Here is a 72,089-nt window from a genome sequence, read left to right as displayed (position 1 = left end):
TAATGGGTGAAGAAGGGCTGAGACAAATCCTATGGCCTTTATAAACCAACCCATCCCGGATGTAGAATGGAGTATGTAAAGAGGTGGTCGGGGTGGAAAGAAGGTTATGGTAATAAGGGTCAGAGATTACTTCTGCTTTAAGTTGTTCGATAAACTGGGAAGTAGGTATGGAGAAAGCAAAAAGTTGATCATTGCTAGAAGGTAAAGAAGGGTCAGGCTCAAACTTTCGAGATAAGGCGTCCGCCACAATACTAGATTTTCCAGAATGATAGGTGATATCAAAATCATACCCCAAGAGTTTAATGAGATATTTTTGTTGCTCGGGAGTGTGAATAACTTGGTTTAATATTTCTTTGAGGCTATAGTGATCCGTTAAAATAGAAAAATGATGACTCAATAGATATTGGCGCCATTTAAGTACAGCCTGGGTAACGGTCCCAGACATAAGTGGATGCATTAAACAAGTGGGAAGGGAGTTTTTTTACTGAAATAAGCAATGGCGTGGTATTGCTGCAACAAAACAGCTCCTACGCCCATGCCAGATGCGTTTGTTTGAATTTGAAAGGGTAAGGAAAAATTCGGCAAGGCTAAGACAGGGGCGTGAACGAGAGCTTGTTTGAGCTACTTAAAAGAATCTTGGGCTGCTAGGGACCAAGTGAAGTTATCTTTTTTTAGAAGCTCGGTGAGTGGATAAGCAACAGTGGCATAGCCCTGAACAAATTTTCTATAGAACCTCGAAAGCCCTAAGAACTCCCTCAAAGCCTTCAAATCCTTAGGTACTGACAAAGAAAGCACAACCAGCAGTTTTACAGGATCCAGTTGAACACCGTGAGCAGAAACTATATGCCCAAGGTAACAATAGAGGTTTGGGAAAATGAACATTTGAATTGTTTCAAAAAAAAGAATCAACAAGTAGGTATTGTAAGACAGTTGTAAGATGAATAAGATGATCAGGAAAAGATTGACTATAAACTAAAATATCGTCAAAGGATACAATCACAAACTTACGAAGAAATGGTTTGAAAATAAAATTCATGGAAGCTTGAAAAGTGGCGGGGGCGTTAGTGAGGTCAAACGGCATAACAATAAATTCAAAACGGCCATCATGGGTGCGGAAGGCTATTTTGGGAATACCAAGGGGGTTAACACGGATCTGGTAATAGCCCGCCCGTAAATCAAGCTTAGAAAATATAGTTGCACCATTCAATTCATCCAAGAGTTCATATATCGTAGGGATAAGAAACTTATCTTTAATGGTGACATGGTTAAGGGCTCTATAATCAACAAAGAAACGCCAAGTGCCATCTTTTTTTTACCAAAAGGACCGGAGACAAAAAAGAACATTGGCTATGGCGAATGATGTCCGATTCGAGCATTTCAATAACAAGCTTTTTTATCTCAGCCTTTTGAGAGTGAGCATATCTATAAGGGTTAACATTAACTGGTTTGGTGTGAGGAAGAACGAATAGAGCAATCAATAGTACGATGGGGTGGCAAGTTATTAGGTTCCATAAAGACATCCTAATACGACTCAAGGAGAGATGCTAATGACCCTGGTGTCAATTGAATGTGAGTAATGGCAGTAGCTGAAACACATATAGAAAATAGTTGAAAAAATTGGGCAATACTCTCAGTCTGTGTCAACCGCCGGAGTTCGTGACTTCGTGTGATTGAACTTCCTCCACCTGTAACAACGGCTGGCCTTGCAAGCGAACTAATTTGCCATCATACAAAAACTCCATATAGAGCTGCTCATAGTCCATGATAATTTGACCCAAGATCTGAAACCATTGAACCCATAAAACCACCTCTACCCCATGCAACTGCAACACATAAAAATTCACCTCAAATGGCTCATCATCCAGTTGAAAGGTTGTCTTCGGGCAGTACCCTCGACACTCCATTGACTCCCCATTGCCAATCAAAACCGAAAAATGAGATGAAGCAACAATAGGAATCTTCAAAAACTTGACAAGATGTTCTTGAATGAAATTGTGTATACTCTCCAATCCACTAGTGTTTGCACCGGCAGCCCCGAGATCTTGCCTTTAAGTCGTAAGGTCCTAGGGCAAACTTGACCAGCCATGGTATGAAAACTAATTTCAGGTAGTTCACGCTCATGGACCATAGAAGGTTGATTAAAAGATATTTCCTCAACACCACCTTCTTCTATGGTTTCCTCTTCCTCCGTCACAAACAAAAACAACTGCCCTTTGCACTTATGACCAACAAAAAATTTCTCATCATAGTTATAACAAAGCCCCTTTTCTCGTCGAGAAAGCATCTCTGCTGTCGTAAGTTTTTTTTAGCGTAAAGTTTTTATGGTCCGGGTGGATTGGGAAGTAACAGCGGAAGGGCAGCCGGTGTTGACAAGAAACGAGGAACAACAGTTGGTGCATTATCACCCCAGATAGGAGAATACAAAGTGGAATCAGAAAACTTGTCATCATGCAACTTGGCCAACCCCATAATCTATACCATTATATGTTCCTGGGTCTGCTTCTATTGAGGCTGCAGATGCGCTGTTACAGGATAGAGATGAATTACTCTCCATTTTACAGACAATCTGTGAAGGTCCTAAGAAAGAACGAAATTTAATGCTGACAAACATCGCTCGGATAAGGTTATAGAGGTGGGACAATGGTGTTATGTAAGGCTACAGCCCCCATAAGCAATCTTCTCTCGGCAACCAGAAATTTACTAAGTTGAGCAAGCGTTTTTATGGGCCCTTCAAAATCATCAATCAAGTGGGTATGGTTACCTACAAATTGGAATTACTGAAGGAGGTCAAAATACATCATGTTTTTCACATTTCCTTTCTTATGTTTTGTCTGAATCCAAAGATGGTCCCCTCTTTGCCACTGCCTGTTACTATCGCGGATAATCAACCCCTGCTGACTCCATTGGCTGTTCAGATCATCGCAAAGTTCGTCTCAAGAATTCTTGGTCCTCGCAGGTATTAGTGCAGTGGTTGGGTCTGCCTCTGGAAGAAACATCGTGGGAGGATTTAGCTTCTTTTCGCCAACTATATCCAGATTTCCACCTTGAGGGCAAGGTGAGTTTTAGAGGGGAAGGCAATGATATGATACGGGGAAGTGCAGGAAGAAACCAACAAAGGTCAACACGTATGAAAGGAGCACGGAGACAATTGGTGGATTTTGTTACCCATAAATAATACTAGAATGTCAAGACTCAATTTGTATGCAAGCAAATAAATTTGTAAAGGGTAGAAGAAACAAAATACCATTTTACTTGTAAATCAATTACAGTAGAAAACTTTGCACTAGTGAACTGTGAAACAAAAAAGAAGGAATAAGAATCCCAACTACCCTCTGTTCTTCTTCTAATCTTCTCTGTGAATTCTTTCCTTAATGTGTTAACTGCCGGTGATCGAATCTATTGAAGCGGTGCTCTAACAAAGATATACAATATACCATGAGAAGCCACTGCAACTCGTTTTGACGCAAAAACTGGACGGCCGGACTTAATACATTGGCCATTGCACTTTATCCACTTTTCTAGTTTTCTTGCAAACTATTCCTTCACTTTCCTAAACAAAACCTAAAGTCCCAACCCACAATAAAAACTGTGTTGCCTCTATTCCTTTCAAATTGTACTCCTCCCCGGACCAAAAAGACAAAATTGTAAAAACTTAATTTAAAAACACTTCACAAAAAGTAAAAAAGGACCCAAAATCAATAAGGTGAATCCTACTTGAAGATACGCACCTCGACAATGTTTCCAACAAGGTAAGGAAGCTGCTTGTTGAGCTTAATTTTTTCTTGATTCTCTTTTATCTTCTCCCTGAACGAATCCAACTCTAGATTCGTTCTCTGCAACTCTTCCTGTAAAAAAAAAGGAAAAAAATCACATAACATCCCAATACATATGGATCCACTTCAATTATTGAATAAATAATCCGAAAATAGCCAAAAAAATGGAGGACAAGAAAGAAACCTTGAGGACTCGCGTCTCATTGTCGAGAAGGCGCGATGCGCGGATGATATCTTCAGTAATCATGGAGGAAAGATGGTCGTCCTCGAAATTGTCTTCCACCATCGGCGTCGCCATTTCCAATCAACTGTTCAGCTTCTTTGTGGGGGAATTTTGGGTAAAGTCGACTCCGGTGCCTTGTGGAAGGGGGAAAGGGAACACTGGAGCCGTAGTCTCAGGCCCTGACCTGATACGAATCCCGACTTTTTGTTTTTGCTTTGGAAGTCTGTATCTCTCTAAAGAGTGGCAAAGAAGTTTGATCAAATGTAATAATTCTTTTCTCCTTTATAATATTTGATTGACTGATAATATATTATTGATAATAAAAAAAATTGGATGAAATAAAAATATAGTTGTGTCTCCGCTTTGGTCGTAGCATGTATATTTAGGGTGTACACGAGTCGAACTCGAGTATCATTCTATTCGAACTCAACTCGATTTAAATTTTATAGTTTCTAGCTCAACTTGAACTTGATCATGTATTCAGTTTCGAGCTCGAACTTGACTATTTAAAATATCAGGTAACTCAAGTTAGTGCTCGAAAAACTCAAAATTATTTGTAAATTTCGTATTTATGTTGCGTATTTATGTCGAAAAAAATACCCTAAATTATTATCCTCCAATATATATATATATATATATATATATATATAGTGGAAGTAGCTCACTTTTCGCTTGATCCGAGTTCGAGTTTGAATTGTAACTACTCAAGTTGCTATATATATGTATGTATGTATATGTATGTATATATATATATATATATATATATATATATATATATATCAGGGCGGTTTATTTGACCTGCAGTTATGGTTTTTCACCGCTCCTACAAATATGGCAACAGTTTCCCAAGCGCAATTGTTGCGACCGTTGTTAGAGGCAATTAAAGCGGAAGAACAAAGCGGTGGTAAATGTTATCATCACCACTCTAAAAATTTAGTTTTGCCCCGGTTAGAAACAGCGGTCATATATGCTCAGATGGAGTGTTTAAGTAAGCCGATCCAAATTCTCCATATCAGATACAGGCATGAACCGATCTTGCAAGTAAGGATTGTTAGAAAATTTTGTTTGACAATTATGGGTAAATATATGAACACCAATAAAAATAGTGAATTTGTGTTTTATCATAATTAAATGTTGTGCCAGATGTTACAATATCTCGGACAACATGCAGCGGAATATCATATTTTGGAACACAAATTGACTTTAAATAAATAGATGGATGAGATTAAATTTGCACAAATATAAATACTTGTGCGATGCCTTATGGCAAAAATTAATCACTAGAAAATCAATCGTTTACAAAAACCTATCACTAGTGATTGTGACAAAAATTAATTTCCTCGATACGTTGAGAAAACAAATACTTTCTAAAACACATAACCAGAATAAAACTAAAACAAGAAAGCCAAAAACGTGTTGCTAAAAAGTAGATCTACGAGAAGCAATCTTCAGTCAACTTCTTCACAGATGTTGTCTGGAGATGTTCCCAACATTCACGGCAACACTTGATCACCACTCTTCAACCAGCGACGGCTTCGAGAATTTTATTGCTCTGAAAATCTCCACCACAAGTATGTGTGTATGTTCAATATCGAAGCCACCTTTACCCATGTGCTTGACCTCTTATTTATAGATGAAGAATCCTATCTCCACAAGAAAACTTAATATCATAAGGAAAGTAAGAGTTTTATTAGAAGTAAACTCTATTTAAACATTGATATTATATCTCTTTAAATCATTCCAATAAATATCATATCTAGACTACTTTTGAATGATTATCTCATTATCTAAGAAAGGCAAAATATCACATAAAATATTATACTCAAATGAATCAATAAGGAAAAGATATTGTTAGGGAAATAATTTAAAATCCAAGTACTTATATCAATTAAATTCCGAAATAATATTTCCCTTCAATCTCCCCCTTTTTGCCTTTCTTGGACAAAATGAGATCAAACACATTTATTCTTGTTTAGCTCGAATCAACTCCCCCTGAGTTAATCAACTCCCCCTGAGTTAAAGCATTTCTCTCCCCCTGAACAGACTACACACATTAAAGATGTTGTTAGAAATGTTGGCAACACTGGAGTCAACATTTGCATCATTTCATTAGGTTGCAAGATAAACAAAGAGGCAGAATCAACACATAGACAGAGCCATTAGTAAAACAAAAAAACAAAACTCTTAACCAAAACACTTAATTCCCCTCATCTCCTTCATCCTTGGTCCCGGAAGGTCCAGCTTCGGTTTGATCATCTCCATCTCCCCCTTTTTGTCCAGGAAAGACTGCTACATCCAAAAGCATCCGAAAGTGTCTAGCCAATGCTTCATAGTATGCAATATCCGCCGTGGCTTGTTCAACAGTTTTCATAGCATGAACAACAGCAGCCTTGGCTTGCTCAATCTTTGCCTCAGCGTGAGCAATGTGAGCATGTGCGTCTGGGACAGAGATCATGATATAGTCAGTGGACTGGGATGGAGCAGGAGGACTTGGTGGTGGCTCCGCAACAGGTGGTGCTTTGGGAGAGTCACACCATGGAAGATCAATTCGGCGATTGCCCTTGAAGAGTGCATGAGCAATCTTGAATGGTTCACCAAGGTCAGATAAGCGTTCTCTGACATCTCTAACAAAACCTTGGGAGACAAGAATCCCATAGATCAGACTGGGATATGGGAGTTTCGACGATCGCAGACCACCCGCAGCATATTGAAGCACTGTGTTGAATACCAGTTGTCCAAAATCAAACACTCCATCTTGCCCGATGGAATACAGAACTAGAGTTTGATGCCTGGTGACGGTGGTGGTGTTTGTAAAAGGAGTCCAATTTCGGATGGCCAGCTTGTGAAGAACGGAAAAAAATGGTGTCAGATTTGCAGCTGAAAGCTTCTGTGGATGGACCGGAAAGTGAGTAATAACACCTCCAGTGAGGATTGAGGTAGCCAGATCAATGTCAGGGGCAAGACCATCAATGTCCAATGGTGGGGTCTGGTAGAACTGATTGATGATAGTAGGGGTGAACTCATAGATCCTGTTTCTTAAAAATACTTTCCCATACTTGGCAGAGCGTTCATCACCAACGCTCAGAGACAGGTTGGCATAGAATTCTAACACAGGCAGTCGGGAAAACGGTGATACCGCTGATACAGTGGGAAGAAGATGGCAGTGCTTCAGAAAGGCGAGCAAATTTTGTCTTTCGAAGACAGCCTCATCAATATTCTTTTCCTCCAAAAATAAGCGGTGCGCATACAGATTCCACTGATCAGAGGCTTGCACAGTGTAGAATTTGTTTGAGAAGGCTGTAGTGAGATCATACTCATAACCATCTGTGTTGTCCACACTGTTGGCAACATCTTCCGCAACATCTTCATCAGCAGGGGACTTTGCAGAGACATCAGGGGCAGATGAGGCAGCCTCATCAGGTGAATCATCAGTATGGTGAGAGGGGCCACCACATTCAGTACTAGTAGAGAGGCTTGCCGAGGCGTCTTTGATCCCGTCATTACTAGAAGCATGTGGAGGAGTGCGAGGCGTGGGCCGAGCATATTTCTTGTTTTTCTTCAGTGTGGCCATAAATTGAGCCAGGGAGACCTCATCTTCATCTGCTTTAGGTGCAGTATGTGTTTCCTGTGGAGTGATGGGTGCATTAGCAGAAGAAAAAACTGTGGTCTTACCAATAGTAGCAGTAACTACAGGGACGGGCCTTTTGCGAGGAACCAGCTCAAAATCAGCATCGTCGGAGTCATCCCCCGAGGTGCTATTAGGATCAATCAGTGACGGCCGAGTGGATGGCTGGCCCTTGTAACGGAAACGCTTCCTAGGTGTCAGATCAGGATTATATCCTGCCTGTCTTTTGGATCGTCTTGTAGGAAGAGAGGGTGGATCGAAAACCCTGATGATTGGTGGGTTATCAATATCCAGTGCATTTCCAGGCTCACCGGGGGCAATGACTTCCAGAGGCTCGGGCATTAGCACAGCAGGAATAATCTGCAAGTTTTGAACAGGGAGTGTTGTTGCAGATATTGCGGGAGGCGAGGGAACATCCTCTGTATGGCCCAATTCGCTTCGGATATCACGGGGATCAAAACCCTTTCCTTGCCATTTCAGAGAGTGAATTACGTGAATTGTAGAGAGAATAGCTTGATTTAAGAAAAAATCGGATAAAAATATCAGAGAACAGATTATGCGGTGAACAGTGCTAGGGTTTTCAAGGAGTTTATATGAAATACCGATGATCGGAATTGTGAGATAAATGAGTATAAAGTAAACAGTAAATACTGCACAATCCCCACAACGGTAAAAAAATTTGTAGCCATCCTAATCTAATGGTTAGAAAATTAAACGCTGAAATTGAACCGTTAACCCATCCAGGTAATTATCGGGATGATTTGTGTACAATATATTTGCAAAATTTCCAGAAATAACTCCACATCAAATTTTAGCTCCACTAGACATCGACGATCACATAAATTTGAAATACTGCAAAAATTGGATTTTTATAGAATTTTTCTTTGTTTTCATACGAATATCCTTGTGACACGACAAAATTCACAATGGTGTGTTTATGCATGACTTATGGATGCCTAATAACAGAGTGTAACATAAATAGAAGCATGTGAGCAAATATGAGATATGTGTACGAATGAAGTGTTATCACAAATGTTGGCAACATCTTCTGATAACACTCACAATTCCAAAAAAAAATTCCAATTTTTTTTTCACACACAATGATTTAACAATTTTCTGAATATAGGAGTGGTAGCTCCCACACTAGAAGAACAGTCTTCATTGGACTCCTCTAGGTGGCTTTTTTCATTTTCTCCTATTTCTGTGTTAATATTTAGAAGGGATAGCTCCCACACTCAAAGTCCAGCCTTCATTGGGCTACTTTAGGTAGCTTTTTCCATCTTTTCCTTCTAAACACAGACCCATTGTTAATGATTGTATTTCAATGTCTCGGGTTATTTGTCACCTTGTTTAGAGACAAGTGACCATACTTCAAATCTTTTGTGACTAAGTTTTCATGAAAATGTGTGAAGTTTCTTATAATATAGCAAGGAATTGTAAGTGCATCAGAAAATTATGCTACACAGTTTCAACACACCATATCACAGTATGAATGCAATGCAGTATGTCTAAGTCCTAAAGATGCATATGCAAATGAGATGTTGTAGCATCTGAGACAACATCCAAGAATGATTAGGCAAAACACATGCTGAGAGATTTCCTAAGGTTGAAAAACCTCTCAAAATCCAATGCTTTGGTGAATATGTCGGCCAGTTGGTTATTGGTATCAACAAACTCCATTCGAACCAATCCTTTTTCTACAAGATCTCGAATAAAATGATGTCTTATGTCAATGTGCTTTGTTCGAGAGTGTTGTACTGGATTTTTTGAAATGTTAATAGCACTTGAATTATCACAGTACATAACTAAGGGTTCACTTTTAAGCCCATAATCTTCTATCATTTGATTCATCCACAAAAGTTGAGTGCAACCACTTCCAGCTGTCACATATTCAGACTCAGCAGTTGAAAGTGATACACAGTTCTGTTTTCTACTATGCCATGATATCAACTTATTTCCAAGATAGAAACAACCACCAGAAGTACTTTTTCTATCATCCAAATCCCCAGCCCAATCAGCATCTGAGAACCCTACTAGATTTGAGTTGGTTTCATGTGTATACCATAATCCTAAGTCAATGGTTCCGGCTATGTATCGTAAGATACGTTTTACGGCTTTTAAGTGAGAAATCTTAGGATTAGATTGATATCTAGCACACAAACAAACGCTAAACATAAAGTCAGGTCGGCTAGTAGTCAAGTACAAGAGACTCCCTATGATGCTGCGATATAGGGTGTTGTCAACATTTTTGGCAGAATTGTCTTTGGATAGTTTTTCATTTGAGCCCATAGGTGTCTTCATGTTCTTAGAGTTCTCATTACCAAAATTCTTTATCAAATTTTTGGCATACTTACTTTGGCACAAAAAGATGCCATCATGCATTTGTTTGATCTGTAGGCCAAGAAAGAAATGTAATTCACCAACCATGCTCATTTCAAAAGTAGTAGACATGCATTCAACAAAATTATTAGCAAGCTTTTGGGATGACGAGCCGAAAATGATTTCATCAACATAGATTTGGCAAATAAGGATCTCACCTTTGGATTTTTGAATAAAGAGAGTTTTATCTACCTCACATCGTTTGAATCCAATTTCGAGTAGGTATTCAGTCTGTAGTGCCCAAATTCAGTACACGTATAACCATGCATTTATTTAATTATTAAAGCATTTATTTAAGTTTAAATTGAGTTTTAGCCATGCATGATTTATTTAAATACATTGTTTCTAAATATTTATGTTTATGTGATGCACGTTAAAATGTTTTTTCGAGTTCATGTTTCAGGCGATTATTCGAGGCGGGATCGAGGAAAGAGACCGATGAAGATTTTTGGCAATATTTTAAATGATAGTATTTTATTTTAAGTTGGGATTGGGGCATTTTATTTTAAAATTTTTAGATTTTATAAAATTTAATGAGTTAGCATTTTATTAGCATTATAAATAACATGTTAAGTGGGATTTTAATTAGCCTTTTTAATTACCTTGTTAATTGTCAATTTAGCACTAATTTTCTCCTAATTAACACACACACACACACAAACCGTATAACACACATACACGTTTCAAATTCAGAATTTTATTATTTTGAGAGGAGAGAAACTAGGGTTCATATTCCATAGAGCAGCCGCCCTTCCCCCTTAGATTTTCCAGCAAATTTCGTTGGTTTTCTTCGAAGAAAATCGAGCCACCATCATCCCGGATCAAGCCTCGCTCCGTCTCGGCTTCGGTATCGCCGTATCGTGAGTTTTAAATATCAAAAGGCACGTATATTCTGTTATTGCTGCATCGATCTCGTCATATTATGCGTTGTGTTGTTATTTATGCGTAAAATACATGTGTGATGCGTAGAAGTTTGAGCAATTATGTTTAGAACACTTTTGAAACCATTTTAGATCTAAATTTTTTGATTTTTGCTGTTTTTAAATGATGCAATTTTTAGGTCGCGTTTTTGAGAAAACTTTCAACACGAAAATTGTAGAACTTTTTGATACCTTCGATTTCACAGTAAATTCGAAATTTTTGGATGAAAATTGAGTGAGTTATGACATTTTTCGTGGGACTGCTCAAACTTCGTTTTTCAGAAAATTATGTATTGATGTGTTCTTGAGATTTTATTGTTGCAGGCTTCGTTGGAGATCAACGGGTGATCGTTGCTGCATCTAGGTATGCTTAGTATGATGTTGGGTTGTCATTTGATATGTCGTCTAGTGTCGATAGGCACTCGAATACACTAGAAGTCGTAGGAATTGATTTGGTGTCAATTGCCACGTTTTTGAATTGTATGTGTCGTAGGGTGGAAGCCGTTGCTTTGGGTGTTTTTACAAGTTTGGTTCGATGTTATGGAATGCTAGGATGAGTCTCGGTGTGTCGGTTCATGGTCCGTACAATCGAGTCTAGAATGATAAGTTTGGCGCGTACAGATTTTTCGTGAGTTCGCGTCCACCGAGAGTACACGGACCCAGAAACGGACCCTGGCACGGGGTCCGTGTCTTCGTTCCTTCTTGAGTGTCTTTTTTGCGAGCTGACACGGACCCCCACTCGGACCAGAGCACGGGTCCGTGCCTTTGTTTTCTTCTCGGTGTCAAGTTTGTGTACACACACGGACCCCCTCACGGACCAGAGCACGGGGTCCGTGTCTTCCCTTTTGTTCACGACACATTTCACCGCACGGACACGGACCCGGAGCCGCACCTAGGCACGGGGTCTGTGTGTTTGTTATTTTGGGAAAAGTTTTATAGTATGTGTGGGGACCCGGACACTTATCATAATCTTAATCATCATTTGGGACAATTTAATCATTAATAATAAACAGGGTCTAAATTTTTTTTTTTAAAAATACAATATGAAATGCGGAACGTAATGGAATTCAATCTAATATACATATCAGTATAAAGGTACAAGTCTTGTACTACATAGAATCATTCAACTAAGATTTAACATATAAATCTCAAGTGTCTAAACCCTATCTTTAATCAAGTCCGTAGTCTCCACTCTAATCACGATCTCCTTTCATCTCCTCGACCCTGAACCTGTCCCACCTGTTGCCATGCACACATACAAACACGACAACAGCCGGATAACTCCGGTGAGATAAATATCCCAGTATAAACAATGTAAACATGCAGTCATATAAAAGCATATACAAAAGCATGAAACACATATCAATCACATGTATCAAATCTGAACAACATGTATCAATACAAACTCTGAATCACACTCTGTGACTCCTAGACTCTGACTCGACTCCATCTAATCTAGGGATCCCGATCTGAATAAGAACGCAACGTTCACCCATCTACTTTACCCCTAGCTAGATGGTGGTACGTTCTTAGTCCCAGACTTTGGCTGTCTATATCGAAGATCTGCAATAGGAGTCGGTCTTCATCTCAGTCTATCGATAATATCCAAAAGTCCAGTGACTTGGCGGTTCTGCCATGGCGGTTCTACCAAAGACTAGGCAGGGTCTGCCCAATTCTGACTCATGCTTTGCTATAATCAATAGAATAAGCATATCAATATCAAGCATTGCAAATATCAAATGCAATAATCATTCAGTATGTGATTTTGGGAGACTCCAGTTAAAGCTAACTCGAGTTGTGCAATCCCGAATCAACATTTATTTATACCTTTCTTTCTGTCTATCTGACTCTCGGATTCACAGCCTGTCAATATCAATCTGGCAATGACAATATCGAAGGAATACAATATCAATACCTTCCTCAATCAATACTGGATATAATCAGAACTCAATCAAATTCTGTTTCAACAGCATAACTGCACAATCTTAATATACCCAGCCATACAAATCGATACATATCAATTCCTGCAACTCATGGTCAATAACGATACACATCTGATATCATATCTCAACCCAATCAACTCTGAAAATCATAACAATTCTATACGATATCCGTTCTTCAATCCGGTTTCGATTATACGATGTCTAACATGTCAGAAACACCATATATGAATCATATCCGATTCCTTCAACATCATAATTTCAAGACATGACAAAACGTAGTAAAACTTACGTCCAATTGTAGCCTGCGTCGATAGGAACACAGTACCAAAGTCGGATTTAAAATCAGACGGGCGGATCTCGCGCAATCTCAATTTGAATTTACGAAGGTGAAAGATTCTTCCTTGGAGCCCTTTTTGATTTCTTCTGTTGCTGTTCGAAGAAATGAAGGCAAATGTATTTATATATTGCATGGTGAGGGCAAGTGGCTCGTTCTTTGCCTTGCACATCTCGCGCATATGCGCGACCTTCATCGGCGCATATGCGCGAGACAATATGTCTCGGCGCGTCCTCTGCACAGCACCTCGTGCATATGCGCGCCCTTACTCGGCGCATATGCGTGAGGTCTTTGTTCATTTGTCCAACTCTCGGGTACCCTCGCGCATGTGCGCGAGACCCTCTGCCCGTTTCGCGCATGTGCGCGTCTCATGTCGCGTATGTGCGCGAAAGGCACTGTCCTCGCACTTACATCTTTTCATGCTGAATCAAATCGTGTCCCGATTAATCCTCTCATAATCATATCAAATTATAAATCAATAATTACAGATTACTAGGATTAAATTCTCGGGCATTACATTTCTCCCTCCTAAGATATGATTTCGTCCCCGTAATCACAGGCAATCAATCATATCAATAAGAAGGAATGTAATAGAAACAGAATAGAAACTTACATCAGTGAAACAATGCTGGAAATTCCTGTCTCATGTCTGATTCAGTTTCCCAGGTAGCTTCTTCAACGCCATGACGATTCCACTGAACTTTCACAAGTAGAATAGTCTTCGTTCTTAGCTGTTTTTCCTTCCGATCAAGAATCTGAATCGGCTTTTCAAAATAGCTCAATGTCTCGTCCAATTCGGCCTCGTCTGGCTGAATAATATGTGAAGCATCTGGCATGTACTTCCGCAATAATGATACATGAAAGACATCATGTATCCCAGATAATGAAGGCGGTAGGGCTAATCGATAGGCACAATCTCCTATCTTTTCGAGAATCTCATATGGCCCAATATATCGTGGAGACAATTTTCCTTTCTTGCCAAATCTGACAACTCCTCGGAAAGGTGAAATCTTCAAGAATACTCGGTCTCCTGCCTCAAATACCAATGGTCTACGTCGAACATTGGCATATTTGGCTTGTCTGTACTGTGCTGCCTTCATTCTTTTCTGAATTAGCTTCACTTTTTCAGTCATATCTCTGATCATATCAGGTCCAATCTCAGGAACCTCAGAGATATCATCCCAAAACAGAGGGGATCTGCATTTCTTACCGTACAACGCTTCAAAAAGAGCCATCTCAATACTCGTCTGATAGCTGTTGTTGTACGAGAACTCACAAAGTGGCAAGGCATCTTGCCAACTAGTGCTAAAATCAAGCACTATCGCTCTCAGCATATCCTCCAATGTCTGGATCGTCCGTTCTGATTGTCCGTCAGTTTGTGGATGATATGCGGTACTCATATGTAACTTCGTACCTAGAGCCTGCTGCAAACTCTGCCAGAAGTGCGAAGTAAACCGAGGATCACGGTCTGAAACAATCGACTTCGGCACTCCGTGCAATCTAACCACCTCTCGGACATAAATTTCTGCCATCTGGTCATGTCGGTACGTCATCTTGTATGGAATAAAACATACGGATTTGGTCAATCTGTCAATTACGACCCAAATCGCATCACAACCTCGGGAGGATCTTGGTAGCTTCGTTACAAAATCCATGGAAATGTGATCCCACTTCCATTCAGGAATAGTTAGACTATGTAACAGTCCTCCTGGTTACTTTCTTTCTGCTTTCACCTGCTGGCAATTCAGACATTTGGATACAAACTCAGCAATATCAGTTTTCATCTGTTTCCACAAAAACTGTCTTTTTAAATCATTATACATCTTTCTGCCACTAGGATGAATACTGAATCGACTGTTGTGTGCTTCTGACAAAATCTGTCGTTTTAACTCTGAAACATTCGGCACCACCAGACGATCATTCACATACAGTACACTATCCCGTACCTGATACTCAGATCGATGCCCTGCTCTAACCATCGATATCGAATTCTGAATATTCTGATCAACTTTCTGAGCCGCTTTAATTCTCAAAATCAGTTCTGGTTCAACTTGAACAGCATATAATCTCAGCAGTCTATAATCTGTCTCAAATAATAATCCGGACAAACAACGATCTTCTATCAAATTCGAAACACCAATCGTCGATAAGGATAAAGAACATACCTTTCGACTCAGTGCATCTGCTGCTGCATTAGACTTTCCCGGATAGTACTTGATTTCACAATCAAAATCTTTTAGCAGATCAAGCCATCTTCGCTGTCTCATATTCAATTCTGACTGTGAAAATAGATATTTCAGGCTCTTGTGATCAGAATAGATCTCGAACTTCTCACCATATAGATAATGTCGCCATATCTTCAAATCGAAGACAATGGTCGCCAATTCAAGATCATGAATTGGGTAACGAATCTCATGTGGTTTCAGCTGTCTTGAGGCATAAGCAATCACATGTCCTCGCTGCAACAGAATACAACCCAATCCTCGATGAGATGCATCACAATAAACCACAAAATCACCAGTACCTGATGGGATAGTCAGTATCGGTGCACTGGTTAGTCTTTTCTTTAATTCAAGAAAAATGGTCTCACATTCTTCAGACCAAACAAATGGAGCATTTTTCTGAGTCAACTGTGTAATCGGCTTGGAAATACTGGAAAAATCTTTAATAAATCGTCGATAATATTCTGCCAAACTCATAAAACTACAAATCTCGGGTACTGAAGTTGGTCTCGGCCAAGAAATCACTGCCTCAACCTTACTGGGATCAACTGATATACCATCTTCGGATATAATATGCCCCAGAAATACAACTCGTCTCAACCAAAACTCGCATTTTGACAGTTTAGCATATAATTTCTCAGCCCTCAGAATTTCCAACACAGTTCTTAAATGCTCAGCATGCTCAATCATATTCTTCGAATAAATCAAAATATCATCAATGAATATGATAACAAAATCGTCAAGATACCTCTGAAAGACACGGTTCATCAACCCCATAAATACAGCCGGTGCATTCGTCAAACCAAATGTCATGACCATAGATTCATAATGTCCATACCTGGTTCTAAATGCGGTCTTTGAGATATCAGAATCTCTGACTCTCAGCTGATGGTATCCAGATCTCAGATCGATCTTGGAATATACAGATGAACCCTGCAACTGATCAAATAAATCATCAATGCGAGGTAAGGGATATTTGTTCTTTACCGTAGCCTTGTTCAGTTGCCGGTAGTCGATACAGAGTCTCATCGAACCGTATTTCTTCCTCACAAACACTACTGGAGCACCCCAAGGAGACACACTTGGTCTGATGTACCCCTTGGCTAGTAAATCTTCCAACTGTTCTTTCAATTCTTTCAACTCAATCGGTGCCATTCTGTACGGAGCCCTCGAAATCGGAACTGTACCTGGCATTAACTCAATGCTGAAGTCGATCTCTCGAATCGGAGGTAATCCAGGAATCTCATCTTGGAAGACGTCAGCAAATTCACACACCACTTGCAGGTCTGTCAATGATGGACTCGATTTCAGTAAATCAACTGAATACACAAGGAATCCCTCTGCTCCTTTCTGTAACAATCAAGTCATAGACAATACAGATATCAAAGGAATTCTCGATCTAGAACCCTTACCGTAGAATTTTCACTCATCAGTCATATCTGGTCTGAATCTCATAATCTTGTGGAAACAATCAACAGTCGCTCTGTACTTGGTCAGCATATCAATCCCGATAATACAGTCAAAATCAGACAATCGAAGTACGATACAATCTAAATCAATCTCATGCCCATCATACTGTAGTATACAATGTTTTATAGAATTCACTGATATTAAACATGTCCCCAACGGAGAAGAGACAGACACTACAGACGATAATGACTCAATGGGCAAAGCATGACTCAATGCAAATTTCTCAGAAAAAAATGTATGAGAAGCACCAGTATCAATCAATATATAAGCAGAGTAACCATAAATAAAACAGTTACCTGCAACAACATCATCTAGTGCCTCCTGAGCCTGCTCCTCTGTCAAAGCGAATACTCTGGCTTGCTGTCTAGGAGGCTGTCTCACTGTCTGGCTACCTCCAGGCCTCTGCTGTGACTGAGTTGGGGCTGGCTGAAACGAATGAACAGCAGCGGGTCGTCTATCAGTCTGTGCCGCTGATCCAGATGATTCGGCTCCCTGGGATCTTTGGGAACCTCTCTGTGGACACACCCTAGCAAAGTGTCCCTGCTGTTTGTAGACGTTGCAACTACCAGTCACTCCCTGGCATTGCTCAGTCGGATGTCTCCCTCCGTAAGTTCTGCAGTACACTCCAGTATAGCTCTGGCTCTGTCGAGAACCACCCGAGCTAGATGAACTGCTCCCTAATTTCTTAAATTGCTTTCCTCTAACTTTCAAGAAATCTTTCTTTCCACTACTGCTGCTACCACCCTCAAATCTGGGAGGTGGTTGCTGGGGTCTCGGTGCTGGAGGAACATAGGAAGCTCCTTTCTGTCGAATCAGACCAGCTTATGCTCCTTTGGCTCGGTTCAGGGCATCAGTGAAATTATTCGGTCGCCCTGTGTTCACCAATGTAAAGATCTCGAGGTTCAAACCATTGATGAACTGATCAGCAATAGCTTTTTCATTCTCGGCCACATGTGGAGCAAATCGCAACAAGGTAGAAAACTTGGTCACATATTCCTCAATATTCAGTTGACCCTACCTCAAGTTTGCAAATTCCGCTCCCTTATCCTTCTTATACGACACTGGAAAGAATCTCTGATAAAAATCAGTTCTAAATACATTCCAGGTAATAACTGTACCTCGATGCTCCAAGGCCCTGCTTGGTTGTAATCCACCAGTTCTTTGCAACATCATGCAACTGGTGCCCTATCAGTTTCACTCTCCTTTCATCGGTGTAGTCCAAAGATTCAAACAGCATTTCTATGTCATCTAACCAGCTCTCACAATCGACAGAAGTCTCTGTTCCTTTCAGGGTTGGCGGTTTAAATGACTGAAACCTCTTTAACAGTGTTTCCATCGGTGTTGGTGTAACATCCATTGGAGGATTCGAAGTACTACCCTTGTTCTGGTATTCTTCTGGGAGGCATATCTGATTACCAAAAGGATTAGTAACCAAATACAACATATCTGTTTCGGTCCTCTTCTGATCATCTTACTGCTGATCAAGAATCGGTTCTGGTTCATTCTCAATAAAACACGTTACCAAATCAAATCAGATAACCAGGTAAACATGCGTTATAAAGCAGTAGAACATGCTAGCAATCAAAAGCAGGAAAGAAACTCAATCTACCCCGCTCACTAGCTCCTATCTCAGTCTAAAGGATCTATCGCTCTGATACCACCTGTTGTGGGGACCCGGACGCTAATCATAATCTTAATCATCATTTGGGACAATTTAATCACTAATAATAAACAGGGTCTAAATTTTTTTTTAAAATACAATATGAAATGCGGAACGTAATGGAATTCAATCTAATATACATATCAGTATAAAGGTACAAGTCTTGTACTACATACAATCATTCAACTAAGGTTTAACATATAAATCTCAAGTGTCTAAACCCTATCTTTAATCAAGTCCTTAGTTTCCACTCTAATCACGATCTCCTTTCATCTCCTCGACCCTGAACCTGTCTCACCTGTTGCCATGCACACATACAAACACGACAACAGCCAGATAACTCCGGTGAGATAAATATCCCAGTATAAACAATGTAAACATGCAGTCATATAAAAGCATATACAAAAGCATGAAACACATATCAATCACATGTATCAAATCTGAACAACATGTATCAATACAAACTCTGAATCACACTCTGTGACTCCTAGACTCTGACTCGACTCCATCTAATCTAGGGATCCCGATCTGAATAAGAATGCAACCTTCTCCCATCTACTTTACCCCAGCTAGATGGTGGTACGTTCTTAGTCCCAGACTTTGGCTGTCGATATCGAAGACCTGCAATAGGAGTCGGTCTTCCCCTCAGTCTATCGATATATATCCAAAAGTCCAGTGACTTGGCGGTTCTGCCAAAGACTAGGCGGGTCTGCCCAATTCTGACTCATGCTTTGCTATAATCAATAGAATAAGCATATCAATATCAAGCATTGCAAATATCAAATGCAATAATCATTCAGTATGTGATTTTGGGAGACTCCAGTTAAAGCTAACTCGAGTTGTGCAATCCCGAATCAACATTTATTTATACCTTTCTTTCTGTCTATCTGACTCTCGGATTCACAGCCTGTCAATATCAATCTGGCAATGACAATATCGAAGGAATACAATATCAATACCTTCCTCAATCAATACTGGATATAATCAGAACTTAATCAAATTCTGTTTCAACAGCATAACTGCACAATCTTAATATACCCAGCCATACAAATCGATACATATCAATTCCTGCAACTCATGGTCAATAACGATACACATCTGATATCATATCTCAACCCAATCAACTCTGAAAATCATAACAATTCTATACGATATCCGTTCTTCAATCCGGTTTCGATTATACGATGTCTAACATGTCAGAAACACCATATATGAATCATATCTGATTCCTTCAACATCATAATTTCAAGACATGACAAAACGTAGTAAAACTTACGTCCAATTGTAGCCTGCGTCGATAGGAACACAGTACCAAAGTCGGATTTAAAATCAGACGGGCGGATCTCGCGCAATCTCAATTTGAATTTACGAAGATGAAAGATTCTTCCTTGGAGCCCTTTTTGATTTCTTCTGTTGCTGTTCGAAGAAATGAAGGCAAATGTATTTATATATTGCATGGTGAGGGCAAGTGGCTCGTTCTTTGCCTTGCACATCTCGTGCATATGTGCGACCTTCATCGGCGCATATGCGCGAGACAATATGTCTCGGCGCGTCCTCTGCACAGCACCTCGCGCATATGCGCGCCCTTACTCGGCGCATATGCGCGAGGCCTTTGTTCATTTGTCCAACTCTCGGGTACCCTCGCGCATGTGTGCGGATACACGTCGCGCATGTGCGCGAGGTTCTCTGGACATCTCGCGCATGTGCGCGCTCCCCGTCGCGCATGTGCGCCCACTTCTCTGGAGTTGACTTTAAACCCTCGCACACCTCGCGCATATGCGCGTACACCCATCGCGCATATGCACGAGACCCTCTGCCCGTTTCGCGCATGTGCGCGTCTCATGTCGAGCATGTGCGCGAAAGGCACTGTCCTCGCACTTACATCTTTTCATGCTGAATCAAATCGTGTCCCGATTAATCCTCTCATAATCATATCAAGTTATAAATCAATAATTACAGATTACTAGGATTAAATTCTCGGGCATTACAGTATGCTTTGAGGTCTGATGTCATGGTTTAGTACAATGATTTACAAGGCCGAGTCATGGGAATTTTAGAACGCCCTAAGGAATTGGATGAGCTCGGAAGTAAGCATGGTATTTACGTCTAAGTTATGCAAGTTAAGCATTTGAAGTTAAGTTAGTAGGTGCAGCAACAGCCCCAATCGAAGTCTAACGAATCCCTCAACGCCAAGTAAGTATGTGACGTGCAAGAAAATTATTTTCAAGTTTTTGAGGTATGCTAAATGTCTTGTGACCAAATTATGAATGGGTTTGGAAGTCGGTGAACGTGGCCGAGGACATCTCCACCCCGTTAAAGCATGAACGGGTTAAGATCAGGATTGGAAAGTGATAAAACATGAACGGGGACCAATCCACCCGTTAAAGCATGAACGAGGATCTCATGTATGTGGCAGTGGGTTCGCCCCTGTCATCCCAGTACGTGGTTTAGTCTGATCAGGAGAATTAGGTTATGGGTCACTTGCTTTGAAACATCCTCTACGCAAAATGTTGAAGCCATGTATGTTTAAGTATGTTCAAGTATGCAAGCATGTTTAAGAAAAGTTTATGGCACGTCTAAGCATGTATGTACGTATGTTCAAGTTTTATCTTGCAAGTTCAAGTTGTATGCCCTATTTTAAAGTTGCATGTGATCTTATTATGTAGTACTTGTTACTTCCAGTTTATACGTGTTGAGTCTTTAGACTCACTAGACTTGATCGATGCAGGTGAGGATGTTTATGAGGAGACAGGAGGTGGGGACCTAGGAGCAGGCTTAGACTGAGCGGGAGGCTAAACCCGAGGACCGCCATGTTTTTAAGTCTTTATGAAAATGTTCAAATACTTTTGTCAAACTCTATTTTAGATCTTTGTTGAGACGTACAGTTTATTTTATCGAATTTTGAATGCTCACGTTTTATTTAAGAAAAATTTTAAATTCTTCCGCAAATTTTAGTAGTAAAAAGTACGGTACGTTACAGTTGGTATCAGAGCGGTGTTATTGTAAAGGGTTACACCTACTGCCAGTCGCAAGAAGCTCACGAAGTCACACCTCAAGTCTGTAAGTTTTAAAGTTTTGAATTATGTTATGTATTAAGCAATAAGTCATGATTTCAGCATGCCCCTGTTTTAAGTTCAATGTACGTGCATCTTATGTTGTTTATATCATGTTCATGCATGTGGGGCTTACGTGTTGGGTAAATTATTGGAACAGTATGTCTCCTAGACGTGTGATCGACCGTGAAGCAAGGGATGAGGACCGAGAGCCTCGAGAGGAGAGAAGAGACGCTCCTCCACCTCCACCTCCGGACATGCAGGCACAGATGCTTGCAGGTATGACACAGTTCTTCGCACAGTTTGCGAGGAACCAGAATGCAGTAGATGCAGGGGAGAGGCCCAGACCGGAGGCGGTGTATGAAAGATTCAGGAAGATGAATCCGAAGGAGTTTTTGGGTACCACTGACCTGATGATAGCGGAGGGATGGATTAAGTCCATCGAGGTAATCTTTGATTTCATGGAACTGACCGATGCGGATAGGGTCAGGTGTGCCACGTTCCTTCTGACGGGGGACGCCAGATTATGGTAGGAGAGTGCGTCAGTGGCAGTCAACTTACAAGTGTTGCCTTGGAATGGATTCAAAAATGTTTTCTACTCAAAGTACTTCACTGAGGAAGTACGGTCCAGATTGACGAGGGAGTTTATGACGCTACGACAGAGAGATAGCAGCGTGGCAGACTTTGTGAGGAAGTTTGAGATGGGGTGTCACTTTGTACCCCTGATAGCTAATGATGCCCAGAGTAAGCTGAGGCATTTCATGGATGGATTGCGGCCAATTTTGCGCCGTGATGTTTGAGTTGCTGGTCCTACTACTTATGCAGTCGCCGTATCTAGAGCATTGGCGGCAGAGTAGGATCAAGGGATATCGAGTTGGACAGGCAGGGCAAGAGGCCCTATCAGGCACCATCGCAACACCAGCAGCAGCAACATTAGAGGCCCCAGTTTAAGAAACCGTATCAGGGACCGCCAGGGAAGAAGCCATATCAAGGACCGCCAAAGGGCAAGGGTCCAATCCAGCAGCAGGGGGCGCTTCAGAAGCCAGGGAACTTTCCAGTGTGTCAAAAATGCAATCGTCAGCATCCCGGACAATGCTTATGGGGATCCGAGAAATGTTTTAAATGTGAAGAAACTGACCACATGCTAAAGGAGTGCCCACAATGGAAGCAGCCAACCCAGGGCAGAGTGTTTGCCATGCATGCACAGGAGGCGAACTCAGATACTACACTGTTAACCGGTAACTTGTTTAATTCAGTACAGTTTTAAATTCGTGCCTTGCATGTTGAAATTTTATTTGGGATTATTAGTGTGATAGTGATATTTTTGCGTGACTTGGGATATTAATTTTCTGCTATGTTGAGGTTAATGTTAGAATAGTGGGGATATAAGTTTTGTGTTGTGATAACGTCCCTCAGGAAACATTTTCATCAAGAGGTTATCCACGAAGGCCCTGATAGATTCAGGGGCCACTCATTTATTCATCTCGGAGACCTTTGCTAATCATTTGGACATCAAGTCCATCGGCCTTGATGTGAATTATTCAGTGATAGTCCCATCAGGGGAAGAACTGGTAGCTACCAGCGTGGTCAGAGGCATTGATCTAGAACTGCAGGGCCACTTGGTGTATGCAGACCTGATAATACTGCCGATGCCAGAGTTTGACATTATCTTGGGTATGGACTGGTTGACAAAGAACAGAGTTCTGATTGACTTTCAGAAGAGATCAGTATTGGTGAAGACCGATGGGAATGGAGCAGTTTCCTATTTGAGCCAGACAGGTGGAGAAGTTTCCCTCGCATGATCTCCTGCATGCAGGCGCGGAAAATTATTTCTAAGGGGTGTCAGGCCTTCGTGGCCAGCATCATTTCAGCACCTGAAGTACCCGCTCCATCTATTTTAGATGTACCAGTAGTCAGAGATTTCCCAGACGTCTTTCCTGACGACTGTCACAGGTCTTCCACCAGAGAGAGAGGTTGAGTTTGCGATTGATCTCATGCCAGGTACAGTGCCAATCTCTAAGGCACCATACCGATTAGCTCCAGCTGAGATGTTAGAACTCAAACAGCAGATACATGAGCTTCTAGACAAGGAATTCATCCGCCCCAGTTTCTCGCCGTGGGGTGCACCAGTGCTTTTTGTGAAAAAGAAAGATGGGAGCATGAGACTGTGCATCGATTACCGGGAGTTGAACAAGGTAACGATAAAGAACAAGTACCCACTTCCTAGGATCGAAGACTTGTTTGATCAGTTGCAGGGAGCCACAGTGTTCTCTAAGATAGATCTTCGGTCAGGGTATCACCAGCTGAAAGTGAAAGAGGCAGATGTGCACAAGACAGCCTTCAGGACCAGATATGGGCATTACGAGTTCCTAGTGATGCCGTTCGGACTGACGAATGCTCCAGCAATTTTCATGGACTTGATGAACCGAGTCTTTCAGCCTTACCTTGATCAATTCGTCATAGTGTTCATTGACGACATTCTTATCTACTCGAAGAGCCATGAGGAGCATAACCAGCATTTGAAGACAGTTTTGTAGACCTTGCAGAGTCGCAAGTTATTTGCGAAGTTCAGTAAGTGTGAATTCTGGTTGGAAAAGGTAGCGTTTTTGGGTCACATAGTGTCTAGCAGTGGAATTGAGGTGGACCCAGCGAAGGTGGCAGCCGTTAAGGAATGGGTTGAACCGAAGAATGCTTCTGAGATCCGCAGTTTTTTGGGTTTAGCCGGTTACTACCGTAAGTTCATTCAGGGGTTTTCTTCGATAGCAGTGCCACTCACTTCACTGACCAAGAAGAATGCTAAGTTTGCGTGGAGTGACGAGTGTCAGAAGAGCTTCGATACTTTGAAGCAAGCTCTTATTTCAGCGCCAGTGTTACCAATGCCAACATGGCAAGGAGATTTTGTGCTATACACCGATGCATCTAAGCTCGGGTTAGGTGCAAGTGTTGATGCAGCATGGTCGGGTGATAGCTTATGCTTCCAGGCAGTTGAAGGTGCATGAGAAAAATTACCCGACTCACGATCTGGAACTAGCCAGCCGTTGTCTTTGCACTGAAGATTTGGAGACATTACTTGTACGGCGAGAAGTGTCAGATATTCACGGATCACAAGAGTCTCAAGTATTTCTTCACACAGAAAGAACTGAATATGAGGCAGAGACGGTGGTTAGAGTTGGTGAAAGACTACAACTGCGAGATTAGCTACCATCCGGGAAAGGCTAATGTCGTCACAGACGCTTTGAGCCGGAAAGTTGCAGTCATAGCTCAGTTGTCAGTGCAGAGACCTCTTCAGTCTGAGATTCAGAGGTTTGATTTAGAAATTTACTGCAAGGGCAGAGCTCCAAGGCTGTCTAATCTGACAGTCCAATCTTCCTTGCTAGACCGTATTCGTGCGGGCCAGCCTTCAGACGAGCAGTTGCAGAAGTGGAGGCTGAAGGATGAAGCCAAGGGTAGTGTGCTCTACACAGTGTCAGATGATATTGTGAGATACAGAGGTAGAATGTGGGTGCCTAGTTTTGATTCGATCAGAGAGGATATTCTGTCAGAGGCACACGCATCTCCGTATTCCATTCACCCAGGAGGTACCAAAATGTACAAGGATCTGCAGATTCTGTATTGGTGGCCAGGGATGAAACGAGACATCCGCAGATTTGTGTCTGAATGCCTTACTTGTCAGCAGGTGAAGGCAAGCATCAGAGGCCAGCAGGATTGATTAAGCCACTCCCCATCCCAGAGTGAAAATGGGAGAATGTTACAACGGACTTTGTGGTTGGTTTGTCAAGGTCAGTCAGGGGATCAAATTATATTTGGGTTATAGTGGATCGACTCACTAAGTCAGCGCACTTTTTGCCAGTGAAGACGACTTTGTTCATGACGCAGTACGTGGAGCTTTATATCAAGGAGATAGTTCGATTGCATGGGATCCCAGTTTCTATTGTGTCCGATAGAGACCCGAGATTTACATCGTCCTTCTGGAAGAGTCTACATGCAGCCATGGGGACGAAGTTGCTATTCAGTACAGCTTTTCACCCGCAAACAGATGGCCAGTCTGAGCGAGTGATTCAAGTTTTGGAGGATTTATTGCGAGCGTGCATGATCGATTTCCAGGGGACTTGGGAATCGAAGATACCTCTAGTAGAGTTTACCTACAACAACAGTTTCCAATCATCGATAAGTATGGCTCCCTGTGAGGCGTTGTATGGAAGGAAGTGCAGATCACCAGTTCATTGGGATGAGTTGGTGAAAGAGCAGAACTTGGTCCGGAGATAGTTCAGCAGACTGCAGATGTGGTTGTCAAGATCCGAGACAGGATGAAGACTGCCCAGAGTTGTCAGAAAAGTTATGCTGATAAGAGGAGAAGAGATCTCGAGTTTGCTGTAGGTGATCACGTCTTTATAAAGATAGCACCCATGAAGGGTGTTATGAGATTTAGGAAAAGAGGCAAGCTCAGTCCAAGGTTTATTGGGCCGATCGAGATTCTTGAAAGAGTTGGGACACTAGCTTATCGTGTTGCCCTTCCGCCGAGTCTGGCCGGGGTACACAATGTGTTCCACGTCTCGATGCTGTGGAAATATTTAGCTAACCCTTCGCATGTTCTGAGTTATGAACCGTTACAGTTGGCTCCAGGCCTGTCTTATGAGGAGAGACCTATCCAGATCCAAGATAGACAGGAGCGTAGACTTCGGAACAAGGTGACCAATCTGGTCAAAGTCCGGTGGTTGAATCAATCTGTAACGTCTCAAAAATTTGAAGGTTCACGTAAACCACATGCATGCAAGTTATTAAATTTTGGTCGAATTTTATTAAATTGTTTTAAAGCATTAAATGCATGTTTATTTCATTAATCAAGTGCTTAATTTTATTTATGCATTTTATGGATAATTCATGCATGATAAAATTTAATTAATAAAATTTTAAAAGTTGATGCACTAAGATTTTTAAGTTTTATTTCGCGCACGAACGGGGAGAGGAGATCGGGAGAATTTTCAGGAAAATTATTTTAATTACATGATTTGTTTTTAAATATTAATTTAAGATGTTTTTAAGGGTATTTTTCAAAAATAGAATTTATTGGGTATTTTTACCCGCGTGATTTTTATTTTTAACGGTACACGAATTTTATCGAATCGGGAGACCTTTTGAACTTTCGGCTAATATTTTCAAAAACTTTACAACACGAAATATTTTTCAGGAGTATGTTTGGATTTAATGGGCCAACTTTTAATCTCGTTAGGCTTAAAATTCTTTTAAGTTTTTAATTAAATCATTTAAAGACCATTAGCTAGTTGATTAATAACTAATTAAGCTACCCTATACCCCTTTAACCTCCCCACCAACCGACACCTCTTTATTCCAACTCTCCCCACTCTCATTATTTTAATTCAGCAGCTAGCCTCCCTTCAGCAACCATCGGCCATAGCATTTTCAATTCAAGAAAATATCGGCCATAGCAATTCCTTCAAACAAATTGTCTCCGACGCTCGTTCTTCGATCTCCTCGCTTCTATAACATCTAAGGCACGCCTCGTACTTTTGTTTCTGCATCTTACTCGCAATATGTATGCTGTTATATGTTCATTAGTTTGAGGATTTCTCGATCCAACGCATAACATGGAGGTTCTTCGATTTTGGGTAAAATTCATGCATCTTTTGATTTATCATTCACGTTGTCTTCGATCTGTGCAAGGGCTGCTGTTTTCTTGTTGATTTAGGGACTGATCAAGAGGACAATAGGCAGCTTTAAGGTGTAGGGTCATGGCAGGGGCTGCTGGTTGAAGGGCCGAGTGAAGGATGGTGGTCGCGTTTGTGCTTGGGGAAAGGGCTCGATCGTGTCTCGTGGTTCTTGCTGCTCGAGGGCCTTCTCCAGCCGTGGACCAGACCCTGGTGGGTCTGAGTTGGGGTCTGGAATGGTTAGAACCAAGCTGGAGTTGGCGGAACGATCGATCTAGCCGAGATGAGATGGGTTGGGCGAGGTAGGAGTTTTTGAGGATTATCGGTTCTTAGCAGTTATCAGCGTGCATGGGGCTTGTTGTGTGGGTATGGTAGGTCCATTAGGGTCTGGCCTTGGTCCCTAGTAGGTTGGTTCGGGGCTGGTGTGGGCTGGTGCAAGCTGAGGAGCACTAGGATGCGGTGGGGTGCCTTGCGGGTTGGAGAAGAGAGATAGCAGATTTTCCAGCAGCCATTCAGGGGTCTGACCGATAGTTTAAGGGCCTAATTTTGAGATCTTTAGGATCTCTTGGAGGTTCATTAAGGGTGGTAAAAAGTTGGGTAAGTTTTGGTTAAGTTTCGGTTCGATTCGGGTTGAAACCGGGACCCCGTCCAAGTTTTAAAACAATTCGGTTAAGTTATGAAATGTGCTCAAGTTTACGTCTAGGAATGGTTATAAATATGTTTTGGGATATTTTTAGAAGTTTGGTAAGGTTCGGATCAAAATAATGTGTTTTGTATTTATCCGGGATTTAATCGTCGCACGAAACGTTAATTAAAGGATTAATTGAAACGCCTAGATTTAAGCTTAATAAAATTATGAGAAATTATATTTAAACTCAAATAATTATTATAAGTCTAAGTTTTTAAATTGAGAATTTTATGCTAAGGTTTGGTTTAATTCGGGATTAAAACACATTAATATGTTATAGTTAAAGATTAATTTAAAAGTCATAGATTTAAGCCAAATAAAAAAATGGGAAAGTTCTTGTAAGCTTAAATAATTATTTGGGACGTGTTAGAGTTAATGGAATTAAGAAAATGTCAAAGAAGTGAAATTTTACGTCTATGAGCAAAATGGTAATTTTTGGGTTTCAGGGGCAAAATCGTCATTTTGCACCTGGGGTGAGATGTTGGTCCTGGCAGCGCTCCTGAGCACATTTTATCACGTTTTAAATGGTTATGCATCATGTTTATGAATTTTTATGAAATTATAATAAATACGGTGCATGCTTGGTTTAAAGGAAAAATTACGTATATGCATGATTTTATTAAGTGATGAATATGATGACACGTTTTGAAGGAAGTGATTTAGTTGTGACTAATACGATGACACGATGATATGATTGGAGATATCGTGAGGGAAAAGGCCCCAGAGGGAGCCCGTTTACGGGAGAAGGCCCCAGAGGGAGCCCGACGATCGTATTTCCATTGACATGATATGATGATATGATAGGCTCGGGCTCAGTTGACGGGTGAGAGTGTCGCTGATGTCCCCCGTCACCGGGTACCGCGGTTACACGTAGATGGATCCATTGACTGACATGATGACATGATGATACGAAAGTCACAGCTAATGAACGGGGATTCAAATTAAGATTTTAACACGTATATGCTGATACGATGATACATGCTATTACCATGTTTTGACAGGTCTACGCATACGATATGATAATAGGATGAGACAAGTTTTGACACGTTACAATTTTACACGACATGCTTATGTTCATGTTTTTAAGCTCATGAAATGTATGTTGATTATGTTATTTTTCACTGTTGTGTGCTACGTATATGTACTTGTTATTACTGGTACAGGTGTGTTGAGTCTTTAGACTCACTAGGCGTGTGTGATGCAGGTGAGCTTCATGATGAGAAGACTTGAGGTGCCGAACTCTGAGTAGGCAGATCTGGCGCGGTGACATGACCCGAGGACCACATATTTTCCGCATATGTTTTATGATATTGAGAGGAGAGGAATATTTTCATACGTTGATGATTTTAAGATTTTTATACGTTTATGTTCACGTATGATTTTGGATGATGGTAGTTATTTTAAACTACAATAATTTTATTGACAATTAAAAAGATTATTTTAAATGTTATTTTTAAATGCGAGTTTTATAAAAAAATATTTCCGCGATTTTTCGCAGACGTTTCACAATCAGTTGAGGCTTGCCACTTGGGAGACCGAGGCGGGTATGAGGGACCGATACCCGGAGTTGTTCGGTAAGACTTAATTTCGAGGACAAAATTTTTATAAGTGGGGGAGGAACTGTAGTGCCCAAATTCAGTACACATATAACCCATGCATTTATTTAATTATTAAAGCATTTTTTTGAGTTTAAATTGAGTTTTAGCCATGCATGATTTATTTAAATACATTGTTTCTAAATATTTATGTTTATGTGATACAAGTTAAAATGTTTTTTCGAGTTCATGTTTCAGGCGATTATTCGAGGCGGGATCGAGGAAAGAGACCGGTGACGATTTTTTGCAATATTTTAAATGATGGTATTTTATTTTAAGTTGGGATTGTGGCATTTTATTTTAAAATTTGTAGATTTTATAAAATTTAATGAGTTAGCATTTTATTAGCATTATAAATAACATGTTAAGTGGGATTTTAATTAGTCTTTTTAAATACCTTGTTAATTGTCAATTTAGCACTAATTTTCTCCTAATTAACACACACACACAAACCGTATAACACACACACGTTTCAAATTAAGAATTTTATTATTTCAGAGGAGAGAAACTAGGGTTCATATTCCCTAGAGCAGCCGCCCTTCCCCCTTAGATTTTCCAGCAAATTTCGTTGGTTTTCTTCGAAGAAAATCGAGCCACCATCATCCCGGATCAAGCCTCGCTCCGTCTCCGCTTCGGTATCGCCGTATCGTGAGTTTTAAATATCAAAAGGCACGTATATTCTGTTATTGCTGCATCGATCTCGTAATATTATGCGTTGTGTTGTTATTTATGCGTAAAATACATTTGTGATGCGTAGAAGTTTGAGCAATTATGTTTAGAACACTTTTGAAACCATTTTAGATCTAAATTTTTTGATTTTTGCTGTATTTTAAATGCTCCGATTTTTCGGTCGCGTTTTTGAGAAAACTTTCAACACAAAAATTGTAGAACTTTTTGATACCTTCGATTTGACAGTAAATTCGAAATTTTTAGATGAAAATTGAGTGAGTTATGACGTTTTTCGTGGGACTGCTCAAACTTCGTTTTTCAGAAAATTATGTATTGATGTGTTCTTGAGATTTTATTGTTGCAAGCTTCGTTGGAGATCGACAGGTGATCGTTGCTGCATCTAGGTATGTTTAGTATGATGTTGGGTTGTCATTTGATATGTCGTTTAGTGTCGATAGACACTCGAATACACTAGAAGTCGTAGGAATTGATTTGGTGTCAATTGCCACGTTTTTGAATTGTATGTGTCGTAGGGTGGAAGCCGTTGCTTTGGGTGTTTTTACGAGTTTGGTTCGATGTTATGGAATGCTAGGACGAATCTCGGGGTGTCGGTTCATGGCCCGTACAATCGAGTCTAGAATGATAAGTTTGGCGTGTACAGATTTTTCGTGAGTTCGCGTCCACCGAGAGTACACGGACCCGGAAACGGACCCTAGCACGGGGTCCGTGTTTTCGTTCCTTCTCGAGTGTCCTTTTTGCGAGCTGACACGGACCCCCACCCGGACCAGAGCACGGGGTCCGTGCCTTTCTTTTCTTCTCGGTGTCAAGTTTGCGTACACACACGGACCCCCTCACGGACCAGAGCACGGGGTCCGTGTATTCCCTTTTGTTCACGACACATTTCATCGCACGGACACAGACCCGAAGCCGGACCTGGGCACGGGGTCCGTGTGTTTGTTATTTTGGGAAAAGTTTTATGGTATGCTTTGAGGTCTGATGTCATGGTTTAGTACAATGATTTACAAGGCCGAGTCATGGGAATTTTAGAACGCCCTAAGGAATTGGATGAGCCCAGAAGTAAGCATGGTATTTACGTCTAAGTTATGCAAGTTAAGCATTTGAATTCAAGTTAGTAGGTGCAGCAACGGCCCCAATCGAAGTCCAACGAATCCCTCAACGCCAAGTAAGTATGTGACGTGCAAGAAAATTATTTTCAAGTTTTTGAGGTATGCTAAATGTCTTGTGACCAAATTATGAATGGGTTTGGAAGTCGGTGAACGTGGCCGAGGACCTCTCCACCCCGTTAAAGCATGAACGGCTTTAGATTAGGATTGAAAAGTGTTAAAGCATGAGCGGGGACCAATCCACCTGTTAAAGCATGAACGGGGATCTCATGTATGTGGCAGTGGGTTCGCCCCTGTCATCCAAGTACTGTGGTTTAGTCTGATCAGGCCAATTATGTTATGGGTCACTTGCTTTGAAACATCCTCTACGCAAAATGTTGAAGCCATGTATGTTTAAGTATGTTCAAGTATGCAAGCATGTTTAAGAAAATTTTATGGCACGTCTAAGCATCCATGTACGTATGTTCAAGTTTTATCTTGCAAGTTCAAGTTTAAAGTATGTATGCCCTATTTTAAAGTTGCATGTGATCTTATTATGTAGTACTTGTTACTTCCAGTTTATACGTGTTGAGTCTTTAGACTCACTAGACTTGATCGATGCAGGTGAGGATGTTTATGAGGAGACAGGAGGTGGGGACCTAGGAGCAAGTTTGGACTGAGCTGGAGGCTAAACCCGAGGACCGCCATGTTTTTAAGTCTTTATGAAAATGTTCAAATACTTTTGTCAAACTCTATTTTAGATCTTTGTTGAGACGTACAGTTTATTTTATCGAATTTTTAATGCTCACGTTTTATTTAAGAAAAATTTTAAATTCTTCAGCAAATTTTAGTAGTAAAAAGTACGGTACGTTACACAGTCAGTCTGCCATATCAAGCACGAGGTGCTTGCTTCAAACTATAGAGAGCATTTTTCAACTTGTATACATGATCAAGATTATGTGGATCTTCAAATCTTTAGGCTGTCTAATATATACTTCTTCACACAAAATCTCATTCAAAAAGGCACTTTTGACGTCCATTTGAAAAAGTTTTATTTTCATGTAGCATGCAATGGCTAGCAAAAGTCGGATTGACTCAATGCGGGCAACAGGAGCAAAGGTCTCATCGAAATCAACCACTTCAACCTGTGTGTACCCTTGAGCAACCAACCTTGCTTTGTTTCGAATAATGTTTCCTGACTCATCAGTTTTATTTTTAAAAACCCACTTTGTTCCAATTATATTGCCATGGTCAGGAGGGGAAACTAAATCCCAAACATCATTTCGAACAAACTCTTCAAGTTTATCATGCATAGCATTGATCCAAAACTCATCTTTTAAAGCTTCGTCGACATTTTTAGATTCAATTTGGGATACAAACCATGAAAATCTAACCTGTGAGTACATGGTACTCATGCACACTAGTCCCACCATTTTTCGGTAGTCAACTTTATCTTTCTTCCTGGTTTGGATATCCTCACACATTCCTCCGATGATTTGAGATGATGGATGATTCTTTTGGATTTTGTTTGGAATACACAGTCCATCATCTACTGCTTCATCATCACTATGCTTTTCTTCAGATTCAGTGACCTCAGTTTCACGTGTTGTGCTAGATGTTGCAACATCTGGGGTAACATTTGCATTTTCCAGTGAAATTGGATTGTCCAGAAGGTCTTCAACGTCATCTTCAGAAGTTTTCTTTTTGAGATCTGCGCAATCATCAAAAACAACATTAATGGATTTCACAATAGTTCTAGTTCTTAAATTAAACATGCGATAAGCTCGACTATTAGTGGCATAACCCAAAAACAAACACTTATCACTCTTTGAATCAAACTTTGCAAGTTGATCCCTGTCATTCAAAGTGTAACAAACACAGCCAAAAACATGAAAATATTTAAGATTAGGCTTCTTTCCCATGATGATCTCATAAGAAGTTATGGTTGAACCACTTCTCAAATAGACCCTATTCGAAATATGGATTGCTGTATTAAGGGCTTCTGCCCAAAAACTGCTTCGAGATATTCTTTGAAGCTAGCATCACCCTTGCCATTTCTTGCAAAGTCCTGTTCTTTTCGTTCGGCAATGCCATTTTGTTGTGGTGTTTTTGGTGCTGAAAATTCATGTGAAATCCCATTCTTGTCACAAAATGATGAGAATAATGAGTTTTCAAATTCCTTACCATGAACAGTTCTGATCCTCCTCACTTTTAAATTATGGAAGTTTGTGATTCTTGTGACTAATTGTTTAAACACATCAAAAGTGTCCGATTTCTCCATAATGAAACTTACCCATGAGTATCGTGAGAAATCATCAACACAAACAAAAGAATACCTCTTACCTCCAAAGCTTTCCACTTCCATAGGACCCATAAGGTCCATGTGTAGCAATTCCAGACAGCATGTTGTCCTAGATGTTGGCAACACTGGGTGCGACACGCGAGTCTGTTTTCCTTTTTGACAGTCTCCACATACGTATGGTATTCCAGATGAAAGATTAGGCATACCTTTTACTGCATCGTACTTACTCAAGTTCTTCAGGGTTTTGAAATTTGCATGTCCGAGTTTTTTATGCCAAAGGTCAAGTTTGGTAATTTGCACATGTTTGCATGAAGATTCTTCACTTATTTGATAGCAATTATCCGAAGACCTTGTACATGTCATAATGCACAAATTAGTTTCATCAAAAACTTCACAAGTATGTTTATCAAACTTAACAAGCAAATTATCATCACACAATTGACTTATGATTATCAAATTTGAGTTTAATCCTTCAACATGAAGCACATTGTGGAGCTTGGGTAGTCCTTCAACATTCAATGTGCCATTTCCCTCAATCTTTCCTTTAGCTCCCCCTCCATAGGTTACTCTCCCACAATTTTGTTCAACATAATCAATGAGATGTTCTCTTGAACCTGTCATGTGGCATGAGCTTTCACTATCAAAGTACCAATGACCTGCAGTGTTAGTTTTCAACGAAGTATAGACAACATTACAGTGAGTTTGTACCTTTGGTACCCAAGTTTGTCTTACTGTAGGTCGATGGTGTCGGGTGTTGCGGGAAGTGTTGGGCAACATTCGGGGCAACATCCACCTTGACTTTTGATTCATGCGATCATCCCTGAGTTTAAAACAGTAGGGCCTGATATGACCAGGCTTAAAGCAGTAATGACATACGTACCTTCGTTTTCTTTTCCTAGGAATAGGTGCAGAAGGTTGTCTTTGCGGTGGAGAACTTTTGATTGAGGGTATGGATTGTGGCTTTATGGATTCATCAGCTTTCCCTTTCACAAAGACTGTTGATTTGGAACATTCACAAATTTCAAACACACTGTCTTTGAAGCCTAAGCTTTCTTGTCATCTCTTCCCATCAAAAGTATGAAATCAAGTTTGGATGTGCTCGAATTGAACTTTGACAAAGCTTCAGTTGCCTTTTGAAGTTCTTCTTTGGTCTTACCAAGTTCCAAATCCTTTTTACTCAAAATTACCTCAAGCTTGGCAACTACGGCTTTTAGATCAATGTTCTCCTTCATAAGACTTGAGTTCAACTTGTTTCTTTTGGTCCAATCTTCAAATATCTCTTCATAAAGTTTTTGAACACTCTCAAGAGTGATTTCTTCATCATCTTCTAATTCACCATCTCCACTCGAATTTCCAGAAGCTGTAGATTTCAGACAGATTGATTTTTCGCAGATGTTGCGGCCAGCTTTGGAAACACCTAGGGCAACACCTAAAGGATTCACCTGCAGGCAGTGTCTTTCTGTCAACAGTGCATTCAAGGAGGTGTGGTTATCTTCATCATTGGATTTCTCCTCCTCATCAGATTCTTCATCGCTTAAGGAAACATTGTAGCCTTTGTTCTTGCGTAATCTGTTGGCACATTCATTGGCATAGTGACCGAAACCTTGGCACTCTCTACACTGCACCGAATCATACTTCCTTGCATTAGATTGTCCCTTGCCATCATTCTTTGGTTGAAATTGTTGCTTGGCAGGAAACCTTTGTGGCCTTTCAAGGAGTGGGAGACTTGGAGATTTCGATGGTTTTGCATCCTTCTTCTTGTCTCGGATTCTTTTCAAGTAATCACCGAATTTCTTTGTGATAAAGGAGATAGAGTCTTCGCAAAGATCAGAATCATTGACTTCTTGGGAAATTTGAAGGATTTCATTGTATGAGTCATTCGAGGCTTGTAATGCAATTGTCTTCCCCTTGTCCTTCTTTTGCATGTCCATGTTCATTTCGAAGATACGAAGTAAACTAATAAGATCTTCCAAAGGCATTTGAAAAGTGTCCTTAGCCTCATCTATTGCGCAGATTTTTATGTTGAACCTTTCTGGCAGGGAGCGAAGAACCTTGCTAACCAAACGTTCATTGGAGATAGAGTCTCCAAGACTGAATGCCTCATTATCCATTTCCCGTAGGCGACGATCATAGTCTAGTATATTTTCGGATTCTTTCATCCTCATCATCTCAAATTTGGAAGTGAGCATCCTCAGTCTGGTTCGTCGCACACTTTCAGAATCTTCACAGTGCCTTTGGAGGATATCCCATGCACTTTTAGCAGAAGTACAGTTTGTGATCAAACTGAACATATTCACGTCAACAGACGTAAAGATAGCATTCAAAGCCTTTGAATTGTAGTTCGAACTTTGCACTTCATCAGTAGTCCATTCAGTTTCAGGTTTTGGCAAGCTGTCACCATCTCGGTCTGTCATACTTGGTGAAGTCCATCCATTGATGACACGCTGCCATGCCCGTTCATCTATGGATTTTATGTAGTATCTGATTTTGACCTTCCATAGGCTGTAATTGGTACCGTGTAGGACTGGTGGTTGAAGTGCTGCGCTTGCAAGTGAGGTGTCCATTAAATATTTCTGTCAAACAAAACAAAAACCAGAATCAGCACTTAGTATATCAAGAGTAGGCTCTGATACCACTTGTTAGAAAATTTTGTTTGACAATTATGGGTAAATATATGAACAACAATAAAAATAGTGAATTTGTGTTTTATCAGAATTAAATGTTGTGCCAGATAATACAACATCTCGGACAACATGCAGCGGAATATCATATTTTGGAACACAAAAATTGACTTTAAATAAATAGTTGGATGAGATTAAATTTGCACGAGTATAAATACTTGTGCGATGCCTTATGGCAAAAATTAATCACTAGAAAATCAATCGTTTACAAAAACCTATCACTAGTGATTGTGACAAAAATCAATTTCCTCGATACGTTGAGAAAACAAATGCTTTCTAAAACACATAACCAGAATAAAACTAAAACAAGAAAGCCAAAAACGTGTTGGTAAAAAGTAGATCCACGAGAAGCAATCTTCAGTCAACTTCTTCACAGATGTTGTCTGGAGATGTTCCCAACATTCACGGCAACACTTGATCACCACTCTTCAACCAGCGACGACTTCGAGAATTTTATTGCTCTGAAAATCTCCGCTACAAGTATGTGTGTATGTTCAATATCGAAGCCACCTTTACCCATGTGCTTGACCTCTTATTTATAGATGAAGAATCCTATCTCCACAAGGAAACCTAGTATCATAAGGAAAGTAAGAATTTTATTAGAAGTAAACTCTATTTAAACATTGATATCATATCTCTTTAAATCATTCCAATAAATATCATATCTAGACTACTTTTGAATGATTATCTCATTATCTAAGAAAGACAAAATATCACATAAAATATTATACTCAAATGAATCAATAAGGAAAAGATATTGTTAGGGAAATAATTTAAAATCCAACGACTTATATCAATTAAATTCCGAAATAATATTTCCCTTCAAGGATGTTAAATCGGTTGCCAACCGAGCATGAGACATGGATATGGCCAGGGTTTTTAAGCCGAGGCAGAAGGTGAAACCTAGGAGCGGTTTACGAAGCAGCTTCTGTTTGCAGGTATTCGGAGCGGATATTAACCAGTCTTAAATGTGGGCTGCAAGAGCGCTTCTCTTCACTACTTCTACGTGCGTGCATGGGGAGCGGTTTCGTAACTGCTTTTGAAAGTCATATTTCGAAGCAGTTTTTGTGACTACACTTGAATGTTGTAATTTAAGAAGGGTTAAACATCTGCTCCTACAAATCATGAGTCCTAACCAATCGACCACTGCATTAACTTTCAATTCAAAAAATTGATTATTTTCTATTCCAAAAATTTTATAATAAATTCTTTTGATTTTTCATCCAATCCACTAGACATCGCAAATAGATTTTTTTTAAAAAAAATTATTTTCTTCTAAAAGAAATCACTGCATAACTCAATATAATAAATAGATGAAATAAACAATGACATTCCATCATAAAAAAATCAGTATATAATCCTTACGAAATCATTATCAACTAAAATAACATATCAGTCAACTAAAAAAATATTATTTATTTCCAACTCTATTATAAATCCAAAAATCCTTTTCCAAAATTCTAATTGTGGTTTCTCTCAAGGAGATCTACGGATACTTTCTTGAGCATTTGAAGGAATACTCGTATATTGTTGCATGATTTCTGACATAACACTTGTCATCTACAAATGAAAGGGGATTTTACGTCATGCATTTATATAAGTATTTTTAAAAAATCATTTGTTAATATCAAACATGCTAATACCTGTACTGGTAACGTTTCGGGCCCTCGAGATCCCACAGCAGTTCCGACCATCATACTTTGCATAATACGGGTAAAACTTTGTAATTGTTGTTCCTGCATCCGCCTCATCGATTGCTACATCTCAGATTGCCTTTATGCTTCACGTACTTTCATTTCTGCCTGTATTCGTGCTTCTCTCTCTGCTTCTTTTGCCTCTATTTCTTCCTTCCATTGTGCTTCTCGTGCTGCCTCCCTGGCTTCCATAGCTTTTATTTTTTCTTCAGTTCCTTGAACTTTTCTGTAACATCTGAAGCAATGTCATATCCTTGGAAATGGTTACGCTTATATTTCTCTTGAAAAATTTGGCTAGGCAATGCACCAGCTCCTAAACATCGAACTCGCTCAGAATGCTCAGGCCCAAACACCTCGCTGCATAAAAAAATAATTAGTATCATAAAATTTATAACTTTACAAAATTAAAAATGCTCATTACCAAAATGCTTGCTCATGCACTTGTCCTGGATCTGTTCCCTCTGGTATGTCTTGGAGATGGCACTTCACAGCCTCATTCAACAAAGCCTGACACAAAAATTGTCAATAAAATTAAAAAGTATATTGAAAAGTCATTTTAAAACAACTGAAACAAAATTCTTACCTCGTGTCTTATAGCTTCGTCATAAATAGGAGCACCTATTTTCTTTTTACTGCGACAACTTAATTCTAATAATTCAATACGAGCAGGTGTTATGTCATTCTCCTGAAACTAATCAACAAATTGTGGACAGCAAATTCTGCCATCAAACTTAACTAGTTATTATATATAATGCCTACAAATTTATCTTCCAAAGTTGGAATATTTATGTGTGCTTGTGCATGAAGTCTTCGTTTTTTATTAACATTTTCTCTATTAATTTTTGAAGTTTTCTGCAATAAGTTTACAAAAAAATGCATCATATACACTTATCTATACATTTAGAAAAAAAAAAATTATTATTTCTACCTCATTCTTCTTCTAATAGTCATATAAGGTTTCCCAAACCTCGGGTGTCAGCTCATGACGGACATGACGAATTTGCAAAAGCTCATCTAAAGGAATATTTGAGTCATAAGATGTTTCCTTGACTTCAGTCCTGCATTGCCTCCATGCAGCTCCCATTATTTGCATCACAATATTTCTGTGGCGAGTAGGGATACAAAAACATGCCTACAAACATTAAACAGATTATATTAATTTCAAATTCAAGTTTGGAACTAAAGGATTCTCAACTTACAGTTACAGATCCCCATGTAAGATCCAAACGATCCTTAGGTATTTTCCTCTAGTCCAAAAAACTAAGAGGCAACAAGTTTCCATTCCGAGCAATCGTTCTCACAAAATTTGAATGTTTGGGTTGCATTTCTCCATAAAGTTGACCTTTTTTCATTAAATCTTACAATCAATAAGTCAATGGGACCTAATATACATAAATTAGAGTAGCAAAAGATTCATAAGGAGAAAAAAAATCAACATGAATTTTCATCATCTGTTTCATTGTTCAGTATTGGCATGCCCTTAACTTTTGATCCCTCTACATCGGTTCTTATCAAGTCAATATATTCTCTATTTACATCACCTAACAACGATTGCACAATAGAAAAATTATTATGAATGAAATGTGTTCTATCAAAATCATCTTCATCTCCCATATTGTATATATCTCTTGGTGTGTGACAAATGACACAATACCAATTCTCATCTTTTGGATCACATATATAATAGACCATTTGAGCTTGTGAAGCCAAAATAAAATGTTCATGCCCTTCACGCTCTCCTGTATGTATCAAACGTGAAAAGTTCACCATTGTGAATCCTAACAGATCAGTTTTCACTCCATTAGTAATATTAACCCAATCACATTGAAAAAGAACGATTCGTCCACGACCACCATAGTAAAGTGAGATAACATCAGTTATTCGACCATAATAAGTTGACTCATGATCATCATTATCATGAGCAGGCTACACCATGACTCCATTTTTCTGATTTTTGTTTTGTTTTGTTCAGATTCCACTGTGCGAAATGCGAAACCATTTATATTGAACCCATGATATCGAAATGCAATAGAATTTGGACCACATGAAAGAGCTCTTAGATCTAAGTCATCAATTTGTTCATTTGTTCGATCAACCTACAATATACAAATAATTTCAATAATTATCATATATAAATATTAAAAAATTAATATTTCTATCGATGAACCTTTGATGTACAAATACATAATCATAAATTACTTACTCTTTTTGCAAACTAGCTCGCAAATTGCATTTGTACCAAATCATCTAATTCAGAATTAGTTGAACAACGACCATATCTATGTCTTCTCTTCAACTCGTTCTTAAATTCTTTGTTCAATAGTGGCAGGAACTGAAAGTTAGAAACTTTCATTGATGATAAAAACAATAAAAATAATATTTTTTTAAAAAAAATTTATACATACTCACGATATGGGTTCAACATTGTACCGCTTGAAAGAATATATCTATTAGTTTGATTTATAGTTTTGACATCCAAGGTGACTACTTGGCGCCCTTTCGTAGGTCGTCCTACTTGTGGAAACATTGGCAATGAAAGAAACATCAAAATTTGAGGTCTCTTTGTGTCTTGTTTCATTATTATAGAATGAGTTTTCACCCTCTAAATAATGAGAACAAAATACAACACATTCATCTGCCAAATATGCCTCTGCAATGTTTGCCTCTGGCCGTGCTTTGTTTCTAACAAAATTTTTAAGTTCCCCAAGATATCTTTCTATTGGATACATCGATAATGTACCGGTCCGGCTATTCTTGCCTATATGCTCAATGTACCACCAAATGCATCATTATTGTGAAAAAATATGGTGGAAAAATTCTTTCCAACTGACATAAAGCCAATATAACACCTTCTTCAGCTTTCTGTAACTCATCTTCTCGTAATAACTTTCCACAAACTGCCTTAAAATATTCACACAGAATGATTAATGGTGCAACTACTTTTTTTGACAACACTCAATGAAGAGAAATTGGAAGGAAATATTCCATAATGACATGACAATCATGGATTTTTAAACCCATAATTCTACAACGTCCAACATCAATACACTTTGAAATGTCAGATGAAATACCATCAAGGACATGTATATATTTAAGAACCGAACAAAATATTTTATTCTCGGGTTTACTCAAAGAATAACAAGAGGTTGGCAAATAATTTGTACCATATGGTTGTTTCTGCAGCCATAATTGTTTCATAATGCCTAAAATTTTCAAAGCTCTGCACGCGACAACATTATCTTTGTTCTTGGTTGGATCGTTTAAAAGTGTACCTAGGATATTGTCACAAACATTTTTTTCAATATGCATGGGATCCAAATTATGTTTGATCAAATTAAACTCCCAATAAGGAAGAATAAAAAATATACTTCTTTTTCGCCACATTTGTTCAATTGACCCGGTTTTTATTCGTACAGTTGGCATCGATGCATTACTCTTACCATACAAGACATTTTTGTTTAGAGTCATTTAAGGACATCAGATCCAGACAATAGAGGCATATCTAACTCACGTAGCTCTGGCTTGCCATAACTCGCCATTGTTCGAATTTCTGCATCTAGAGATAAGAAGCGACGGTGCCCTCTGAATGACCACTTCTTGCCATTCTTCAAGTGCAATGCATCTGTCTTATCAGCACATGTTAGACATCCATTCTTTGCATATGTGTTCCATCCAGACAAACATCCCAAACTAGGAAAGTAACTGACTGTCCAAAGTAATGCAGCGTGCTTTTGAAACATTTGTTTGTTGCAAGCATCATATGTCGGCGTCCCATTTTCCCTCAAATCTTTCAGCTCCGTCAATCAAGGTTGTAAGTATACATCAATATCATTTCCAGGTGCTTTTGGGCATGGAATTAATGTGGATAAAATAATTGAAAGAGGTTTCAAAGACTCCCAAGGTGGTAAATTGTAAGGCATCAAGACAATGGGCCAATTACTATGTGACACACCTTGATTTTTAAAAGGATTAAAGCTATCAGCAGCGACTCCCAATCGTACATTTTGAACATCAGATGCAAAGTCATGATGTCGTTCATCAAAGGCCTTCCATGCTTTTGAATCAGTCGGATGCCTCATGATTCCATCCGAAACCCGTTTCTTAGAATGCCATTGCATGTTTTTAGCTGTCTTAGATGACATGAGTAATCGTTGTAATCTTGGTTTTAAAGGAAAATACAAAAATATCTTGGCTGGAGTCTTCACCAAAAGACGTTTTTTTTTTCACCTTTACTTGACTTCTTGGTTTGTTTCTGCAAGTCCTTCCATCTTGAGAGGTTACACACTTTGCAAGCTTGTTCATTCTTATTTTCCCCCCAATAAATCATGTAGTCATTTGGACAAGCATGCATTTTATCATACTGAAGTCCTAGTTTATAACACGACTTTCCTACATAAACATTTTCATACTCGTCATAATAATCGAAATCGTAAATCATTTTACGTAGAGTTCTGTTTAATGCAAATAGGCCCATACAAATAAATCGTTTGATCAAACTAAACTACGGTACTAGGCTGGCAAGGATCACCACAGCCCTTGAACTGGATGTCCGTTCCTTAACATAACATAATTCCTCCGAAGAGGTTGGAGAGGTCCTCAGACACGCTCTCCGGCTTCCAAAACCATAACATAATTTGGCCACAAGACAAATCGCATACCTCAAAAATAATTATTTTTCAAGTCATACATGCTTACAAGCATCACGGACTTCGTTGGATCACCCTGGACATGCTGCCACAACCTCATAATTTAACCAATCAAACATAGCCCTGAAGATGCACTCGGGCACGTACGATTCCCAAATTAAATAAAATAACTTGCGTTACCGAACGACTCGGCACTCGAACCATACTTAGAAAACATCCTAACCTATTGTCAAAGACCCTAGACCAGCCCCGAACCATGACCAAACCCCTTAAACCATGAACAACACCCAACGCATGAAAACAACCCATGGATATGCAGTATGACCCATATACGCTTATCATGACTCCACGCCTAAACCAACGTGAACCGGACCTGAACCAAGCCCTAGAATAGAACCTTAGACACAAATTAAGCCCTTGGTCCACCCCTTTCTAGCCCAGACCCGCTCCCAAGCCTTACAAAACCACAATGTCATGACCAGCCCTTCGCATGACTCGACCTACGCACAGCTGCATGTTTCTATACCAGCGCTCTTCCTAGCCAGCCACACCATTAACCTCCCCAACTAGGCTCACTCTAGGACCATAATCCATGTCCTAAACCATAGCCACGAGCCTAGGTCCAGGCCCTGCACTGAAACGAGCGATCGAACCCAAGGACAGCCCTACCCATGATTACATGACAGCCAGCCCCACCCTTAACCCATGCCATACCAGACCGTGTCTAGCCCTTACCAGTCATCAACCATGACCCAAAACACACCCTAAAACCTAACCATGACCAACAGTAGCAGCCCAATGAAGCCTCCAGTCAAGAACACTCAAGAAAATCGTGAACTCCATGCACGTAAGAACCAAAAACAAACATTGGTGATGAATCATCAATCAAACACTTAAACCAACTAATTTTCCATGCGCAAATTGTATCAAAATACATAATATAACAAGATCGATGCGTTAAAGATAGGTTTAGGCATGCCTTTGAGTTAAAACGCAAGATATATCGAAAAACGAACGCGTGAGAGAACAGAGGCCGAACAAAGACGGTTTGCTACATTTTATGGCTTGAAAAGTGACTAAATTAACCAAGGATTGTAGTGTGAGTGTTCGGCCAATCTTTCTGATGGGAGGAAGTTGAAAAAAATCGATCCCTAGGTGATGCGAAGTTTCAGCCAAAGTGTGTGTTCTTGGTGTTTTGATATGTGTTGTGTGTGTTGGTGTGTGTGACCGAGAGTTATAAGTAGAATTAGGGTAGGACTCATTCTCATATATATAATAGGATACTAGCTAGGTATTTATGTTATTTAATCAAGATTTAAATTACTAATTAAGCTCTCAAATTTTAAATTACTAATTAAGCCCTCCAATTTTAAATTAAGAGTCCTACAATTTTAAAATTCTACTCGTAATTAAATAATACCTAATTTATTAATAAATTCATAAAATAATTATTAAAACATTTTATTTCGAGTAGATGTATTTGAATTCCTTGTTTTCGAATTTTGCTAAATAAAATTCTTAACGTCTCTTTTTCACTCGATGATTTAATTTTAACCCTTAAATGTTAAAATTTAAAAATCCTTTAAAATACTATTTTCTTGACTTAAATAAAATTATAACTTAAATTTTTATTAACATCTTAATCGTCTCCGGTCTCCTTTCCCAGTTCGGCATTGAATAATCGTCAGAAAACTAAAACTCGAGAAAATATTTTATATTACATAATAAAATAAATATATATACATTTAAATTAATTTAACACATAACATGCATCACCTAAATTATAAATTCAATAAATAAATTAATTCAATCATGCATGGGTTTACGTGTACTAGTTTTTGAGCACTACAGTTCTTCCCCCCGTAAATAAATTTCGTCCTCAAAATTAAAGCTTACCAAATAGCTCTGGGTAGCGACTTCTCGTGTCGGCTTCGGTCTCCCAAGTAGCTTCTTCGGAATGATTCAGCCACTTGACCTTGACCAACTTGTTAACTTTGTTCCGTAGTCTTCTCTCCTGACGGTCTAAAATCTGAATAGCCTTTTCTTTGTATGAAAGGTTAGTTGATAGCTGTAACGGTTCAAAGCTTAGTACATGTGAAGGGTTCGCCATGTACTTTCTTAGCATAGAAATGTGGAACACATTGTGAACACCTACCAGATTCGGTGGCAGTGCTACTCGATAGGCTAGTGTTCTCACTTTCTTGAGAATCTCGAATGGTCCTATGAATATCGGACTCAAATTTCCTTTCTTCCCAAGGTCTTACGGAGATGTGGTCTCCTGCGGCAAATTAAAGCCCCTCATTCTCTTGTCAGCATAGCTCTTTTGACGACTCTGAGCAGTCTTCATCATGTCCCGGATTTTGACAAGTATATCTACAGTATGCTGAACGATCTCTGGACCAAGTTCTGATCTCTCTTCGACTTCATCCCAATGAATAAGCAATATGCATTTCTTTACATATAATGCCTCGTAGGGAGCCATACTTATAGATGAATGAAAACTGTTGTCATAGGTGAATCCCACTAGAGGTAGCATGGCCTCCTTATGTTCTAACATTCTTGCCAATACATTATTTTCATTTTGCTCCGGATTGTAATCTCTAATGAAAAATATAGCTCCATGAGAAAAAGCTCCTGTCATGATAAATCCTGCGATATATTGGTGATGAGTATATAATGCAGCTTGAGTAGTAAAGTCTTGTGCTATGAATGCATAAGCAGGTAAAGAGTACATGTGTTAAGCTACTAAGGAAGTAATAACCCCTAAAGAAGCTTAGAGCAAGGCCTAATTGAAAATGAAGAGAATTATTGATTTTGTCATCAAGACCCTTATTCCCACGGCCCAATCGTCCCCTAGGAGGAATATGTGCATCTAAAAGATCCTTGATACTGTGTCCAATTTACGACTCCCAACTCCCATGGAAATCGATCACCCATGCTTACAGTAGGTATTTTTAAAATCTGTATTACTCTCTCAGACTGACCATCTGTCTGAGGATGGAATGATGTACTGAATAGCAATTTCGTCCCCATTGTGGAATGCAAACTCTTCCAAAAGGACGACGTGAACCTCGGGTCTCTGTCAGATATGATGGAAACTAGGATATCGTGTAATCTAACTATCTCCCGGATATAAAGCTCTGTATAATGTGTCATGGAAAAGGTCGTCTTTACCAGCAAGAAGTGCGTCGACTTGGTAAGACGATCAACGATTACCCAAATGGCGTTAGATCCTCTGACTAACCTCGGAAAACCGACTACGAAATCCATGGTAATGTTCTTCCATTTCCACTCGGGGATAGGAAGAGGTTTGAGCATCCTTGTTGGTCTCTGATGCTCTGCTTTTACCTTCTGGCAAGTTAGGCATTCGGATACAAAGCGTCGAATGTCTCGTTCCATTCCTGGCCATCAATAAAGCATTTGCAAATCTTTATACATCTTGGTGCCTCCTGGATGAATGGAATATGGCACTGTATGCGCTTCTGACAATATATCTCCTCGAATTGAATCATCTCTAGGCACCCAAATCCTTCATCTATATCTTACAATCTGATCGCTCACTATATAGAGATTACGACCCTTAGACTCATCTCTCGATCGCCATTATTGCAATTGCTCAGTCGGATGACTGTACACTACGACTACGGTCTATCAAAGTGGACTGCACCATCAAGGTGGATAATTTAAGAGCTCTACACCTAGGATAGACCTCGAGATCAAACTTCGGCATCTCTAGCTGAAGAGGTCACTATCCCGACAGTTGCGACATAACTCCGCTTTCTTACTCAAGGCATCAGCGACTACATTGGCCTTTCCCGAGTGATAACTGATGTCGCAGTCATAATCTTTCACCAAATCTAGCCAATTCCTTTTGAGTGAAGAAATATTTGAGACTCTTGTAGTCAGTAAATATCTGGCACTTCTCACCATACAAGTAGTGTGTCCATATCTTCAAAGCAAAGACCACGACAGCTAACTCCGGATCATGAGTCGGATAATTCTTTTCGTGCACCTTCAAATTTCTGGAAGCCATATGCAATGACTCGATCATCCTGCATCAGTACAGTGCCTAATCCGAGCTTAGAAGCATCGGTTTACAACTCAAAGTTGCCTTGCCCTGATGGCATGGCTAATACTGTCGTTGCTATAAGAGCTTGCATCCAAGTGTCAGAGATCTTTTGGAAGTCAGCACTCCATACAAACTTGGCATTCTTCTTCGTCAATGAGGTGAGTGACACTGCAATAGAAGAAAATCCCTGAATGAATTTTCTTTAGTAACCCAGTAAGCCTAAGAAACTAAGGATTTCTGATGCGTTCTTCGGCTCAACACATTCCGTCACTGTTTCTACCTTGGACAGGTTAACTTCAATACCACTACTAGAGATAACATGTCCCAAAAATGCCACCTTCTCTAACCAAAATTCACAATTGCTGAATTTTGCAAATAGCTTGAAATCCTGCAACACTTGCAATGCGGTACGCAGATGTTGGCTATTTCCTCCTAGTTCTTTGAATAAATGAGGATGTCATCGGTGAATACGATGACAAACTGCTCTAAGTAAGACTGAAATACGCGATTCATGAGATTCATGAAGATCGCTGGAGCATTCGTCAATCCAAACGACATCACTAGGAACTCATAATACCCATAGCGAGTTCTGAAGGCTGTCTTGTGCACATCTACGCCCTTCACCCTCAGCTGGTGATACCCGGTGCAAAGATATATCTTGGAAAACATAACATAGAAGCTCCTTGAAATTGATCGAATAAGTCCTCGATCCTAGGAAATAGGTACTTATTCTTCACTGTGACTCTATTCATGTAACGCCCGAAAATCAGTCCATGTAGACTGCATATATGAAAATTATAAAATTACTAAAATATTTTAATTAAATGATTTTGGACGCATGAATGATATATTTTGAGTGAATAAATGATTAATTGTATAATTTTTGCTTGATTTCATAATTTAATGATTTTTAGACGAATATCGGAGTTGGCCGGAGACGATTAAGGTGTTAAAGATTTAAAAGCTAAATTTTTATTTTTAGTTAAGAAAATATTTATTTTAAATATTTTAAGAACTATTGCATTTTTAAGTTCAAGTTTAAATTAATAAGTGGGAGCAAGAAATTTTATGTATTTTATAAGGGATTTTTTCGGAAATAAGAATTTTAAATCTTTTAATTTGAGGCATAATGATTTTATAAATCTTAATGGGCCAAATTTATTAATTAAAAACTAAGGTTAATTAATTCCATTAATAAAATATTTTGAAAGCCTTTTATTATTTATTTAAAAAATAAAAATAAAAGAAAGACTCCTAGACCTAAACACACACGCACACACCTACATGAACACACACATTCACGTAAAAGTGAGAAGGGGAACAGTGGCGGAAGAAGGGAAGTTTGGGCAAGGAAGTTTGGATTTTTTTTCTCCTTCGTTCTTCAACTTTCTTCCTCGTTCTTCCTTCCAACAATGATCACTCGACTCCCTTGCATCCCAAGGTGAGTTTTTGGTGGGGTTTTGACAAGAAAAAATGGTAGAAAAAAGATAGAAATCGTCCTCCGTTCGTCACCGACTTCCACCGCTTCGGTATTCCTATTTCGAGCGTTTTAAACGCAAAGGCATATTTCTAAACTTTCTTTTTGCACCATTCAAACCATATCATGTGTGTTTAATCATGTTTGCATGAATAATATGAAACCCTCATTTTATTTTCATTTTTATGGCTTGTACATCTTAGAACTTTGAAAGGGGCTTCCATGATAGAGCTATGGGAAGGGATGATTTTCAATATGTTTAAGGGTCCATAGATGCATGTTTAAGGGCTGGACAATAGGGATGCAAGAGCTGAACGAAAATTCAGTTTTTAGGAACTAGGGTTTGCGTTTTTGGTCATAGGAAAAAGCAGGCTTTTAGCTGATGTAGGGACATGTTCATGCGTCCTAATAGGGTCTATTCATGGTCTTAGATGGGCTGTGCAAGGGTTGAAAATGGAGGATAAAGGTTGCACGTCGTTTTGGGTGTTGTTTAAGGCATGTAGGGGTGCGGCTTAGGGCTGGGGGTTCTAGGCTCTTTAAGCTTGGTCCAGCAGGGTCTCTAGGGTTCAATCATGGTCCTAGGATGATCAGCTAGGGCTGGTTGGGTCGGCCATGGGCTAGGGTCGAAGGGATTGAGGATTTGTGCAAGCTAGGGTTTTCGAAAATGAGCAGAATTTTTCAGCATGGTTCTTGGCTTTTTCAAGGGTTTTAATTGGCTTGATTTGTGATGAAAAAGGTTAGTAAGGTGTTAATAAGATATGGTTCAAGTTTGGTTAAGTTTTGAGTCGATACAGGTTAAAACCGAGACATACGGTTAAGTTTTAAAACGAATTGGGAAATTAGTTGAGGAGCTTAATTTTACTCTAAGAAATGTTTATGGGTGTATTTTAAGGTTTTATGTTAAGTTTAGGGATGAAAATTTTATGTTTAAAATTTGGGAATAAAATATTAAGTTTTGAATTTATTTGGGTTAAAAAATCTTCATGGTTTAGTCATTAAGTTATTAAATCGAAAAGCTTGGGTTTGCGTCTAAGAAAATATATTAGGAGTCAAATTTAAGCTTATATGATACTATAGGATAGGCTCGAGTCAGTAAAGGTAAGAGAAAGTCAAATTGGGAATTTTAGAGTCCAGGGGTAAAACGGTCATTTTGCGTCCCAAGTAGTACGAAAGGCTTGGCAGTGCCCCGAAGAATCATATTACATGATAAATGATGTTTTAAAAAGTTTGTGATGAAAATATGGAAGTTTATGATTTATCCTAAAGCTATACGATTTTTCCTGTTAAATGCTATTTTACGAAATTGGAAATGACACGATATTTTATGAATAAAAAAGAAAGAAAATATTTTGAAGGATGTGAATTGACTGTGACAAAAATGATATGATATGATATGATTGAGAATATCATGAGAGAGAAGGCCCCAGAGGGAGCCTGTCTATGGGAGAAGGCCCCACAGGGAGCCCGCATACAAGAAAAGGCACTAGAGGGAGCCCGACGATCGTATTTTCATTTACGACGTCTACAGCTAGTCACTTTCAAGGATCAAACTTCACAAAAAAAATTTGATATACGATGATGGAAAGCTTTATGATTTAATGATTTATGATATGATATATATTACAAGATTTTATGCCAGCTTATTTTATTAAAAGATTATTTTAAAGTCGTATGTGCATGTATATGTATTATTTGTTATGTATAGTTAGAACGTTCTGAGTCATTAGACTCAATGGGATTGGATGGTTGCAGGCGAAGATGGTTTTGAGGGAGACGTTGAAGCTTGAGTGGATCGATTCCGGAAGTACACTCCGATGGACATTTATTTTATGCACATATTAGTATTTAAAGTTTTACGAAAAGATTTTGATGATTTTCTATTTAGATATTTATTATTTATTTTGAAGTTCAATTTTGGATTATTTTTAAATGTTGACGTATGGTGTTGGTGGTTGATGATTTATGGAATTTTTATGCATTTAGGATTTTTGAAAAGTTGTGTTGTTTTTATTAAAGGTTTCGAATATCATAAAGAAAGAAAAAAAATTAGCATTTTAAAGTTAAAAAGTAGTGGACGTTTTAATTCAGCTTCCGATAGTCGATGCAAAGCCTCATGATTCCATCATTCTTCTTCACGAAGAGTACTGGTGCGCCCCAAGGTGAGCAACTAGGGCGTATGAATGCTTTATCCAATAGCTCTAGTATCTGCTGTTTGAGCTCCTTCATCTCTGCGGACGCTAATCGATAAGGTGCCTTGGAGATTGGCACGGTACTCGGCATAAGATCAATGGAAAACTCCCCCTCGAGCTCAAGTGGGATACCCGCGATGTCATCAGGGAATACATCGGAAAAATATCTGACAACTGAGATGTCTGCTATTGTCTGACTGGTAGTATCAGGGGATGAAATAATGCTCGCTAAGAACGCCTGACAGCCCCTAGGCATAAACTTCCTCGCCTGAAGACATGATATCATCCACGGCATGCTGTTGCGTCCACATGGCTCGAATACAAACTCCTCCTCACCTACTGGTCTGACCCTCACTGACTTTCATTGGAAATCGATTGGCACTCCATTCTTTGACAACCAATCCATTTCTAGAATGATGTCAAACTCAGGCATCGGTAATACAATAAGGTCAGCATAGACTATGTGGCCTTGTAGCTCGAGACTCAAGTCTTTGACCACACTAGAAGTGGACAACTTCTTTCCAAATGGAACAGTCACATAATAACTCACATCCAGCTTAGTGGGCTTGACTCCCAAATAACTCACAAAGTCATCTGATATAAAATAATGAGTAGCTCCGGAATCTATCAGAGCATTTGTGGCTACGCTCGTTATATAGATCCTCCCTGGGACAATATTAACGTACACTCAACTCCACAATTATCAAAAAAGACTAAACTTAATCTCATGCACAGGATGAATTCACTATCCTAGTGTTCTCATGTAAATTTCGAAATTTAGCCTACTAGTATTCCTAAAATTTCGAACCATGCATAATAAATTCCAACAAATAAATTATATTACCTGTCAAGAGTGTAATGTCTGGGTCCGCCTCCACGGCATGCATCGCAAAGACTCGGCCCTGAGTCGGCTGCTTCCACTATGGACAGTTCTTAAACATGTGATCAGCGGATCCACGCTTGAAGCACTTTCCTGAACCCCATAAACACTTTCTATCATGCCTTTGCCTGCACTTTGGGCACACCAGTTATTCAGCAGGCTTCTGAGCAAACTTCTTCTATGGTGGTTGCTGTCCTTTGCCTTTGTTAGGCCTTTGAAACGGCCACTTAGCTGTTTGCTGAAACTGTCGCTGAGGCGCCTGTAAAGGCCTCTTGCCCTGCCTGTAAATCTCAATGTCCTTCTGATCTTGTTCGACCTCCAAAACTCTGGTCACTGCAATGGCATAAGTAGTAGGACCAGCTATTTTAAACATCACGGCGCAAGATTGACTGTAATACATCCATGAAGTGCCTCAATTTCTCCCTGGCGTCATTAGCTATCAAGGACACGAAGTGACACCCCTGCTGGAATTTCTTTACGAACTCCACCACACTGCGTTCTCCCTGTCTCAGCATCATAAACTCCCTAGTCAGTCGGGAGCGTACCTTATCAGTAAAGTAATTGGAGTAGAATACCTCCTTGAAGCCTTCCCACATCAGGGTCTGCAGATTCACCGACACTGATGCTCCTTCCCACCATAATCGAGCATCATCCTTCAGCAAATAAGTGGCACATCTAACTCTATCAGCATCCTGTAGCTCCATAAGGTAAAAATCACCTCTATGGACTTAATTCATCCCTCGGCCACCATAAGATCAGTTGTACCCCAAAAATCGTTAGGGTCCATCTTACGTAAACGCTCATATACTGCCTCAAGCCTCGTCCTCCTATCCACCTCAGCATTGTTCCTGGAAAACTGCACAAAGAACTGGGTCATACCCACAAGCATCTGAGCCTAAAGGTCTGGTGGTGGACGTGGAGGGGAAGCTCTCTGCTCATCACGAGCCTCACGATCAATAACACGTCTAGGAGGCATACTATTCTACAATTTAACCCAACACGTAACCAACATGCATAACCGAACTACTCGTATAACATGCTAAGATGATTTTAAACTTAAACATGTTGTTTAAAGAAACTCGTACTTAACACTTAATATATTTAAAACCGTAAAAAATTACAGACTTGAGGCGTGACTTCCTGAGCTTCTCGCAACCGCAGTGGCACAACCCTATATCAGGAAACCTTGCGCTCTGATACCAACTGTGACGAACCATATCTTAAAATACTATTACTTTAATATTTACGAAAAAATTTGAATTTTCTTATTAAATAATTTATTATAAATATAGCTCGTAAAATAAATTAACGATCATCACTAATATCAAAATAAAATTAATATTAAAACTCCACCATTTTAAATCCCACAACCATAAAATCCAAGTTAAAAACATTACCATAATTTGAAAATGTCTAACATAATATAAAAATTCAGCATACTAGTCACCAAAACCGGTTCAATAAAAACAGAGTAAATAGTTTTAAAATGTGCATAATAAAAACTCGTGAACTACAAGGTTCTCGGGTTTGCACTGCCGCTAGTCCGAGTTTGCTCACTGGTCACCACCTCCAATCTCCTCAACTACATTATCTGCATCGATCAAGTCTTGTGAGTCTAATGGCTGAACATGCATAAACCATGAATAACAAGTAATACGTAATAAAAATCCATGCAATTTAAACATAGCTCGTACATAGCATAATATAAGCATAAATATGTATAATGCGACTTTCATGCATAAACATTTTTATAAAATCATATTTTCATGCTCGTCATAATAATCGTAATCATAAATCATTTTGCGTAGAGTTCTGTTCAAGGCAAGTGGCTCATACACATAAATCGTTTGATCAAATTAAACCACAGTACTGAGCCGGCAGGGATCACCAAAGCTCTTGGACTGGATGTCATCTCCCTAACATAACATAATTCCTCCGAAGAGGTTGGAGAGGTCCCCGGACACGTTCTCCGGCTTCCGAACCCGTAACATAATTGGGCACAAGACAAATCGCATACCTCATAAATAATTATTTTGCATGTCATACATACTTACGAACATCGTGAACTTCATTGGGTCGGCCTGGACATGCTGCCACAACCTCATAATTTAACAATCAAACATAGCCCCGATGATCTACTCGGACATGTACGATTCCCGAATTAAATAAAATAACTTACGACATACCGAACAACTCTGGACTCGAACCATGCTTAGACAACATCCTAACATACTGTCCAAGACCCTAGACCAGCCCCAAACCATGACCAAACCCCTTAAACCATGAACAACACCCAATGTATGAAAACAACCCAAGGAGACGCAATATGACCCATGTACGCTTCTCACAACTCCACCCCTAAACCAATGTGAACTGGACCCAAACCAAGCCCTAGACTCGAACCTTATACACAACTTAAGCCCATGGTTCAGCCATTTCCAGCCCATACCCATGCCCAAGCCTCAGAAAACCACAAAGTCGTGACCAGCCCTTCGCGTGACTCGACCTGCGCACAATTGCATGTTTCTGTCCCAGCGCTCTTCCTAGCCAGCCACACCATGAACCATCCCTACTAGGCTCACCCTAGGAACCTTATCCACGTCCCAAACCATAGCCACAAGCCTAGGTCCAGGCCCTGTACTGAACCGAGCGATCAAACCCCAGGACAGCCCTACCCATGATTACATGACAACTTGCGCCACCCTTAACCCATGCCATACCAGACCGTGTCTAGCCCTTACCAGTCATCAACCATGACCCAAAACACACACTAAAACTAACCATTTCCGAAATTCAGTTTCCAACACAAACAACAGCAACCCAACAAAGCCTCCAGTCAATAACACTCGAGAAAATCGTGAACTCCATGCATGTAAGAACCGAAAACAAACATTGGTGACGAATCATCATTCAAACAATTAAACCAACGAATTTTCCATACACAATTTGTATCAAAATACATAATATAACAAGATCAATGTGTTAAAGAAAGGTTTAGACATGTCTTTGAGTTAAAACACACGATATATCGACAAATGAACGCGTGAGAGAACAGAGACTGAACGGAGACGGTTTGCTACGTTTTACGGCTTTAAAAGTGACTAAACTAACCAAGGATTGCAGTGTGAGTGTTCGAACAAGCTTGCTGACAGGAGGAAGTTGAAAAAAATCAAGCCTTAGGTGATGCAAAGTTTCGGCCAAAGGGTGTGCAAATAGTGTGTGTTCTTGGTGTTTTGGTGTGTGTTGTGTGTGTGACCGAGAGTTATAAGTAGAATTAGGGTAGAACTCCTCCTAATATATATAATATGATATATAGCTAGGTGTTTAGGTTATTTAATCAAGATTTAAATTACTAATTAATCCCTCAAATTTTAAATTACTAATTAAGCCCTTCAATTTTAAATTAAGAGTCCTACAATTTTAAACTTCTACACATAATTAAATACTACCTAATTTAATTAATATATTAATAAAATAATTATTAAAATATTTTATTTCGAGTGGATATATTTAAATTCCTTATTTTTAAATTTTGCTAAATAAAATGCTTAACGCTTCTTTTTCACCCGATAATTTAATTTTAGCACTTAAATGCTAAAATTTATAAATCCTTTAAAATACTATTTTCTTGACTTAAAATAGAATTGTAACTTAAATTTTTATTAACATCTTAATCGTCTCCGGTCTCCTTTCTTGGTTCGGCATCGAATATTCGTCTGAAAACTAGAATTCGAGAAAACAGTTTAAATTACATAATAAAATAAATATATACATTTAAAATAGTTTAACACATAACATAAAACACCTAAATTATTAATTAAATAAATAAATTATTTCAATCATGCATGAGGTTTATGTGTATTAGTTTTTGGGCACTACAATATGAGCTGCCAGAAGCTGAAGAAGAAGAAGACTTTTCTATTGTTTTTGAAATTGGTGAAAGTCAGGCTGGCAAGTAGCCAAAAATTGAAGAAGTACCACAACCAGAATATGTCAATATCCAAGAATCAATTCCAGATCCTCATATTGATATAGAATCAACGGTTCAAGAGGTTGAGACACCAACCTCTGTGGAAGAACTTTTCTCAAATTTTTACTAATGAGACACACTTTTTAGACCGATGGTCAAGAGGACCAGTTTGAACCTTTGAATGAAGAAGCTCCATCTTCTCACCACAGAAGATGCAAACTGGAGATCTCCTAGAGATTCCTCTTATCTTTGTGGATCAAGTGGTGAAGTCAATATCCCATTTTGACTTTGATCAAAGCAAGATGACCCCTCGACTCCAATGATTGAAGATTTTTCTAGTGAGAAAGGGAGAAATTATGCGGATGAAGAGTTAAATTTTGGAATCATTATCAACAACTCTAGCCGATTAACAGAAAAATGAAGTCCAAACTACTTTACCTAAAAATCTATTCGACAAGGAGATTGTTATCTTTTCCTGACAGTCTAAACTAGTCCAACAGGGACCTAGATGTATGAAATAAATGGCTAAACAATGGTTTGAAGATTCACAAATTTCAGCCTGTGACTTAACTGCTGATCCTCAAGAATAAAACTCTTATATTCCTCTCTTCCATCAGCTACAGCTTCAATCAAGCTCTCCAGTTCTTGAAGAAGAAACTTCTTCTGATCCCAACCTAAATACCTTCTCTGAATTCTACGATAATTATTCCAAAGTTTTACTCGATCAACTTCACATGCAAATCAAGAATCTCTCCAAAACAGTCAACAATGTCGAGATCAAATAGTGTGCTCATATTGTTGCTTTTGACAAACTTTTAGAGATGTTCTACGTGATCTTTTTTCTTTAGAGAATAACTTAAAGCTACACAACGCTGATCAAGCCGCAACCAAGCGTCAAACTGAAAATTTGGGTGTAACTATATCTAGTCAAATAATTCGATCCCAAGAGAAAATGAATGCCTGACTCGATCATATTCAGACCACCCTTGGCAGCCAATTGCAAGAAATTCTTAATCATATGAAACTTGGTGATGTCAAAAAAGATGAAGTAGTGGATTATAAGAAGCTTGAAAAGCAAAATCAGCGAGCCAAAAAGGCCAAGCATGTTGAGTCCAAGTGTAACTATAAATGAAGGAGATTAAAAGAAGAAGAAAAGGTGGTTGAAGAAGTAGTTCAAGCCATGGAAAATAAAATTCTTTTGTCGGTGTAATATTATTTTGTTTAATTTAATGCACCTGTAGAATGATATTTCATTTACTTAATGAAATTCATCTTGTTTCAATCATTGCAAATTTTTCTCTATGTAACTCTTTATATAAATTTGCAGCTTGGTTTTGTCATTACAAAAAGGAGAAATTGTTAGAATATTTCTGTTACCCTAATTTTTTGTGAATGACAAAATAACAACATTGAGTTGTTAAAGTAAACTAGTCGTTATATTATTTTATATTTCAGGTTTCTGATAGCTGATGCAATATCCAGCCACTCAAGTGACCTATTCAAGTCCAGCCGGTCCATTTCTTCATTCTTCACCAACTGCAGATCTATCATTTTCTGACCATCCTGCATTAAATAAAGACCGTTACTATCAAACCGGCGGTCAAAATATGTGCAAATAAAAGTATATACTTTACTTCCAATCGTCAAGAACACTGCCAATTATAGTTATGCAACAGTATCCCACCAACTCCTGATATGACAGAAAGTTCCTTTAAAATGTCCAAAGTCAAAGCGATTTTTCAAAAGCTAGGAGCTATAAGTCGCAAAAGTAAAAAATATTAAATGAGCATTTAATGCTATGTACTTCGTCTACAAGTGACAAGTTCATTATGTCAGGAACCGATATAAGTGATCGTTGAAAAACTTTATCCGACCATTGGAAGCTTTCAACTATTTATATATGCAGATTTAGCTTCAAGAAGCACCAAATATATACAACTCTCGCGCATCTTTCAAATATGTATTATCAAATTCTCTGAGAACTCCTACAAGGAATACTTCAAGACTGCTAATACAATACATGCTTATCAAAATTACATCAAATCATCAAGGATCAAATTTGTACGACACCAAAAACTCAAGTCATCAAGTCTGACTGTTGGGTTTTGTGTTTGTTGTTTGGTGAACCAATATTTCTTAAATATCCAGAAGTGTAAAATAATCACTAAGAGTTTCAGTTAGGCAATAATATGCCCTAAATAAATTGGGTTGTAACAAGACTTTGTAAATTGAAGTCTTTTAGTGGAAACATTTTTAAGTAGAAGAAGGAATGAAATAGAAGATTTATCTCCAAATATCCAGAAAAATATTTGTGTTATTACATTACACACTTACATTCCTGCAAATATCATTTCAAGTTGTTTACTGTTAAACTAATGTTGGGTGCAATAATTGTCCCTACTTGGTAGAGCGATCGAACTGTGGTTCTTGAGATACTGTGCGGTTTAAAAGATTTGAGTTGCACCATTACTACCAGCTATAGCTTTTGGTTAAGTGACAAGTGCTCGATCCTACAATTGGTATCAGAGCCAAGGTCACGGGTTCGATTCTCATTGATTGCAAGGAGTGCAATTATTAAGAGGAAGATTATTGGGTGCAATAATTGTCCCTACTTGGTGCGATCGAACCGTAGTTCTTGAGCTATTATATAGTTTAAAAGATTTGAGTTGCATCATTACCACCAGCTATAGCTTTTGGTAAAGCAACAAGCGTTCGGTCCATCAGTTAAGGAAGTATAAGTGTTTAGAAGGGGGTTGAATAAACACTTATGATTTTTGAACTCTTTTCTGTTGAGTGAATCAGTTCTTTGAGAAACTGATCTTAAACTCTTGTTTGTCAATATAGATCAGTCAACAATTAAAAGTGCATAATCAGACTTAAATATATATTGAATATTTATGGTAAATATAGTGTAAAACTGAAACGAAAACTGATCTGAACACACATATTTTTATAGATGTTCAGAGACTTCAAATACCCTTATGTCACCTCTTCTATCTCAATGATAGGATTTTAATAAAAAAATTTAGATATATTACAACAGATTGTAATACTCTACTTTAGCTGGTCTTACACATTGTCAAACTGAAATTCTTAGATTAACAACTCGTGTACAGTCAGTAACTGAAACGATCTAAGTTGGTAGCCTGAATGCTACTAATAAATACAATAGATGTAGAGCTTAAATGTGCGATCTGTAATCTTGAGAATATACTCGTGAAGTGTATCGCAAATGATTGAAGGTTGTGGTTTGATTGCTCCGTGTGTTTTGCTTCCTTTTCAGTCACCAACCTGCTTCAGCTGATTCGATCAGCTATATATAGTCTTTGATCTCAACAGTCATATTGAATGCATTTAATGAACATTTAATGACAAATATTCGTTGAATCGTCGTGTAGTTACTTTATCTGACAGTATACAAGGTATTAAGATTGTTCTGCTTTGGTACGACCTGTCAATTTGTCTGCTGATTCTTCAACTGATGACGTGGCCAACTGATTTGAGGTTAATTGGGCATTATCAGTTGTAACTGATGTTCTATCCGTTATGAATACTTTAGTTTGATAGGGTTTTTCCAGCTCAGTTCAACTGAAGTCTTCAGTTACGTTTATTTGACTGTTCGATTAGTTATATTCTTCAGTTCTTCTTATACATTAATTTGTCGAACTCTGAAATCTACAATATTCCAACAACTATAAAATATTATATCACTAGTCAAGCCAGATCATTTCCGCACTCACACTTTTAGTGGTCCAATAAGTTTATTCATTCAAGAATTTCTTAACAGCCTGAAAACTCTAAACAACGGTTCAAAAAAAAGAAAATTTTAAAAGAGTTTATGTCACGCCTCGTGACCGAGGTTAGTCGACACCGACGTTGTTTAACGATCACATAATCGCCAAAAAAAAAAGCTTCATAGTTCAGTATAAACCAAAATCAATCTATTTCATAATTAACTCAAAATAATCTTGTCTTACAACGATAAATTCCCAAAACGATTGAATCAGAACTTAGGAATCGACCAACATAAGCGAGTAATCTTCATGTCTTGGAACTTCATTACCAACCCCAAAACATGTCTTCTTCATTCTCGTCTACTTGATCTTCATTCTTATCTTGAGAGAGTAGAGTAAGGGGTGAGTGTTTGGGGAAATACTCAGCAAGTGAGGGGCCGATCGATCATAGTTGATAACAAATACATATACATATATGGTATATCATTTGAATATAGACAGCATGTTCAAATCATATCATATTAAATCAAACAAATGACACTGAAAATCATCTTATTTTACATTGATAACTGATCATTTTCTTAAGTTATATACTCTAGGGGCGAGGCCATAGTATCGGTTATTATATCCCGCCGCATCAGGACCAAATCAAATAAAATGTCGGAATTTCTTGACCATTTCAAATGCAAATCATAACAGTGACTTCAAAATATTTTTCTCAAACATGCTTTCAAATATATGCCGATCGAAATTCAATAAACATAAATAATTTATTTTTGTGCAAACGTGGACACACTTATGAAAAACAAGTGTATATATATATATATATATATATTTATCAGATAGTACACTTATGGAATGCAAGTGTATATAAAAGTATAGTAAAAACCCACTCACGAAGAAATATATATTGCAAAAGGCCACTTATCGAACAAAATAAGAGTGCAAATCAGAAATATATATTGCAAAAGGCCACTTATCGAACAAAATAAGAGTGCAAATCTTATCGAATATACATATATATATATATATATATATATATACAAGCACACATTCAAAGAACAAGTATGTCAAACTTTATATATACAAAAATCCGCTTACGAAGAATTATAAATAGCAAAAGCACACTTACACTTGGTTCAAATATACGATTCGAACTTAACCGATACTTAGGTAAAGCTTGGGTCGAACATGGGCAGCAATTCGGGTGAACTTGGGCAGCACCTCGGTCATGATTTGGGCATCACTTGGACATAACTACAATGACCGAATGCAGCCTCTTCTTTTTGCCTCCATTAAATGTCATTATTTATGGTCATTAACCTCCTCTTAATGACACACATTCATGACCATTAACCTCACATTAAAAACACCTATTCATGGTCATTAATCTACTCTGAATTATCATTATTTTGCTCTTAATATAGGTAGTTTAATGACTGATTTTATTGTGATTTAAATTAGTTATTAAAATGGTGATAAATGGTCAATAATGAGGGGAAAATGATTATTCAAATTTATAAGATTGTGATTGCATGGAACTCGAAAATGTTGTGCCAAAATGAGCTGAAATTTCCTATGACATATATAGGTCTTCCCGTTGCAAGATTTCAGGTCTTCATAGTTTATTTATCCCTCTAAACTCTAACCCTATCCGAACATAATATAAGTTTTATTATTATCACATGAGCCACGTAGGAGAGCATCAGTGACAAATAAGTAATATTTGGTGGATTTAGTGGTTTTGGGCGAAAAATGAAAAAAACAAAAAAATAATATAAGTTACTAGATGAAAACCAAACTTTGACAAGTTACATTAATAATACCTAAAACAGACCAACTTACATGACTAAATTTGTAATTTTTCTGAATTTATTTAGAAGAAATTTTCTCATATTTTTTTCATGATTGAATATATGCGATTCATTGCAATTTTTGTCTTGTACCTTTGTTTTTTGCGATTTTGATCCTTTATGCTGTCAAATTTCCGTCTTATTCATGTTCATTTAAATTTTTGACAAGTTTGTTTATTTTTCATCAGGAGAGTTGATATGGTACTGCACACATCAAAGCCATACCGACGCCATATCAGCACTGCATCGGTGGTACTCAGAGCCATGTTTAAAAATGATTAAAATTGCAAAAAAATCAAATATAGTATAAATAAAGCTGAAATTTGACAAACTAAAATAACAAAATCGTAAAGAGATGAATATATATGACCAAAATTGTAATTTTCTCAAAAATTTATTGTGACATACTTTTTTTTAATTTATTTTGAACCAGACATTTCTCACTTTTTTATATATACAAAATGGGAAAACTATAATTTTGATCTTACATATTTGTTTATTTGCAATTTTTGTTCTATAAGTGCTCAAATTTTAGCCTTAATTCTATATATATATATTTCAATTTAGCTTTTTCATAAAAAATAGTTGATGTATGACGGGCCATGTAGGCAGTACATAGGTTCCATGTCAACGTTACATCGGAAAAATGATTAAAATTACAAAAATAATAAATATAACATACTAAAATTAAAATTTGATAACATAAAAAATCAAATCGCAAAGAGACAAATATATATTTAGGATTAAAACTACAGTTTTTCCAAAAACAAATAGCTACATGAGAATTTTGTTTTGAGAATATATTAGATATTTTATATAGCTTATAGAATCTTATTTTTTTATTCCAATATGAAACCAAACCGCAATTTCGGCAAACCGTTGATTTTAATAACATGTGTGGGGATCCCGGACGCTAATTTATTCCTTAATCGTCTTTAGGAATAATTCAAACATTTATAATAAACAGGGAATAAATTTTTTTTTTTTTAAATACAAAGCGGAAACGTAATGTAATTCAATTCAAATTACATATTAAACATAAACATATAAATCTTGTACTATCTACAAGAATTCAACTAGGTTCAACTATATATCAGTGCTGAATCCTAAGTTGCTTCGAAGCCCGGATCTCCACGCTATCTAGTCCAGCCTCGTTCTCTTCTTGACCATGATCCTATCCCACCTGTTGCCATGCACACATACAAACAAGACAACAGCCGGATAACTCCGGTGAGAATTACATTCTCAGTATAAATCATGTATACATGCAATCATAAAAACAATATAACCGCATATAACAGATATGTCTAACATGTATTCAAATCAGAATATAAATCCATATCAAGAATAAATCCTATTCTACACATGTACCATCATCAGGAACATAATTCATCATGTACCATATTCAGGAACATAATCAACATAACTCAATATAACTGTCAATTAGACTCATGACTCCACATTTAATACTAGACTCAATCCTAGTCTAGGGATCCCGGTTCCAGATGTTAGCATTCCCATATCGACCAACAGTAATAGAAAAGACTTCAGTTCTATCCACGTCGATAGGGTATCGATCACCAGTAATAGAAGAAGCTCTGATTCTATCCACATCGATATAGTATCGATCACCAGTAATAGAAGAAACTCCGATTCTATGCACATCGATATGATATCGATCATCAGTAATAGAAGAGTTACGATTCTATCCACATCGATACAGTACCGATCACCAGTAATAGAAGAAGCCACATTTCTGTCCACATCGATAGCCAATCATCCGGTGACAGACTTTGGCACTATCGCCAATACACTATCTTGTGACATCGTGCAATGTGCCCGTGGCGATCCCACCACTATCAGGCGCTTCTGTCACAAGATTACTCGTCTAATACCTGCTATCTATCAATCAAGAGAACAAGTATATATATCAAATCAATACAATAAGGTAAAGTATGTGATTTAGGGAAACTCGAGCCAAACCTCACTCGAGTTGTGCAATCCCAACTCAACATTAATTATACCTTTATCTTCTCGCTCTGACAAAGACGAAGTCCTGAATTCAACTCTGTCAATTCTCAATATGGTAATAACAATACCGAACAGACACAATATCAATATGTAACTCAATTCAGAACTTGTTCTGATCAATACTCAAATCAACATACTATCTGATCAATGTCAATCGACATACAGTACAACAATACAATCTCAGTCAATCGTAAATCTGATCAATATCAATCTACTGAGGTTTCGACGACATAACAATACAGTCTCGATAACCCCGTAAATCCCAACATCTCAGAAATAATACCAGAACTCATAATCAATACCGGTATAACTCATAATTTCAATGATAATACAAATCTGATATCGAATCTCAGTCAAATCGATTCTGAAAATCATAACAATTACATAACCAGTCCGTTTCTTAATCTGACTTCGATTATATGATGTCTAACATGTCAACAACATCATATGTGAATTCCATTCAATTCTGACAACATCATAATTTCAAGACATATCAAAACGTAGTAAAACTTACGCCCAATTGAAGCCTGCGTCGATAAGAACACAGTACTGAAGTCGGATTGAAAATTAGACGGACGAATTGAAATATAAAGGCGTAAGGATTTTCTTCTTAAGCGCTTCGGTCCTTTCTTCTGAATTCTCCAGGGATTGCAACAATACATCTATATATATATCCCAAGTTGCATGTAAAGATACGTGTCCCATTCTCTATGATTTTCAGTCGGCTGCTCGGGCGATTATAAACTACTGCTCGGGCGCCGAACACTCTGCCCGGTACTCGGCTTGTTATCCATTGGCGCTCGGGCGGTAATTTTCTACCGCTCGGGCGCCACAGGTTCTACCCGAATGGTATTCTTATTGAGCACTGGCGCTCGGGCGGTCATTTCCCACCGCTCGGGCGCCAACAGTTCTGTCCAAACATTGTACTTTTCATATGTTTTGCCCAGTCTGGTCTCGGAATGGCCCGGCTATAATCACCTCAGTTCATAATCAATAAATCATCTCAAATTACAATAGTCAAATTCTCGGGCATTACAACAGGTGTCGAATTGAAACATATTTTTTAATTTATTGTGTAAACCACTACAATATATATGTTGTTTCATTAAACGTGTGTAACATAAACCATTTGCTACGAAAAAACACGATTTATCTATAGTTTACATCACATCGATTGTGCTTGAATTGATGAATTTTAAATTCATTAATTGTTTTGTTGAACAAAATTCAAATAAATTTCGAATGCAGTATATTTCAATAACACTTTTCTGGTCGATTTCAATATATTCAAGATGATTGTCATTTAAAATTCATATCTCAAATCCTTCGTCTAATCAAATCGATCAAAACAAAAGCTACCGTAATTGATTATAAAAATTACATTATGTTACTTTCTATGCCTGATTAATTATATTCATCCCCTATATTGCATATAAGTTCCTAATATTATGGTTGATCACAACATGCTTATGCATGATATGCTAATTTTTTTTATCAATCCACCAGTTTGATCACAAATTAAACCGAATTTTATAAATTCTGACGAAAATATGTTGTTTTGAACAAATCAAATCGAGTGAGATTAATAAGAATGTAGATCTAGACGAACCAATCTATCGCATTCGAACATATTAATGGAACTCAAATATCCAAATTAAATAATTATAAAAAATAAAATTAATTTATATTTTTAAGAAATAATAACCAATTTATCAGAATAGCTTGAACAAATTATGAAACTAAATTGGCTCACTCAGCGAATCGAACTTAACTTTTGTTCGTCCAAATACCAAAATAGAAAGGAAAAGGAAAAAGTGAAAAAGGAAGAATAAAAGGGAAAGGGAAGAAATTTTCAAACTAGCTAAGCCTCTCTAGTCTGAAATAAAAGGTAAAACAAACAAAAAAGGCATCATAAAACAAGAAAGAAAATAAAAACAAGAAACCAAAAAAGCATCATATTTAAACTTTCATATCATAGGAGAGTTAATTTTTCTTCAATCAATGCCTGATATTGAAATCTCTCAACGTTGACAAAGAGGAGTCAAAAATAACAGAAAAAATTGCACAATCATCATGTCATGTTTTAGTGTTTAGTTTAGATTGGTATGTTTTTAATTTTAGTCAGTTTTTTTTTTTCCGAAGGGTTGAATATTAATTTCATGCTAACACTTTGGCGGAAAAGAACTAAAAAAACAACTTATTGCTGGGAAAATTGCTACTTTGGTTTTATATATTTACCATTCTACGATTTTGATCATCTATGTTGTCAATATTAATTCATAATCATGTATCTTTTAATTTTTGATAATTTTAGTTAGTTTCCACTCGAGTGCTGATTCTCATCGAGCAAGTCGACATCATGTCTTTTTTTTCCAAAAATTTGACATCATAGATTATCAAAATCACAAAAGAAACAAAAATACACCGGAATTGTTATTTCTCTGATTATGGCACTAGAACCAAAATCACCAAATTTTGATAACTTACCGGATCAAAAGCCAAAACCTGCCAACTTAGATGACGATTTTATTATTAGTATTTTTATTTGCTATTACATTATATTTCAGTTCAATGTCTAAACAAAAACCCTAAAACACAAAGTGGAACACAACGCCCGGCGGCACTGTTTCTTAACATAAAGTTGTTTTTTACTCATCTTTATCATAAAGTTTTGATCTGTATATATATATACATAAACGCATCAGTCATATGTAAGAAGTATATAATAATATCATTATCATCATCAACTATAAAATGTGCTTGCATCAATATATCAGTTACTTAAAAATGTTATAATTGTCGTCTAGTTTGCTTGCCTCGGAGCTTGAGTTCCAATCCCAAAATCTATCCAAAATGGTGGTCGCTTGACTCGAGCCGGCCGGGATCACGTTTGCTGACTTATGCTGTTGCTGCTGCAAAGTTGAGTAGTGGGGAAAAAGATTGGTGGTGTTGTTATTATTGTAATGATTTTCTTGATTGAAAGAGTAATTGTTAACTATCTTATGAAGGTCATCAATCGGATTCGAGGTCCGATTGGCGAAGATTGCAGTGGCAATTGGTGCTATGGTAGGATTAATTATATGACTAGTTTGCAATGGATTGATGCTGTAAGAATTGGGGTTTGAAAGGGCAAGAGAGGTGCCGGTGTTTGTGCTGCTACTCGGGCTTGACTCGGTTACTGGTCCATTGTTTTGAGGCAATGACCTTGATCCATTTTGAGCTGATTTTGATCTTGATGATGAAGTTTTTGTTGGAAGAGAACGGGGGAGAGATGGATGGTCTTCGAAGCCAGCTCTTTTGTGGACTCGGCATATTGAAATTTCGGCCTGAGAAATAAATTGTTAGATCAATTCATTGGGTTAAATATAAAATAAAATGAAACGAAAACATGCATATATGAATCAAGAATCTTTTAATGTTTGATGATTATCTTATTTGTAGCAAATTATACGAGGGTTTTCATGAGCGTAAGGGGTATTCTTGTAAAAAAAAAAAAAGAACTGGGATATTGGGTATATACATGTATATCTCAAAAAAACATGCAGTAAACAGAGAGTTCATGTCATAAACTTCAAAGTTTGGACATTTAAGTACTGGGCTTTTGCTTTTTAAATCACAAAAGTAGATCGAAAAAATTCCGAAGATCAGAGATTCAAAGAAAGTTTAACCATCAATCCTGATCACTGTACCATTGAATCTAAGTTTGTATATCCAACTCTCACCTTTTGTAGGCGCTCGGTTTCATGGTGTGGCAGTCGATATTCGTTCATGATCCAACTAGTCCGGATCCCTTTCGGAGCCTTACCAGAGTAGAAAACAAGGGTTTTCTTGAGGCCAATAGACCTCAAACTATCGCTTTTTATCATTCTATCAGCACCAGTTGCCTTCCAGTATCCAGAAGTCGTCACCCGATTTGGTCGATCCCCGTTTCGATACTTCCTATCCCTTGGCACATAGAAGTACCATTCCTTCTCCCCGATTGCTGCCAAAGCTTTGACAAATCAAAAACCGAATCAGACACACAAAATCAGACCTAGCAAGAAACTTTCATATCAAATGAAAAGACGAATTTTACATGTAAATTGTGAATCTTGTAAAGCTACAAATCAAGAAATTGGCAAAAGGGGTTGACAAATAGAAAATGGATGAGAAACGAGAATAAACGCATCGTACGTATATGCATATATACCAGGAAGTTCCCAAGGGTCATAGCGATAAAGGTCTAAAAAAGTGATGAGTTCCACATTAAAGCGCTTGCCCTCCACCTTACGGCGGAGGTAGAACTCAATAAGCTCTTCTTCTGTTGGATGGAAGCGAAATCCCGGCATAACCGCGTCGTGTTCGTGTTGGTCATCTTCTTGCCTGTGTCTGTCTTCTTCTTCTTCTTGAAGATTGCTCATGGCGGCTGCAATGGCCATACAGTTATGGCAAATTACATCGATCCCTCAATTATTTGTACATCAACTATATGTACAAACACACACACACACATATATATATACACATATATAAATGAGAATGAAAGGACAAGTGGGAGGTAAAATCAAGAGTAAAAGTTCTCAATTTCTTAATTTAAAATCAATGAAGGTTTTTTATAGTTGGAGAAATACTTGTTATAACTAGATTTCGGATCCGAGAGCTTGATGTCAGATATAGTATAAATTAAATCATCCGTTGAAATCGAAAATTAGTGAATTATGTAAATTCGAAGACTATGTATATATATATATACAACTTTCATGTTATCAAAATTAAGAATAAAAAATTTGATATGAATTTGTTTAATCTTATTAAAAAGGTTGTACAATTATGATAGTTAATTGGCTTTCTCGTGACCGTGTTATATAAGTCCCTACCTGTGGGCAGATGTTTACATTGAGTAGTTTCAAAGGGGAAAAGGACATGACAAGGGTGGCCAAATTTTCTCAGCGGTGGGTTTGGAGGCTTCTTAATTCCACCATAAATTTTGTTACTTTCGAAAATTGTGAAATGTTTTGGTGAAAATTTTACTAATTATTATCTACTTTTTTTTTTTTTTTTGCCTTTTGCAATCACATCATAATTGTATATTATTTATTTATTGAAAATTAAGCATATTGAGATTCACTTTGTTGTTTGATTATGTAACGTCCCGAAAATTTGAAGGTCCACGTAAACCACGTGCATGCAAGTTATTAAATTTCTTTGGTATTTTATTTAATTATTTTAAAGCATTAAATGCTTGTTTATCTCATTAATTTACGTTTAATTATTTTTATGCATTTTATGCATAATTCATGCAAGATAGGATTTAATTAATGAAATTTTAAAGTTCATGCATTAGGGTTTCTAGGTGCATTTCACGTTCGAACGAGGATCGGAGACCGGAGAATTTTCAGAAAAATTATTTTATTACACGATTTATTTTTATAAATAAAGCTAAAACATTTTTAAGTGTATTTTTCAAAATGGGAATTTTTGGGTATTTTTACCCGCAGAATCTTTAATTTTTACGGTACGCAAATTTTATCGAATCGGGGGACTTTTTAGTAGTTCGGCTAATATTTTCAATATCTTTTCATCACGAAATATTTTCGGGAGTGCGTTTAGAACTAATGGACCCATTTTTAAGCCTATTGGGCTTAATTAGCATTTTAAACCTTTAATTGATAATTTAAAGCCCATTACCTACTATTTATCTATTTAATCACTACCTAATTACTCATTAACCTAAACCTAAATCCCTTAGCAGCCGACACCCCACTTTCAGAGTTCATCACCCTCGGGTTTTTCACCCAGCAGCTGAAAGCACCGGTGGTTGGCTTGGGTTTGCAAAGAAAACTCCTTCGGGTCTCCATTTGCATCATTCTTGTCTTCAATCATCAGGCACGCTTTGCACCATTTTTTTCTGCATCATACCCGTGTTATATACTGATGATGGTGTTCATGCATAACATGTTTCGATCTAAGCATTTCCATGAAAGATCTTTTCGATTTTTATGTGGGTCTCGTTCCTATGAGTGTGGCTCACGTTTTTTCTGGTTTTTGGTGCAAGGAGCTGCTGTATTATGATGTTAAGGGTCTGTTCAGATCTTGGTTGGTAAGTTTTAAGTGCTGGTGTGCGCAGCTTGTTGGGTTTTGATGAAATAGACGAGGGCCGATCGGGTGTGAGTTGTGAGATGGCGCGATCCATTCTTCCTGCTACACCAGCTGTGCGAGGGCCTTCTCCAGCCCTGGACCAGACCCTGGTGGGTCTGAGTTGAGGTCTGGAACAGCTCAAACCATGCTGGAGTGACGGGACGATCGATCAAGCCAAGGCGAGACGGGTTGGTCACGGTAGGAGCCTTTTGTTGTTTCTCGATTTTTAGAAGACAGCCGCTTGCATGGGGCTGGAACCATGGGTTTAGTGTGTCAAGTAGAGTCCCAAGGTGGTCAAGGGGAGGTCGTTCATGGCTGGTACGTCGGGTGTGGGCAGTGGCGTGAGTTTGGAAAAGAATGAGTGTATGAGGTGGTGCAATAAGATAGGACCGAGAGTTTTGGCTAGTTCTGAAAATTTCAGCCGTGGGTTTGGGGGCCTAATGACAGTGTTTTAGGGCCTATTAAGTGTTATTAGGATATGGTCAAAGTTGTAGAAGATTTGGGATAAATTTTGGATCGATTCGGATTAAAATCGGAACCCCGAATCGAGTTTTTAAACGAATTAGATAAGCGATGAATTGGGCTCGAGTTACGTCTAGGAACGCTTATAAATATGTTTTGGGACATTGTTTTAAGGAGTTTGGTAAGCTTCGGGTCAATTTTAGAAGTCCAGGATTGAAACGATAATTTTTGGGCTTCTAGGGCAAAATAGTCATTTTGCACTCGGAGTGAGATTTTGGTCGTGGCAGCGCCCTGAGCACAAGTTTATGATATTTTAAATGTTCATGCATCATGTTTACGATTTTTACACAATTATGATAAATACGGTGCATGCTTGGTTTAAAAGAAAAGTTACGTTTATGCATGTTTTTATTAAGTGATGAATATGATGACACGTTTTGGAGGAAGTGATTTAGTTGTGACTAACACGATGATATGATTGGAGATATCGTGAGGGAAAAGGCCCCGGAGGGAGCCCGTTTACGGGAGAAGGCCCCAGAGGGAGCCCGACGATCGTATTTCCATTGACATGATATGATGACATGATAGGCTCGGGCTCAGTTGACGGGTGAGAGTGTCGCTGATGTCCCCCGCCGTCGGGTACCGCGGTTACACGTAGATGGATCCATCGACTGACATGATGACATGATGATACGAAAGTCACAGCTAATGAACGGAATTCAAATTAAGATTTTAACACGTATATGCTGATACGATGATACATGCTATTACCATGTTTTGACAGGTCACAGTTACGCATATGATATGATAACATGATGAGACATGTTTTGACACGTTACGATTTTACACGACACGCTTATGTTCATGTTTTTAAGCTCATGAAACGTATTTTGATTATGCTATTTTTCACTGCTGTGTGCTACGTATATGTACTTGTTATTACTGGTACAGGTGTGTTGAGTCTTTAGACTCACTAGGCTTGTGTGATGCATGTGAGCATTTTGATCAGGGGACCTGAGGTGCCGAAGACTGAGTAGGCAGACGGGATGCGTGGTGACACGACCCGAGGACCATTATTTTTCCGCATATTGATTCACGTCTTTTGAGAGGAGTTGCACATTTTTATATGTTGATGATATTACGATTTTTACACGTTACGCTTTCGTTTGATTTTGGAGTAGTTTAGAAATTTTAAAACTGCGTTATTTTTATTGTCAAATATTTAAGATCATTTTAAAATGTTATTTCGAGATTGCGAAGCTTTTATTCAATTAAAAAAAAAGTTGTCTAGTAGAATTTTGAAAATGAAGCGAGACGTTTCAGATTAATTGTAAATTTCCAGTGATTTTTGACGTGATATAATAAGATCTTATGTTTCTTTTACCTTGATCATTCGATCACTTGAATAATTAGTTCTTCCTTAATTCATTAGAAAGAAAAAGAGCTTGTGTAGACAAAAAGAACTACAATTCATTTGATTCAATAATGGGAATACATTTTAGTTTAGTTTAAAGTTTTTTTCGGTATGGTGAATAAAATTTTTTAAAATCCTTCTGAAAGCTTGAGTTGTCCTTGACATTTTTAAGCTGTTAAGAAATATTCTTGAATGACTAACTTAACTGGACCACTGCAATGACAAATAGCTTAACTAACCGGTTGCAGTGCGGTTTTAGTTTAACATTGTAAATAGTTGTCCTTCAATTAAGACTTGTTCCGGTTTGATGTGCAATAGAGTTCAGATGTTTTACGGCTTGAACTCTTGATATCTTGTTTGAACGGTTGATTTGATCTAACGGTTGAAAAACATGTAATTACAATCAATAAGCGGCTGGATTTTGAAACAGTTCGATGTTGTTATTTGTCAGTCATAAAAATTTATTATAATAGAATTATTCTAAAACTTTTAAATAATTAAATAAATCATTCAAATCTAGTTTGAATGAAGTAATTTATTTCTTTTACCCTTTTTAAGTTTTGGTGAGTTTTTGCAAAATTGATTTACATATATACAATAAAAACTTATCCAAATAGAATTTTTTTTTTAATCTGAAAAGATATATTTTCATGTAGACAGCATAAATCTTCATCTATGGTTTCATGATAACCCAAAAACTAAATTATAAATTTAAGAACAATTTTAATTCCAATTTTTTTATATAATGCAATTATAAGTAAAATAAATGAATAAGAATAATTTAGGAGGATATGTTGTATTTTGAACTAACAGGTTTTGATATAAAAAAAAATTAGTGAAATGATATTTCTATGAAATTTTTTATTTAAAATATTAATATATAATATAGTGTAAATTGGCCAAAACTGACAATATTTGGTACATTCAATGAGAGAATAAAATGGCGACCCTTCGTCATATTAATAATCCAGAAATTCTATATCAACACCCTAGCAAGATTTTGCACGCGCTACTTGTGTACACTATAAATCTGGATATACTTAGATAATTTTTAATAAATTAAAGCAAGTCAACATAATTATTCTAAGTTTTTTGTTTTTTTGCTTTTGAATCTCACTAATAAAAAATATTTTTTTTAAAAAAATTATATTAATATTCTCAGTTTTATAATATTGATGTTTTCTAAATTCTAGTATAATAAACTAGATTATATTTTAACAACTAAATTTTGTTTTTGAAAAATATAA

General features: G+C 38.1%; 4 protein-coding genes and 2 long non-coding RNA genes across 6 annotated transcripts in view; 1 reads left to right on the top strand and 5 right to left on the bottom strand.

Moving 5' to 3' along the window:
* Positions 1–4,225, bottom strand: part of LOC142553953 (26S proteasome regulatory subunit 6A homolog) — a 10,306-nt gene extending 6,081 nt beyond the window's left edge. Inside the window, exons 1-2 of the mRNA XM_075664521.1 lie at positions 3,958–4,225; positions 3,729–3,845 (exon numbers count right to left, since the gene is read on the bottom strand). Of these exons, the coding sequence (XP_075520636.1) occupies positions 3,729–3,845; positions 3,958–4,071 (231 nt within the window). The 5' untranslated portion in view covers positions 4,072–4,225. The remainder of the gene's footprint in view (positions 1–3,728; positions 3,846–3,957) is intronic.
* Positions 4,226–26,798: 22,573 nt separating this feature from the next.
* Positions 26,799–32,148, top strand: LOC142553952 (uncharacterized). Its single transcript, XR_012822061.1, has 5 exons — positions 26,799–27,115; positions 29,161–29,530; positions 29,750–29,815; positions 30,050–30,220; positions 31,948–32,148. It is a non-coding gene; the product is annotated as an uncharacterized LOC142553952 (long non-coding RNA).
* Positions 32,149–32,255: 107 nt separating this feature from the next.
* Positions 32,256–38,192, bottom strand: LOC142554699 (uncharacterized). The gene is made up of 7 exons (XM_075665369.1): positions 38,097–38,192; positions 37,950–38,042; positions 34,782–36,198; positions 34,506–34,620; positions 34,062–34,445; positions 33,291–33,974; positions 32,256–33,177 (listed from the first exon to the last, which is right to left on the bottom strand). The coding sequence occupies exons 1-7, from the start codon at positions 38,190–38,192 to the stop codon at positions 32,256–32,258; spliced, it is 3,711 nt and encodes a 1,236-aa protein (XP_075521484.1).
* Positions 38,193–38,623: 431 nt separating this feature from the next.
* Positions 38,624–39,063, bottom strand: LOC142554353 (uncharacterized). Its single transcript, XR_012822167.1, has 3 exons — positions 38,929–39,063; positions 38,760–38,852; positions 38,624–38,691 (listed from the first exon to the last, which is right to left on the bottom strand). It is a non-coding gene; the product is annotated as an uncharacterized LOC142554353 (long non-coding RNA).
* Positions 39,064–50,742: 11,679 nt separating this feature from the next.
* Positions 50,743–51,965, bottom strand: LOC142554698 (uncharacterized). The gene is made up of 3 exons (XM_075665368.1): positions 51,638–51,965; positions 51,463–51,594; positions 50,743–51,047 (listed from the first exon to the last, which is right to left on the bottom strand). Exons 1-3 carry the CDS (start codon positions 51,963–51,965, stop codon positions 50,743–50,745), a joined length of 765 nt encoding a protein of 254 aa, XP_075521483.1.
* Positions 51,966–65,390: 13,425 nt separating this feature from the next.
* On the bottom strand, positions 65,391–67,358 carry LOC142553951 (uncharacterized). Its single transcript, XM_075664519.1, has 3 exons — positions 67,039–67,358; positions 66,572–66,840; positions 65,391–66,175 (listed from the first exon to the last, which is right to left on the bottom strand). The coding sequence occupies exons 1-3, from the start codon at positions 67,265–67,267 to the stop codon at positions 65,627–65,629; spliced, it is 1,047 nt and encodes a 348-aa protein (XP_075520634.1). The 5' UTR covers positions 67,268–67,358; the 3' UTR covers positions 65,391–65,626.
* Positions 67,359–72,089: the final 4,731 nt, after the last annotated feature.

The sequence above is a fragment of the Primulina tabacum genome, chromosome 8 (assembly GCF_025594145.1).
Source record: "Primulina tabacum isolate GXHZ01 chromosome 8, ASM2559414v2, whole genome shotgun sequence".
NCBI lineage: Eukaryota > Viridiplantae > Streptophyta > Magnoliopsida > Lamiales > Gesneriaceae > Primulina > Primulina tabacum.
This window is presented reverse-complemented; position numbering and strand designations above follow the sequence as displayed.

Coding starts and splice junctions, on each gene's coding strand:
- LOC142554699 (XM_075665369.1), bottom strand. CDS start 38,192: ATGGAAGCCAGGGAGGCAGCACGAGAAGCACAATGGAAGGAAGAAATA. Junction 38,043..38,096: donor GAATACAGGCAGAAATGAAA/GTACGTGAAGCA, acceptor AGGCGGATGCAG/GAACAACAATTACAAAGTTT. Junction 34,446..34,505: donor CCTAGGAAAAGAAAACGAAG/GTACGTATGTCA, acceptor TTTTAAACTCAG/GGATGATCGCATGAATCAAA.
- LOC142553951 (XM_075664519.1), bottom strand. CDS start 67,267: ATGGCCATTGCAGCCGCCATGAGCAATCTTCAAGAAGAAGAAGAAGAC. Junction 66,841..67,038: donor TGACCCTTGGGAACTTCCTG/GTATATATGCAT, acceptor GATTTGTCAAAG/CTTTGGCAGCAATCGGGGAG. Junction 66,176..66,571: donor AAACCGAGCGCCTACAAAAG/GTGAGAGTTGGA, acceptor TTTATTTCTCAG/GCCGAAATTTCAATATGCCG.
- LOC142554698 (XM_075665368.1), bottom strand. CDS start 51,965: ATGGAGCTACAGGATGCTGATAGAGTTAGATGTGCCACTTATTTGCTG. Junction 51,595..51,637: donor ATTACAGTCAATCTTGCGCC/GTGATGTTTAAA, acceptor ATGCCATTGCAG/TGACCAGAGTTTTGGAGGTC. Junction 51,048..51,462: donor GTTTCAAAGGCCTAACAAAG/GCAAAGGACAGC, acceptor ATATTGTCCCAG/GGAGGATCTATATAACGAGC.